At 44.5% G+C, this 62,068-nt stretch overlaps 2 protein-coding genes across 4 annotated transcripts; one reads left to right on the top strand and one right to left on the bottom strand.

Annotated features, from left to right (window-relative positions):
* Positions 1-7,512: 7,512 nt before the first annotated feature.
* RPL8 (ribosomal protein L8) lies at positions 7,513-16,433 on the bottom strand. 2 transcript variants are annotated; one of them, XM_074144699.1, is made up of 9 exons: positions 16,347-16,433; positions 15,394-15,537; positions 15,196-15,290; positions 12,038-12,182; positions 11,683-11,826; positions 9,849-9,990; positions 9,179-9,397; positions 7,994-8,109; positions 7,513-7,721 (listed from the first exon to the last, which is right to left on the bottom strand). In XM_074144699.1, the coding sequence occupies exons 5-9, from the start codon at positions 11,818-11,820 to the stop codon at positions 7,563-7,565; spliced, it is 774 nt and encodes a 257-aa protein (XP_074000800.1). In that variant the 5' UTR covers positions 11,821-11,826; positions 12,038-12,182; positions 15,196-15,290; positions 15,394-15,537; positions 16,347-16,433; the 3' UTR covers positions 7,513-7,562. The 2 variants fall into 2 exon arrangements, with proteins under 2 accessions (XP_074000800.1, XP_074000809.1); XM_074144708.1 differs by lacking the exon at positions 15,394-15,537 and having other exon boundaries at positions 16,347-16,427.
* Positions 16,434-39,437: 23,004 nt separating this feature from the next.
* Positions 39,438-59,168, top strand: DDX3X (DEAD-box helicase 3 X-linked). Of its 2 annotated transcripts, none has more exons than XM_074154504.1 (17): positions 39,438-39,600; positions 42,179-42,236; positions 43,272-43,322; positions 49,502-49,625; positions 50,786-50,926; positions 51,010-51,109; positions 51,671-51,806; positions 52,233-52,318; positions 52,960-53,058; positions 53,134-53,294; positions 53,492-53,636; positions 53,739-53,883; positions 54,195-54,376; positions 54,467-54,584; positions 55,026-55,182; positions 56,162-56,289; positions 56,643-59,168. In XM_074154504.1, the coding sequence occupies exons 1-17, from the start codon at positions 39,556-39,558 to the stop codon at positions 56,723-56,725; spliced, it is 1,959 nt and encodes a 652-aa protein (XP_074010605.1). In that variant the 5' UTR covers positions 39,438-39,555; the 3' UTR covers positions 56,726-59,168. The 2 variants fall into 2 exon arrangements, with proteins under 2 accessions (XP_074010605.1, XP_074010614.1); XM_074154513.1 differs by having other exon boundaries at positions 56,165-56,289; positions 56,643-59,162.
* Positions 59,169-62,068: the final 2,900 nt, after the last annotated feature.

Raw genomic sequence — 62,068 nt, 5'->3', positions numbered from 1 at the left:
TGTTTGGTTTTGAGGTTTTTTTTACCTCCTTTTCTACCTACACCTGCTGGGTGTAGAAAGAACCATGTTTGCCAGGCTGCCCGCTGCTCCCAACCGGAGCCTCTTAGTGTGCAGTAGCAGCAGCCACGGCGTTGACCAGGTGGGCTTTGTCATCTCTTAAATCTTCTCAGAATTTATGTGGGATACGAAAGTTTCCATGCTGCTGATGGCAGTCTTGAATTGCTTGTAGCTTATTGGGGTTTGTTTTGCTTCATTTTCTGTCTTGAACAGTTTGTTTCTACAGGTGAATAAAAAATGTTAGGGCTTGCTGGAATCTGCTTTGGAAAAGAAGGCCGATTGAAAGGACGCTTCTTAATATACTTGATTGTATTTAAATATCTGGTAGGTGCTTTAGAGTCCTTAGAAAGTCTTCTGGAAGCAAGTTCAAAAGCTTAGAAACATGAGGACCAGGTCTTCAAAAGGTAATGATACTCGCAAATTCTATCTCGCCCGTCCTGCTCTGTGTGATTAAGAAGAGGTGGAGTAGCAGAAATGGAAATATTTCGGTGAAAGGAGAGAGGTCGTGCTCTGTGGAATCCCTCGGGAACTGGAAATACAGAGCATGCTTTGCCTGGGCTCACACGCACGCACCACTGCCAGCAGCAGGGTGTGCGCCCTCCCGGGGTGAACTTGCCTGAACCACAGGCTTCCCCCAGCGCGGAAGAATTGATTCCTGGCGAGAAATCGATTAAGTAGCATATAAAGCATTTTCTACTGGTTTTCTCCTCTGAGATCTGCCTGCCGAGCTGAATCCTCTCTGCAAATAAAGGCAGGGAGCGGGGCTGAGCGCGCTGCTTCTGCTAATACTTTCTACCTCTTGGCATTCGTTGCCGAGCTGCTGCGGGCGGATAGCCCTGTAAAGCGGCTTTAGCGGCGTGACAGCTTCTTCTGGGTGTGGAAATAGCCGGTCAGGCTGTCCTCTGGGCAGCCCCTGCCTCCCCCTAGGGATGTATGGAATGGTTGGAAGTGTTGACTCCAGGAGTAGGTGCGTACATTCGCATCAGAATGAAGGAACTGGCATTTTTCAGGTGGCACCACGTTGGACTCACAAACCACTTCTGCTCAGTCTCTCGTGCTGCCCTCCTTACCCGTGTGAAGTAGCATAAAACCCTTTCACAACTCTGGTAGCATTCCAATAATGCCCCCGCAGGGAGGTGTGTCATTTTCTAGCCACGTTTGGTCCAGCGAGGGGTTAGAAAGGGAGCGGCGTCAGAACGGGCAAAGCCAGTATTTCTGCAGATCAACCCGGGTGTTTTATCTATAGACAGGAAATGTTACCGATTGCTGCCGTGGTTGTGTGTGAGACTTGAAATGCTGAAAAGAGGACTGTGTAACCCTCCCACGCCGAGCCCGAGAGAGACCTGGCATTGGCTTTCTGAACGCTTCTGCAGCCTGAACCAAAAAAACTGCTATGGGGAATGTAGACTTACCATATAGCTGTGGAAGAAAACTTCAGTCGTGGCACTTCTCTCGGTCTTCAGAGCAGTCAACATGATTTTTGATGTAGGTTTGAGAGTATGTATATATAAATCTGATTGAAGTACCAACAGCAAAACCATAAATAAAATGTGGACTTAACTGAAGAACGGGCTAGTGGAGGACTCTTGTGTTGAATTTATTAAAATACAATATAACAAAAGTTGGTGGTGGAAGAGACTCGCTGTGATGAAGACAGGCAAATAAAAGCTGGGGTGGCCTCAACTCGGGGGAAAAGTAGTCAGGTTCGCTGTTGCCTTTGAATCTGTTACAAGCACGTAAGCACCGACTTGACTGCGCTGTGGTCGCTGGAGAAGAGTTGGCTGCGTGGGGATGTTCCTGGGGGTCACTCCGCCTTCCCGCCTGCCGAGGGCCAAAGGCTTCTGTAAATTGCACTCGCCTCTCCTCTGTACTGAGTGGTTATTCCAGGGACAAGTGTCCTTTCACGTTCCTGGTTGGTAAGAGCCGATGGAGGCTTCTGGATAGTTGCTGTGACCCCTGTGTTTCCCTAACTACCAGTTAACCCAGTGGCTTTGCTCTACCAGAGCAAGGGCCGTCACCTAAAATGAATGTGAAGTGAGCGTAACGGAGGGTTAATGGAAACCTCTGGTTTACTGTGTTTGCTCTTGGCACTGGCTTTGAAGATGTGTAAATGAAAATATGAAACAATGGCAAATTACTGGGAATTTGTAGTACTGACATTAAATAATAATAATAATAAAAAAAAAACATTTAAATAAGCCGTCTGTGGAAGCAGGTAACGCCCGAGTTTATCGTAGCTCTGTTCAGTTGATGTAACCCATCTGAGTGGACATGTGTGGGAATTCTGTGGACATCAACATGTTAGCAAAAATATGAACACAAGATACTAATTTTGGATTTATCCCAGTAGCTCATTGCCAGTTGGGGGGTTGCTACAAACTGGGAGAAGAAAGTTTTTGATGAAGACAGCAAGACTGTGAAGCGACTCCCACGAATGTGTTCTGTTCTCACATTTCTCTCTGAGAATTCATTAATGCCACAGGACAAAACCAGCCAATTTTTAATTTAGCTTCTGCGGAGACTGAAATATGTAATGATTTATCGATCGCCCGACTCTCTGAAACCTTTTAGAATTTGGGCTCCCGTGGCTTTTACATCAGCTGAAAATACAGCCCAAAGCATTTCTCCTGGGTTTGATACTCACTTACCTGGTAACTTCAGCATAACAAAGTCGGCATTATAGTTTTGTTGCTGAAGCGTGTTTCCCTCTCTTCTTTTTGCAAAGCCTCTCTGGATGGATTTGCTCTGAACCTCCTCCTGCCTGACACAGTTCCTTTGCGTCTCCCTTTGCATTTCCTCCCACCTTCCCTGCACCCGTGTGCGGCAGCCCGGGGCTCCTCCAGGAACACACCCCCCACTTCTCCTGCTTTTATTGAGGGTGGGCGGTTGGTTTGCGGGTGTCCCAGTAGGACTGGGAGATGGTGGTGTGGAAAGGGCTGGCGAGAGGTGAGCCTTGCCCATCCCTGGATGAAGTCTCGCTTCTGTCATGTGGGTCTCAGCCCAAGTTAGAACTGCGTGCTCTCTGTGCAACAGCCGTCAGGCTGCTGAGGTACCGGTGGAGCAGTCAATCGGAAAGGGATAATAATGTTAATGAGGGCGTTACGATGAAAGAATTTGTGATATATGTCGACGCTTAGGTAGGACTTGGTGTTTCACAATGCTATTTCAAATCAGTTTACTTCTCTTGTATGGTGAATCTCTCACCTGTGAATCCCAGGACTGGGATCCTCCATAGATCCGACCATAGATCGTCGTTAAATACATTGGATCCTGGTGGCAAAATGCTCTTGATCTATCAATTGTCGGAATACAGTCCCGCTGGATACCGACGGGTTTGCACCGCATTTTTGTTGTTTGAAAGTAGTAAGCCTACACCGAGGATCGTGCCAGCCAAGGTGGTAAAGGAAGGCGCCCTGCTTCTTGGCAGTGTCCCTGTCTTGTTGAATTTCCTATTTCTACAGCGTAAATTCGGAAGGCGCCACTACCCCGTTCAGCTGAACCTCCTGCCTGACACAGGGGGCTGTCACTCCACTCAGCCCACGCCGAGGCCAGCGACTGACAACTCCAGTCCCGTTTTCATTCTCCATTCAGTGCTTTCACAGACCCTCCCAGGATGAAATAAGCTTGTTAGTAACTCAATGGTATATGTTTATGTTTGGGTTTTGTTTTTTTTTTTATTCTTTCCTTGTCACATTGTTAGTTCTCTTAATGTCCCCTATCGTGGAATCTCCTGGAGTTCATCTTATTCTACAGCTTGTCTTAAATCAGACCTTCAGATTGGAAAACATATTTCAGTTTATTGAAATTTTTCATTTTAGATTGGTTTCTGTAGAGCCTCTGACTTTTTTTTTTTTTTCAAGTCATTCACTTTAATTCCTTTGTCCCTCCCATTTCTTTCCATAAATTTTTAGCTCCCATAGTGCTAGTGCTGAGGGTAGCATTTTGCCCCTGGAGAAGGCTTGTCTTGTGCTGTGGTCACTTGCTAGTATCACAGTGGCTTTTTTAATTTAAGTTGCATGTTACTGGACTTACTTAAAGTCTCTGAAGTAATTTCCCCTCTGAAAGAATTAAATTCTGATATTGCTTTTCTGTATTTTGTCCCGTTAGATCATTTGGCAGGCTGGCCAAAGGACTTTTTCACTAAGCAGCTGCTCCTTTCACACCTCTCCATCGTGCACCAGGGGACTTTGCTCAATGCCGTCGAGGCTGAGGGCTCCTGTGGGTGTTGGTGGCCTTTGTGCCACCGTCAGCCTACTCATGGTATGGTTCCACCAGGGTGAGGGGTTCCTGCAGCCTGATGCTTGCAAGCATAAATTCTCCTCTGCATGTAGACACACACACACACAGGTTCCCACAGTTTTTTCAAGCACTGTTTCGCCTAAGATTCCACCTCTGGCTTCATCAGCTCCTCTGGTCCGGTTTGTCCAAGGGGTCCTGTCCTACTGCTCTGAAATGTGCCTTGCCCCAGGGACCACATCGTTACCTATTCACGCACTTACAGCTTTCATGTGTGAACAAATGGGCATATCCAATTCTTCCTTGGAATCGTGTCCAGTTTAGCACGGTTATGGGGTAGGCAGTGTTTGGAACCTACTGCAAGGATTTTTCCCAACCCTGGCTTTCATTTCCAGGCAGTCTACCTTCAAGCCTCCAAGGCTTGCCTCTAGCCTCCAAGGCAGGCAGTAGAAAATGTTGCACACATTCAGGCCCATAGGGTGCAAACATTAAAAGATAAGCTTCCCATTTGTAGCAAACTTTCTAACAAGAGACTCTTATACTTTAATAATAGCTCCTTGCAACAAGAGCAATTGTTCCTTAGTTTGGAGAATGGACTCGAATCTTCAAAATCCTCATACCTCCGTGTGGATTTGAAGTGATGTTTATTTAGCATTGCGTCCTGTATATTTATATTAAATGTGTTTGTAGCTACCTTCAGCAACACGGCACTTATTTATTTGCGCAACTATTCCATACCTATAGATTAAGCGCACTGCTATTCCAGCTGTTGGGTGTTGACACCTGGGGGTCTGTGAGCCACCTGCCAAGAGCCTGGGATCAGCAACAAAGGGTGACCAGTGAGAAGCTGCCCCTTCCCTAGAAAATATATGGAGTCAACAAATCAAAGTGTGGTTGGAAACCATGGTTTCTGCGAGTCCTTTAGGTGCATTTAATGCAAATTGTTCTGGAAGTCCTGTGGACCAACAGCCTGAAAGTACAGCTGTCATGTGAGGAAACCTCTACTGTATCTGGCTTATTGAGAAATCTTTCTTAACTCGGCACTTGCCAAGGTAGTCATTTGAATATTAAATACTTTAACTGTTCTTCCTTTGATATTGTTTAGGAGGAGTCTTAAATTTAGATCCATGTCAGGAGAACATGGGCACATAAGCAAGAGCTTCTGCCCTCCCTCACGGCAAAACATGAGCCATTAACTTTCACGAATTTTGATGGTACTGGGGGTATGTAAACAGAAACAAACCTTGACATTGCCTTTTGGGTTTTTCCCAAATGTGATCTGGTGCCTTTCTTCAAGGTGTGTGGTTGATTTTTCAATCATCTTTTTTCTCTCTAGAGACATGTGTAGCCAGCTACAGTGCACTATTTTTGTGCACGTGTGGATATAAAAAAATAACTTTTATTCTTGCTTTGCATTCCATTGGCTTCCTATCAATACAAGGTCATACTTGTATGTGGCGGGCTGGCACGGGCATTTCAGGCTCAGTAGAATTATTTTGATGACACTATGGGAACTACCCTCCACCTTAAGGGAAAGAATATTTTGCTCTGAGAAGCAAATATGCTTTTGCAGTCCACACTTTGTCATGTCACCCAAAGGATCGTTGCTCTACTGTTTGGGAACACCCAGCCCACAGAGGAATCCACCATCTATTCTGGTAGCCGCTTCCAGGAGTTAATTGCAACAGACTGAATATGGCTGGAGAATGTATGCTGGAGAATGTATGCTTATAAGTATCTGAAGGGTGGGTTGAAGGAGGAGGGAGCCAGACTCTTTTCAGTGGTTGCCAGTGAGAGGATGAGGGGCAACAGGCACAAGTTGGAACATAGGAGGTTCCACTCAAATATGAGAAGAAACTTCTTCACGGTGAGGGTGACAGAGCCCTGGAACAGGCTGCCCAGGGAGGTTGTGGAGTCCCCATCTCTGGAGATTTTCAAGACCCGCCTGGATGCAGTCCTGAGTAACATGCTCTGACATGCTCTGGGCAATCCTGCTTCAGCAGGGGAGTTGGACTAGATGATCTTTATGGTCCCTTCCAACTCTAAAAATTCAGTGAAACATCAAGCAGGTCAGCAATTAGAACCCAGACCTGACCACTTCCCTCTGCCTGAGCTTGCAGCAGTGGTGACCCTGGCTGAAGCAAAGACCTCGGAGTAGGACTGGGTGCCGTGCTGGCACTGGAGCAAGTGGGGAACACACTTGTCCCTGGATATCATCCTCATCCCTGGAGGTGTTCAAGGCCAGGCTGGATGGGGTTTTGAGGAACCTGGTCTAGTGGGAGGTGTCCCTGCCCATGGCAGGGGGGTTGGAACTCAATGATCTTTAAGGTCCCTTCCAACCCAAACCATTCTATGATTCTGTCACAGTTTGTTTTGACAGTGAGACCCCAAGACCTGAGTACCCCTGGCAGAGGGAGGGTGTCCTGTAACCCACCCTGGGCACACACCCAGGCTTCAGCAGCACAAGCCTCCACTGAGTGACAAGAGTGTGATGGCCCTGCTACAGCACCCATAGCACTGCCTGTTGCCACCAAACCCAGAGGCGCTGCAGAACATGAACAGAGTCCTGGGTTTAGCCTATCCAGTCAAGAAAAGCTGGACCTCACTCTTGCTGAGGGGGCTGCAAAGGAGAGAACTTTGAAGCTGTCTGCCCTTTCCAAGCACTGAGGAGTAAAGGTGGCAGCGTGTGTGAGCACAATCTTCAGAAGCTGTGCTCAGAGGGAAGTTTCTTTGATTTGGCTGAAACTTGATGGTTCAACAAGGAGGCCCAACCTTGACAGGAGCAGTAGCTGAAACACCTCCTCTGTAAGGAGTTCTACTACTCGCAAGCTTTTCCTCCAAAGAAATATAGCAGATGATAAGGGTTTTCCATTTCTCTGTTCAAGTCTGTGAACTTAGAAAACCGAGCACCCTTTAACCATTTCAGCTAGATCCATAGGTTAAAATCAGGTAACCAAGGGACTACCTGATCAGCCTGTAACGCTTTGCCAGGCCTAAACAACCACAAGCCTAGGCCAGTGTTAACAGCACACCCAGACACAACAGCATCTACAGCAAGTGTCATTCCAGCCTGCGGTACCGGCTTACAGACTGATGTAATTCCTGCTCTTCAAAGCGGGGAGGGAAAAAAACCTTATCTCCCCTCACAACTTCCCCTGCTGGAAGTTGAATGCTACCCCTGTTTCGGCCACACCTTAGCAAAAATCGTAACTCAAATTTCACACAAGCTCTGTGTTAAAAATTTATTCTGTAAACTCCACGCTGGGTCTTTAGTTCTCCTTTTCCTGCACAGTCTTTGTTCCACGCAGCCTACCCGTACGACGGGCAGCAATGAGACCAACTTTGCGCCCAGCGGGAGCATCTCTCCTGATGGTTGAAGGCTTGCCAATGTGCTGATGGTTACCACCACCAAAGGGATGTTCTACAGGCTGTGGAAAAGGAAAATAGATCGTCAATAAAATTAACAACAGAAACGCGTGATGATGTTTAACAGCAATAAACAAAAAATTCAACTGCTTCGTTTTTTCATACAGCGTAGTAACTATCACGTGCTGCTAACTACCCTAATTAAATGTGCAATTACAGGGCAGTCTGTGAAGCTCTCTGTCCAGAGGCGGTCCAGACTCCTCCCCGTATCAAACAAATCCTTTCTAAACCATAAAAATGGAAAGTGAAAACTCTTCATTGAAAATGGACTCACGTTCATGGCCACACCACGGACACGCGGCCAGCAGTTTCTCTTTGCCTTGTATTTGTGATAGGCCCGGCCAGCCTTCAGGATGGGCTTGTCAATACGACCCCCACCAGCAACAATTCCTGAAAAAAAAATGCAGAAATAGTAACACACAAAGAGAATGGTAACACACAGCGTCGCGGGCACCAGGGCAGCGCCACCACTCGCTCTGTATCTCAGCGAAGAGTGCCGAATAAAGTGTTAAAGAACAAGATTAATTCCTAGTAATTATCAAGCTCTAAAAGAAGCAGCTTCTAAAGACCAATTTCAAACAATCCAACTGTGTCTTAAAACCAGTATTTTCCAGCCAACACTAACAGCGAGCTTAGACTCAAGCTACCAGCCGCAAGTTAAGTGCTCTGCAAGGGGATGCGTACTTTAATTCCATTTTTAAATCCATACATACAGGATCGCATTTAACACTTTCTGAAGCATTACCAGTTTTACTGCTAGAATTTCTTGGGCGACGTTAACAATAGTTTTTCAGCTAAAGAGATTATGAACTGAAAGAGCTCAGGGGACTTTCAAGTCCTTTAAGGTTTACTACCTAGTTGTTTCCTAACTTAATTTAGTCAATTTTACTAGAGTAACAGGCTGCAGATTACTGACTTTGGTGTCTTCTGCGCAAAGGCAGACGAGTGTCACCTGCTGACTGCATACAGCAGCTGTCTCAGCTGTCAGTCCAGCACACAAGAAGCCTGGTAAAGCCTCTGCTTCTTGACAACGCTTCTTGACTCATCGGACCTTCCAGAATACTTCGCCCAACTGAGAACACCTCCAGCACTACCCCTATAGACTCAGCCTCTGCTTCAAACGCAGGAAACCATCAATGCCATTTTCTGCAGTCCTTCCCCAAGGACTGCAGATTTTACAGGTTAAGCGATTCCATTATAGCTTGAGGACAATCAGCATCTACTTTTCTGTCCTCCCACTAGGTCAAACTGTCTCCAAGTTACAGTTCCCATTACCAAAAATAATGCAGGCATAAAATACAAGTGAGACACGGGTGCACAGACTGTACCTGTGCACAATCCTGGGTCCAGCCTGTAAATTATGCTGTTTTCTAGACAACATTGGGAACTGGGGCCCTGTTTGAAAGCTTGTTTAGCAGTATTTAAACTCAGTGACAAGTTCACAGCTGCCACTCCTTACCAACAACAGCTCTGTTTGCAGAAGAAATCACTTTCTTGGAGCCAGAAGGCAGCTTCACTCTGGTTTTCTTTGTTTCAGGGTTATGAGAGATAACGGTGGCGTAGTTTCCAGAAGCACGGGCCAACTTCCCACGGTCACCAGGTTTCTCCTCGAGGCAGCACACGATGGTGCCTTCCGGCATGGTGCCAACAGGTAGAACATTGCCAATGTTCAGCTGAGCTGCAAAGAGCAATCAGAGCATCAACAGCTTCGTTCAGGCTCCTGTACTTGAATTACAATTCTACCTAATACAGGCCTCTGCGCACAGAAGGGCACTGCACAAACACTTCAGTAGCAACAGGCAGGGCCACTTTTTGGTTGTCTGACTTGAAACACAAGCTTTATGTTCACTGTAACAGAAAGGCAGGCAAAATGGGACTCTAGACAGAAGAGTCCAACACTTCACAATCTAAACACTTGACAAGAACTGTGGTTAGGCTTGTGAATCAAAACAGGCTGTGTGAGGAGATCACAGTCTCCAAGAAGGAAACGTACGTTTGTTTTGAGGCTAGCGAAAGCTACTGCTTTGTGATGGCTCCAACTGCACTGAAATGTCCTGAACTTCATGTATTCAGATGGCATCTGCTTTGGTGTTCTGAAACCGGGCAACACACTTTCTGTCTTAACTCACCTTTCTTGCCGCAGTAAACGAACTGGCCAGTATGAATACCCTCAGCAGCAATGAACAGCTCGGTTCTTTTCTTAAACCTGTATGGGTCACGGAAGGCAATCTTGGCAAGGGGAGCGCCTCGGCCAGGATCATGGATGATGTCCTGTTGGAACACAGATATGCTTTAGAACAGGTTACAGCATTCGCCCCAGCTTCTACAGAAATCAAAGAACCAGAAAAAATGGAGATGATTACTATTGAGGTAATTCTCCTTAGAAACCCCATCAAAGGGACCTTCATTTCTCCTGACACGAATGAGTTCAAGATTCACATTTGTAAGAATACAACCTCATGTGTCTGTATCACAAAATACTGACTCTGGTTAAGTGTGCTTCTTGAAACCAACTGTTTTATTCCTGACATTCTGCAGATATCAGATCTCTCCATACTAAGAAATCCGCTTCACTAGTTGCCCAATCACCTTTGGGCAAAGTTGGACATAATTAGCAATTTCTCCAAGTGTTTTCTTAGAATGGAAGTGTTTCTAACCTTCTGATATTATGTACATTGAAGTTATATACGCTCCTAAGTGATAAAGCACAGACTAACTGTTTTTCTCTTGGAAAAAATACGTCAATTCTGTTCTGAAGTACACTGAGATTCCAATACACAACCAACTATTATTTAGACTACAGCCCTTTAAGCTTTTTCTATTTTCTAAGAAAACTCAGATGATGTTGTTGTCCAGTATAAACATATTTTCTGCTGTTTTCAACCCTGTGAGACAAACGCTCCCAGGTATTACGTAAGTTTAAGTCAAAGCTACCTACTTACTTTTTATCATTAAACTTAGTTGTGGTGAGTGTGAAGAAAGTTCTTTCTACAGCCAGATAACTTGCTCTAAAAGGCTGAAGAGACAGCTAGATGTTCAGGGCATCCAAACAGGTACCAAATAGCACTATTTGCAGTCTAAGTCATTGACACCCAAAAAACACCTACACCACACCTGAAACCTAAATAAAAGTACTGCCTTGCCCCCACTGCTCAAGACTAAGATTATGGCTATTACTTTGTGTTTACAAAAATTGATTTTTTTTTTTTTTTAAAGATGTAATCAACTACAGGGACATCTCTTCCCGCCCATGTTTCATGAGATACAGGGCAATAGAAAAGCACGTTGATATTCCTACATTAGCAAAGGTCTAACAGAAAAGCATACTGCTAGCTTCTTTATTTAAAGGCTGTCATAAATACAAAGTAATTTAACATTTCAAGGAGTCATAGAATAATTTGGGTTGGAAGGGACCTTTAAAGGTCATCTAGTCCAATCCCACCTGGAATACCCAGGGACATCTTCAATTAGATCAGGTTGCTCAGAGCTCCGTCTAACCTGACACTGAATGCTTCCAGGGATGACACCTCTCTGAGCAACCTGCTTCACCATCCTTAGTGTAAAAAGTTTCTTCCTTATATTTAATCCAGAACTACCCTCTTTTAGTCTAAAGCCATTACCCCTTGTCCTATTGCTCCACTCCCTGATAAAAGAGTCCTTCCCCATCTTTCCTGTAGGCCCCCTTTCAGTACTGGAAGGCCACAATAAGGTCTCCCTGGCTCTTCTCCAGGCTGAACAACCCCAACTCTCCCAGCCCAGAACATGCCTTAATTTAAGGAACATGACTTATTTAACAAAACATGAGAAGCCTGAAAAAGGAACAGCCAATCGGCTGAGAGCGCAGCTAACAAGAGCTCAGGCCCCTCACACAAGCGAGGTGCGGGGAGACGCGTGCCTCAGGGCCCTCGGCACTCCAGCACCAGGCCGCTGAGGGATCCCCGGCCGCGCAGTGCCCGCTCCTACCTTGACGATGCCTTTGATGTACCCGTGCCTCTCGGCGAAGTCGACGGCGCGGAGCTTGGCCGGGCCCTTCCTGTGCTTCACGTGGGCGCGGAAGACGGAGCCCGCGCCCTTTCTCTGGCCTCGGATCACGCGGCCCATGGCGCCCTAGGGGCAGAGACCCGACACCCGCCATTAGCGCCGCCGCCGCCAGCCAGGGGCACCCCTCCCCTTTAACCCCCACAGCCGTTAACGCCTGGGCCCGGCCGCCCCAGGCCGCAGCCTCCCCGCTCGAGGCAGAGCCAAGGCGGGTGGAAGCAGCGACCGCGGGAGAGGGGCGGATGGCGGCGGATAGCAGACGCGGCAGCCGCGCTCCTACCTCCGCTCCGGCCTCGCTGGGAAAGAAGGAAGCGCCGACGTCACCGCCGCGCCAAGGCCCTTCCGGCGCTCGGAGGGCAGGCCTGCAGTCGCGCAGCCGTGACGTCACCCCGCGCCGCTGCTAGGCAACCGAGCCCTGGCGGTTCCTGAGGCGGGGAGAGGAGGGGGAAGGAGTGTCTCTGGGGGCCGCCCGGCCACGGGCAAGCGGCGCCTTTCTCGGCCGGGCCCTCCTCGTTTCCCACCGCGGGGCCCATCCGGACGGCGCCGGGCGCCATGGCCCAGCCCGGGGCAGGCCGGCGAGGGCAGCTTCTTGTAACACCGTTTAACGCAGCTCTGAGGGGCTGGGGAGGAAGTGGTGCCGCCGCCGCGTTCCCATCAAGGGGCTGTTGCACCCCTTTTTTGGGGTTTTCTCGAGGCAGTTGCTGTGTAAAAGCTGGGAGGGCTGACCGCCCGTTGCCTGGAGACCTTGTGCAAACAACCAAGTTCCCCCAGCCAAGAGCCATTCTTAAAATAAGCCGTCATGCCAAAACCTTCCTTAATTAGCTGGAGCCGAAGAGGCTCCCTGACTGATGATATTTTTTCTGAGATTTCTGCACTGTGCTTTTTAACAGCTGCAGATTTCAGGCCAGGAAGGGACTGAAGAGAAAAACCTTGCAGCTGCTTTAAGCTGCCTCTGCCAGTTTTTTTATCGATATTACTTAGGGCGTAATTGAGAGAGAACACAAAGCAGAGGTAATCGTCTTAAGTGTTCCTAATCAACTTGTGCTACGCCCTGGAAGGGGAAATTAAACGTGCCTTAACTTCTTTAACAGCCCACTGGGTTTTCAGCATCAGAGGCCCTTCTTCCCAAAGAGGTCACTGCTGATGACCTAATTCTCTAGGGATGGACTCAATGACTTTACATCGACTCATTGGAAATAAGGAAAAGCTCATCAATATAGGCCTGTATGTGCAATTGTTCTGGCTTTGAACTGAGAAGAACCTAAGCATCCTCCATTTCTTGATAGATAAGCTTTCCCACATTAGTCTTCCCAGAACAAATGGAAGTCACACCCCTCATTACAGGCAAAAATCCTAATACTAAGGGCTCTGAGGTTACTGTCCCTCCAACAAACAGCTGCTGTGCCAGCTTCTCAGCCTGAACCCCATTTGACATATTACCGCTCGACCTGTTACAACAAACTGCCACTTTGGTTTACATCGATACCCTGTGTCTGAATATCAGAGACTTTGATTTATGGCTCCTCTTGGCTGCAGTTGTGGGGGCAGGAGCATTGTTTTTGTTACTAAATGTGACAAGAACCAGAGCCTTAAGGAACTACCTGAATTTCCAAATAATGCCCATACAACCAGCAAATTACATTGGTCACTCCCCTTTCATCAAAGCCTCCCAAGTTTTCTAGCCCTGATGAAGTCTGGAAATCAGAGAAGACATGCAAGTAGACGACAGAACTGCAACAGTGATGCAGAGAATCGATCACCCCTGCTATAAGAGACAACATAAGCTAAACTCTTGAATCATTAAGGAATGACAGCACTGTATTACCTCACCTGGCCAAGTACAGACTTGACGTTAACCTCACAATGAGGTTAAATATTTTGTTTAACTGTGCTTTCTCATGGACCCAAAGAAATGTAGGGAAGTATTATACACCTGATTGCAATAAAAAATACTGTCCAGGCTTTGTCAGAAGAGTGTGGCTCTGTGTGATACCATTCAGGTCTTGGTGCTGAAGAAATACGACTGTTGAGCCCTACCAACGATCACTATTCTGTTAAAATTTTAGGAGGTGGAGGCAGTGCCGTGGTTTGAAACAAGGCTGTTTTCCTCCTCACTAAGCTCCCATTCCCTGATGTTGTCTCTCTCCACAACCCATCCGCGGGGGATTTTGCTACGTGAGGAGGAGGTGGCAGTGGCAGAGGTAGAGCAGGACAAGCCCACGCTGGACAACACAGTGTGAGACATGGGGCTACTGATAGCACGACAAAAGCATCACCCACCAATATAGGTATCACCTGGCACCGCCTACCAACAGCACCGCTGTTCTCCGGTGCAGCTTTGAGTCCTGAGATTTTGGCCTTCAGGACAACTGTGGAGACTACAGCTGCTTTGGCTTAAGATGTTACTGTCTTTACCGGCCACCCTGCCTTTCTGCCAGCAGTTACAGCCACGTGGAGGCAGGGCCAGCGTGCTGGATTTTCCTGGCCAAGGCATCTTTTCCCACCAGAACTCAGACTGTGCTGGAGCTGGGGAACAGGCTCATCTGCCTTATGGTTCTCCAAGTCCTGGCAGCAAGCACAGGGATCTCCAGATAATGTCCTGCACATCTGCACAGATCAACTCCCCTGCACAAGGGCCAGAGGTCTAAGGCCCTCGGGAAGCCTTATGCCTCCTAGACATGCGCAGAGAAATCTGGATGGAAGTCCGACAGTGCTAGGCAAAATAGGCTATGTTTCCAAAGCACAGCTGCTGCACATCATAGCCTGATATTTTGGCAGCGACTTCCTTCTTTGGCTGCTTAAACTACAACACTCGGCTGAGGTGGCTGAGGCACGGCCCCACATCCTTGCTACCAGGGCAGTAACATTCAACAGCAGGGAAACACCCATACTTCTGGGGAACGCCAGGTCTTATAGCCCCATAGCTACTTCCAGGGAACTATGTCTGTTGGAGTCCTTCCTCACACGTTTCCCCGTGTGGCTGGCGAATTTGCTGGGATAATGCAGAAAGTATAAAAACTACGCCCCTGAGTCTGGAAGGGTTTTGGCAGAGTTGTGGGTAACAGTGCTGCAAACGCAGCACGCTACTTGCATGGTGGGAACAAGTCAAGGGTGTGTTGCCTTAATTAATCCTTTCATGACAGTCACAGGCTATTTCGCTAAAGGTTAATTGCACTGCAAATAGCAAAAGGGGTGGTGTTCTCGTGACAGATGGCAGCTGCTAAGAAATTTTGAAGAGATTGCTGTTTGGAGAGGGGGAAGAAACAGCAAGGTTTCTCTAGGAGCCCTCCTTGATAAGGGAACCCCCTAACTCTATCTGTGCATCTTTTGAAAGGGAAGAAAACAAAGGATGGGCATAGGATTCGTATGAGCGTTTCCTCTCTGAAATTGATATGCTACAATAAAAATAATCCAGACCTCTTTCAGGTGGGCGCATACCTCTGTTCGTGGTCTTGCTGACCTCTCCGTGGCTTTGCATGGGATTAGGAACCAACACTGGGACTCCAGCCAGGCTACAGTGTCACAGTTCCAGTCTGCAAAAATAACATACCTGCTAATCCCCAGCAAACACACTTGGGACGATCCTATTACCTCAGGCTGCTGCTCCCAGAGCAGGGCACAAGGGGTACAAGTCACCTGCTGCCACTGAGGCAAACGAAGGGCCACGGAAAGGAGCTACCACGCAGGCTGTTGAAGGGGCAAAGCCTCATCTCCTGCTATGCATCCTGAAAAACTCCCTGGACTCTGAGGAAAATGTCCTGGGTCTGCAGTATTCTGTATCTAAAAGTAAAGGAGCACTTTATGAGAACCCCCTCGCAGCAGTGTCCCCCATACCACCCTCGGCATCCTGGCAAGGCACAGGCCACTCACTCATTTAACTCCTCTGGCTTTTTAGAGGAGACAAAAATCCCTCTGCTGAGACACCACAGGCCTCCATTCCAGTGGCTGCTCCCAAAATAAATGCCTTTGCTCTCTTCAGAGGAATTTCTCCTGAAAGGACCAGCTTCTGTTTGCTGTCTTGAAATAAATATTCACCCTCAACTGTACCCACATCCCTCCTCCCCTGCCTGTCTCATTCCTAAACCCTGGAGAGAGCTCCAGGAAAATTACTGGAGCTTTCCCTTCTGCTCTTGCACGAAGCAGATGAGGTCTCTGGCCTCACGACAACCACTTAATCATAATTAAATTGTAGCTCTTCTCTAAACTTTCCCTGTAGATATAGCACTGAGTGACTTGGAAGGAAACCTTAGTCTTTACAGGGTTTCCTGTGTTTGCAGATCATAATTTGCGAGGCAAAAATGTACGTAGAGAAAACCTGGCCGATTACCTAATCTGCACGCTCAGCTTGTGCTCCCTTTTGAGTTATTGTTTTCATGTATCAGCACAAAAGAAAGAACTGGCAACCCTCTCACTTCGGTAATACTCATGGCATTCACTGGCTTTACAAAGGTGTGGCAAAGACATCTCGCCCCTGGGGCATAAGAGACTCCAGCTGTGCCAGGGCAGGTTTTATCCCAGAAGCACGCAAAGAAGATTAGAATTTACCGTGCACGGAGGAAAAGATGCCAATCGGGTGGCTGCTTCCTTACCTAAAAGGGAGCTGACTTCTGCACAGCCAAACCTCTCCGGGAGGATACGGACTCGCAAGCATTTTCTGTTATTCGCCATCTAAGGACAGCCTGGATTCTTTGCGAGAGGGTTGACCCAGAGCTGCAGAGGTGGAAAGTCCCAATCAAAACAAAGCAATTTACACTTCACAGATGGGATTAGCAATGCCTTATTAATTAGGTTCTGGTGACCTCTAGAGGCCTTTACCCCAAAGCACCTGATTTCTGAGGATCTTTCCTGTTCTGGAACAGAATGCACAAGAGTTCTTTATTTTAGTTTCAAGCCAAGACTAATTTTAGTCTTAACGGGGAAGGTATTGGGGAATAATAATTGATGGTTATTCTTTTCCTTCCATTAAACATGGTGATAATAATTCCCAAGGTACAGCATCCTCAACATCTGCACAGTAACTGCTCTAGGTGTTCTGGAGAAGCAAGAAATTTGCTTTGTGCATTGTCAATTAAGCGAGGAGCTACTTCTCTTCCTTCATTATCTCTAATGATATATTCAACGAATGTCCTGGAAAAACTGCCCACCTACCTGGTGAGGTAATCTGGTTGCTTACATGCACGTAAATGATGTGTGTTTACAATACAGGTGTTACACATGCAGTAAGATACATGTCTTTGCAGGACACAGCCTTTGTGGGCTAGTCTTTGCAAGGGAGTGCTCAAATACTGTGCTCAAGTCCTCTCAATTTGGAGTATGACCATGTGTTCTGAAGAATTGTTTTCAGCTGGCAACAGTGAAAAACTGACAACCCACAAGATTTAAGGCTAAGCAACACTGTACGTGGGAAAATTACTTTCTACCTATATTGTAAAAAAACAATAAAATTACCTGCAGAGAAGAATGATGCAAGGAAATGTCTAAGAAAAAATGTGTTGGTTTAGTTATACATCTCTATAACTTTTTCTTTTTCCTTAATGAGATAAATAATAGGGGCAGCTGATGGAGAAGAGGAGAAATCCACTGAGCCAATTTTCTTTCCTCTTGAGCAGCTGAGATACAGGATTGAAACTCTACTGAGGAATTAAGATAATTGGAAGGAGAGACACTGCCCAGAGAGGTGCTGGGGAGTTAACTTGAGAGAGGCTTACAGCTATAGAGAAGCTTAGCAAGAAAAGGATAGCAAAGCTGGAGGAGGTGAAGTATTTTTGCAGCAAAAAACTCTTTAGCAAATTTGCAGTCCTACAGCGATGTGTGGGAGACCTTCTAAAGATTTCTAATTTAAGAGCACCCAGCTGTACTTCCAGATTTAATTCTTAGTTGCTTTTCCTACCCAACCCCCCCAATAAATTGTTTTTCTCCTTGCATTTCCTAATGGACCTCCTACCAACACTTTAATGGCTACGTTTGTTTGGTGTCAACATCCCTGGAGGCTACAGCCAGGGTAGTTTGTGCATCAAGCTTAGAAACCAAATACAATAGCACAGTATTTTCTCTTGCTTGATGGATGTGACCCACAAGAGAGCAAAAAAGTGTATGTTTTGGTATTTTTTGTATTCTTTTGGCATAATGATGTATGAACTTTTTTTGTTTTTTAAAGAAGATGTCATTATTTCTTTGGTTGTTTATTTTCATAGTATCTTGCTTTGTTCTTGCTCTTTTTGCCATGTAGGCACTAGAGCTGAAGGAATTTCACGTCCCAAAACAGAAAGGAATCCTGAGCAACTGAGGGGAATTAAAAATGAAGGGGAAAGATTTAAGAAAGGATTTTAAAAGAATTTTTATTCAGATTGTGTAGAAACTCTTCTGAGATTGTTTGAATCAAAACTCCTGAAAAACACATGGGAGAAAATCTCAATTTGTTAAAGATCTGCATTCTCCTGTATCTTCTCAGTGCAACGTACAAAACTAATTTTTTTTTTTTTGGTCTTCCAAGAAGTCCTCTAGCAAAAGAAGGCTGGGAGTAGGGGGAACCTCTCTTTTTTGGTATTTGTGAGATAAAAAGAAAACCAAGCTCTAAGGCCACTTGCATAAGCTTTGTAAAGCTCTATGAAGTTGAAAAAAAAAAAAGGCATTTCTTTTGTAGTTACCAAGAAATGCTGGCTCCCTATAGTGCAGAAGCATCTTTCATTTACACAACTTTGTTGGCTGGATACTTTTGATCAATAGTACAACAGTGCTAATATCAGAAAATGACAGGTACTTTTCATGTGGACTTTTTTTCTGGGTAAAACCTTTAGAACTTTTCTAACAACCAAAAATGAGAAAAAAAAATATTGCTCCTTTTTTTTTCCTACATATACTGTTTTTCCTTCTTTTTTTCAGAGATAAAATAGGAGAAAGAGTAAAAGGAAAGACAGGAGAAAGTCAACAATAATAAAATGGGAAAATAGAGAAGTGAAACTCCTGTCTCCAAGTAACTGTTGGGTTTTTTTTCATTAAATATGCATTTAAGATTTCCATTTCCGAATGGAAAAAATGTGGCCAGCTCCAACTATAAGAACAATGCTTGAAGGCAGGCCTAAAGAGAGCCATAAATCAGAGCAGAAAATATTTTGCTTGGGGAACACATCATGATTAGAACATAAATAATCCTCTTTTCTATATGCAACACAAAACAAACACAGCTGTGTGCACAGGCGCACGCACATAGACATGCTCGTGTACATACTACCGTCTCGTGCCCGTTTCCCCAGGGCACTTCTCTGACGGCACCAGAGGTGAGGGGTTATGACAGAGGGGTCGGTGACATGGTATCTGCTGAAAATCTCAGAAAAATAGAGTAGCGGAGCCAAGCTCACAGAGAGCACTCAGAGATGTTACCAGGAGGAAGCAGCCCCTTGGCTGCTGGCCAACAGGAAACTCTGTGTACCAGTCCCCGCAATAAAATACTACTTATCTCTTAGTAATCGTGACAGTCCCAAAATATTTGTTTCTCTGTGGCAGGATCACACAATGGAGGGTGGCCTTAACCTGGGGCTGTGCTGAGAGAGGGGCTTGCTGGGGTATGTGTCTACTCTGAGCTTTACGCCAGAACTCAGGACCGCTGTGCAAATCATACATAGGTTACCTGTGTAGGTTTAGATGCCCGTATGGGGCTGATTTAAAGCACTATATCTGGATCTCCAGAGCCTTCAACCTGACCCGGGCTCTCAGGAGCCTGTTGCTAGCACACAGCAAGTTTGAGGGTCACGCTGCTGAATCTGGTCTCGCTGCACGGGCTTGCAGATGTGCTTGTGCACATCCACAGCACCTTGTGCCCTCCCAAATCTCAGCTCAGTCTCAAGGCCCTCTCGGTGGCCTTCCAGAGTTTGCCCTCCCGGCAAACGTGGTGTTACTCTTCCTTGATACTTTCAAAATCCAGCACATGTAGACCTGGAGTGGGCCACACAAGTGAGAATGATGCTGGGGCAACTGCTTTCCTTGCCAGTCCTGAGGAACTTCCAAGATGAAAAGAATTCAATTCAAAGTGAGTCTGAGGCATCTAGAGGGACCCTGGGTGGGCCAAAGCTCTTTTGCAGGGAGAAAAGCAAAATCGTATACCTTCCAGCAGAACTTGCTGGGATCTGCGTGTGTGGGATCCCTCTTCGATCTTCCGGTGGATTTTTCCATGACAGGGATAATCCAACCTAATCACTTCCATTTGACCCAGTTTAATCACCACCTTCCTGAAATGGAGTTAATAAGCGCTTAATGCTAACCAGCGAAGTGGGGAGGATGGTTCATAAAAGATCTTGGAAACTCGCTCTACAGTTCCTAACGCGCTCATTTTTTTTTCTTTTAATTCATTAACCAGAGTTGGTAACTTCTGAGGCCTAAACCACAATACATCTTGAGCTCACTAAGCTAAAAATACAGACTCGCCAACGACAGAATACTAATGAATCCTCCACAGGAAAACTAATCTGTCATTTCCCTCCCCGCAGGAACACACACAAGTGGTTAAATATCTCAAGATTTTGTACAGCCTCTGTGCCTGTGACATTGCACACTGAGATCTGGATTCAGGTACTTCCTTTCCTTTTCAGAAAGGTTTTCCTTTCTGAAAGGATTTCCTTTTCAAAACTTGGTTTTGGCTTATTATTCCACATCTGTCATCCTACAATAGCACTAATTTTAATTTTGCTTTGCAAGCACAACAGCATTCATAAATAGAGCCTATGCTTTTTAGCTGGTTTTGGTTTTACTCTTAGGTGTATGCCAGGGATCAGCAGGAGTGGGGCTGCTCCATGTGGCGGGATGAGGTGGGAGCTCCGGGTGGCCCCAGGGCAAGCAGTGCCTTCACCTCCACAGTGCTGACCCAGGCACGGTGCTCCCAGGGCAGTGGGTACTGGGGTGGGGGTCCCAGGTCAGGCTCCTTGGGGCGACTCAGGGCTATTGGTGTACTGGGAGCCCCAGTGATCTCACAGCAGGGCAGCAGTACTGTCCTAGTGAAAGCTGAAGACTGCTCCTTGGTTTAGAGTATTCTATGTTCTCTAAAATTTCAAATCTGTCATGTTGTCTTGAAATCTCCTGGAAGCGAGGGAGTAGAGCAATGTTGATATGTCATCTGAGCTGGGGTTGTCAAGTTACAGCAGCCTCCTCCTCCTCCTCCTCCCTTCTCCTCCTTCCTCCAAAAAGGTTGCTTTATGCGTCTTTCCGTGTTCTCCTTTGAGTGACATTTGTAACCATTGCACTGTGGCGACACATGCACTCGGGGTGTGTGAGCTTGGCTAACTGTATGTGTATGGTACACCACACTTGGTGCTAAGAGCGTGAGAGGGAACGTGCACTGAGTTCATTGTGGTTCACCTCCACTCCTTCTTGACTTGACATGGGAGTGTCTTGCTGCAGCAAAACCACCGCTTCTTAACAACTTTATGCATTTGTCATCTAATTTGACCAAGAGTTGTTTTTTTCCCTTCCCTGCTACGTGTTGGCACCCCTTTTTTGGCTTGTGGATTTTCTTTTCCATTTCATTACTGATTATTTTTTAATTGTTTGTTTGTTTAGGTTTTAAGCATGGATCTTCGAAATGGTAAAGACAATTAATGCCTTCACTGCCTGGAAAAATCTCACACCCCAGGGTTGGGGCCCTAATGGACTTACACTGCGACAATTTCAGTTGCCTATTGTTTTCCTGTCACTCACTGATGATACCATCACCCTCTCCGCCTTCAACACCAAGCTTACCTGCTGCTGTTCTTCTACTGAGAAAAGGACCTTGGCATCATCTGTGGATAGAGTGCATTTGCTCTGTTCAATCTCATCCTCAGCGGGGAGTGGGATGCAGTGTTTACACAGATATCATACCGGGGGAACTTTGCTCATGCCCCAGTGAGAGGCGAGTATCACAGAAGAGTCTTCCTATTGAGTACAGGTCCTGGCTCCTTGCTGCTGGAAACTTACTTGTTCATGGCAATGTGGTAGTTTAAGGCAGAGGTTCAAATAGCAGATGCTTATGTTACCACCCTAAGACCCCTTGCGTATCACTCCTGTGCTCCCCAAAAGCAGTGAGACTGAAGAAGAGGAAGGATTCAGGGGCAGCTGGAGGACTTGTGCCGGCTGTGCGTTCTCACCGAGAGGACCGTTGCCAAGGTATGGGAGGCAGTGGAGGTGCATGACTGGGCTCTGACAGATGTCAGTCCTGAAAAATGACTTTAATTAATAAACAAGCAAGACGTTATATCCCCAGAAGCATTGTTAGCAGAGAAGGAGGTTGCTTGCGAAGCCTCACTGCCATCTAGCACGTGAAGATGGTCTATATTTAATTCTTTGAAACTTCCCAAATAAGAAGTCTTTTAACACAAACTGAAACCTCTGACCACCATAAAATACATGGTAAGGTTACATGTCCCCGCTTCCCCCCTGTTGCCGCAATACAGCCTTCATACTTCTGTGTTTGAATCATCAGGTTTCCAATGCTAACACCCAGTCTCCAGCAGCGTTGCTACACAGTAGGGAATCAGAACACGTGTCGGACAAAACCTGACAAAGCAACACTTGGATCTAGGTCAGGCACAGCAAACAGGAGTTACTTGTACGCTACACCTGGCTCCCATTCAAACACGGAGCCTGATGAATTCACGCTAGCCCAGACATGCAGAACGGTATCTCCCTTTTTCCTTTCCACTGAGATTTCTCTTCAGACACAACCGTCAACTCCTCATTTCTGTGCCCCCCACAACTACCATCCATCTAGACTGCCTGACTGCTGGCCACCCCCATGGCAAGCAGACACACTTGTGTTGCTCCTGCTATGAACACAAACTGCAGAATTCGATTCGCTGGTGACATGGGGCATGTTTGAACCATCAAGATACATGTGTACCTCTCTACAAACTGCAACCACGGCGCTGCTGCCAGCACGCTGCTACTCACTCACCCATTCAATACTGCTACAACTACTGCCATAAAGCAGGCAGCAGACAATGCTGAAACTCCAACTGCACTCCTAAACCATCTAGATGGTCTGGTGTGGCCTCCCGCATAACTCTGACCATGAAATCCTCTGCTGGACCTAATACCTTATGAGGGACTATCAAGACTCACAGGGCACGCAGCCTTCATTTGATGACCCCTAACACAGTAAATTCACCTTTCATTCTGGTGGTCTTTTAACTATTGTCTCTCGCCCCTCTGTTTCTTGACCTGTTGCCATTTTCCCCTGGCTGCTATTGCTTCCTGGTGGTGGAAGCAGACTTTAGTTTCTGTTCCAGAATTGGCAGAGGTTTTTAACTCTGCATTTTAGTCTGTTTTTGCAGAGGCTTCAGTTTGTAATACCTTAACTCTTCATTTGCTGGTTGTTGGAGTTGACTTTTGTCCTTTCCTGTATTCCGGATCCACTCAAGGCTCCTTAGTGCAGCTTACTTTGCAGTAATGAAGTTATGGACAAATGTTACAAATCTTTTGATTAATATAAGTATTATTATTCCATAATAAATGTATGATGAGTTCACACATTTATAGGGATTATCTTTGCTTATGTATTATGTTTAAAATAGAAAAGTACAGATATCGCAAACACATAAAATATGCTGAATTCAGCCATAAAGTATTTCTCAGCTTTGCCAATTCCTCATGGAAAAGAGATTAAATCAGACTGGGAATGTAGTAACCTCACCCACAAATTTAAGACTGATTTTGTGGCAGGAGATCACATAGATACTGCTGTTTTTTATGGGATCACTTGGGATTAGGTGGCAACTTGAGTATTTTGTCAGGCTGGACAAGGAACCAATTTAGCATGGCTCTATTTGTTCTTCAGTTTATACTCAAAGTTTAACATATATACGCCTCAACCTTGAAATTATTTTCAAGGTTTCTATTGAAAACATATGTGAGCTAGGCACAGTCAACCGCGGTATGATTTCTCCGAGATGTATCTTCAGTGCTGAGATTCCTGAAAAGCTTTCAGGCTGTTCTGAAGAGAAACACAGAGCTCCTGTCTATGGCACATGCCACCCCCGACTTCTGCACCTGCCTGCAGGCCTGGAAGGCCAAGTCCATAGAATGCAATGTCTTGTCCTCCCAATTTCTCTCTGCTCAGTGCTTTAAAACTGCTAACTAGTGTGGGGTTTCTTCACATCTCTAATTCTATGTTGGCTCTCATATGCTTGGGCATCCCCTCTGTAGCAGCCAGTGTCACTTCCCAGCCTTGGTATTTTCAGGACCCACCTAGAAGTCTGGAATGGGGCAGTGAATTTGAACCCTAATGGTTCCTGTGTGGCTGTTATTGTAGATTTGGACATAATCGCTTCTTTCCTTTTCTACCTTAATTGTATATTTGTATAAAAATTAAGAATCCTGGTGGATATTTTTAGTGCTGTTTCCAGGGACTTTGTTTTTTTCTTAAAGTTTTAGACAGGGGACTATGAGTTCTTTGTTAGCCAGTGCGTTGTCTGTACTGGTGCCATATGTTAAAGGAGCTGGAATAAAATTGGCATGTTATCCAGTTTCACCCAAATGAGGTTGTTGAGCAGGATCCAGAAGATCTGTATCCACAGAGGGCAAACACAGTATTTAAACAGAAACAAAGCCTGTGATTTATTTCATTATTTACCAAGTGCTGTCATGGTGCTCGGTACTATATAAACATTCTCTGCCCCGGGTTATTAATATTACCAGGCACAAGCAGGTTCAAGACTCAAACACCTTACATGAAATACTCCCTGAATAAAAGAACAAAAACTTTTAAGGACAAGTTAAAAGGACAAGTTATCTATGGAGGAATCATGTTAATGAAACTTCAGACTTCAAAAATAGCTATGTATTCCAATAAGAAAAGATTTGCATTTGAGGACCTAACTCTCTACCCTTCCCTATATAACTACCCCTTACTGACTATTGCTATAATACATTTTCTGCTCTGTCGGGTGTATGAGTGGTGCCAGAATGGTCTTTTTGTTGCATGATAAGGAACTCCTCCAACAAATACAGAGAACTAGTAGGAGATCTGATTTTTGGGGTTACACTACATAAAGATCCCATACTTAAGAAGAATAAGAAGGTTTTGGTCTTCAGACTGCTCAGCTCTGGGAATGCAAGGGAGTCACTGCAGGGTCCCCAGCCTGTGTCGTGAATGGGTGGACAGTAAAATGGAAAATATGGTGGAGGAAAGACAGTATGAAAGGACTTTTAGAGGGCATGTCTTTAACTCTTATAGAAGGACTAAAAGAGACAAGCTATTTGGAGGCACACTGGCAGAAGAAAAAGAAGGAGTGTTTTACTTAAAGATAACTTAAACGCATTATAAAATCTTGAGAAAGGCTGGGAAAATCGTACTTTTACCTAAACATATCAGGTTGAAATAACTCCAAAGGTATACGATTCCTTGATGAAAACATCAGTGAGTATAAAAAAATGTGTCTGCATGCTTAGGCCAGTGAAGATTATGTCTTACGTAAGGCCACTTAAAAGACAGAGCTCTCACAAGAATTACAAATTATTCTGGGCCCATGAAAATCATCCTGGTTTTAATTACAGCATTAAAGACAAACCCACAAAGTTGTAAGTTCTGCTGACATGGCAAGAACTTATTATTCTGGACAAGGGATCACACAGAAATTGTAAATAATGACTGTGAGAGATTTCAGTACTAGCTATTTTTGTCTTTAGAAATGCTTTTCATTTCAAAAAAGTCATTAGCACTTGTGCTCAGCCAAAACTTGCTCATAAGACTAACCAGGATTTCTTAACATAAACTGTTTTTAAAAGGATACTGTCAACTCCCAACCAGTCAGTTTTTCAGAACAATTTTAAAGATGTTTCAGTACATGAATCCCTGGGGGGATGCCTGTCCTTTTGTCACAGTACTTTACCTTTTTTTTCAGTGCTTTACCTTGCCCTGGTGCAGCATCAAAGGCTCCACACAAGCTCAGGGAACCAGAAAATAGGGAGGAAGCAGTGAAACTGAGAGCCTGAAAAGCACTGTCAAAACTGAAAATAAGCCAGGGGAGCTAAACAAAGAACCAAAAAGGTATATCTTCTTTTATTATTTTTTCAGTTCCAGGAATTGTTTGGAAAAGAGAGAAAAATGTCAGGTAATGGTAGCTCTATAATTTAATGTTTAATTACAGCCAATGCTTCAATAAAAAGAGGAAAGACAGACAGAATAGAAATTCTCTTCTGATCTTAAAAAGACTTTTAAATAGAAAAATATATTTAAAAAGACAAACATTTAACCAAAGGAAGAGTGCAGCATGTTGTGGAACAGTTGTACAATACAGTTCCTCTGTCTTGGAACTTTAAAACAAAAGTTTGTTATGAATATCGTGATCCAATGCCAGGATGAGTTGCTAGAGATAGTACACTGACTTCAGATGGTACTGCAGGTCAAACTGGGAGAGGAGTCCCTCAGATACACAGACAAGAGTTGTACAAGTCTGTAATGCGTTGTATTACATTACATTAGTTTCAGCAGCCCTATCCTGCCAGTGGGATTTGTGTAGCCGGGCCCTTATTCTTGCAGGGACCCTAAATGATAGCAACAAAAATCCTTCCATAAGGATGACACTACAGGATTGTGGCCTGAGATGGTGGAACAAGGTAGCAGTTGAATAGGATGGAAAGTTCTCTAAAGCTAAAGCTGCTAGTGTTTTAACTACACTGCTTCTGCCAGGTCTATCTCAGTACTAGCCACATAATTAGTACCACATCAGAAAAAAAATCCTTACTTTCTGATTCCAGCTGTACTGTCATTTTGCCTGGAGTGTGACAAGGATAACCGCATTTTTATCCAACTTTTGGTGATGACTTCTTGGAAAGTTATTTGCAAAGACGGAAAACCCCTAACTCTTGCTGTTTGTTAGAACAGAGTCTAGATGCCTGGAAATTTGTGACTGACTAGACAGAAACTTGTACAGCTAGACCTGTGTGAATAAGGAGCATTAACTACTACCATGTCCTGATAAGTGAGAATTCACACCATTACAATATCACCCAAGAATCAGTTCCTGTGTGAGAGGTGGGTGAAGGGGTAGAGCTGCTGACAGAGAGGTGGATACATCTGCTGTGTAATCCTTTCCCTTCTCCCAGCCCCTTTTTGGCAACTTCCTTGTCAGAATTCAAACACTGCTGCCCGCCTTCTGGTGCTAGATTTGCATGAACATGAATCCTGCTGGGACCTTTGTTTGGCCTTTTCTCACCTTCTGCATTTGCTTGAGAAGAGCTGCATGGAGAGCCCTAAAAAACAGCCACTGAGACACCCTGCCCAGTCCAACACCAGCTTTACTCCAGATTAAGAGAGTTGGATCTGGTAATCCAGATCACCCATGCAAGATGAATTTCATGCACAGATGAGCAGACATATGAGCCTATCATTATAGGCTCATACCACCTAACTTTAGCTATCTAACGTTAGACAACAAGTAGGCAGAAGCACCCTTTGGAGGTGCTTGTGTCTCCTGTTGACTCAGCAGGATGACTAACCTCTTCACTGGTGCCTACGGACAGGCTGGGTGTGTTCCCCCTCCCACTTTGCCAGACCCTCACTAGGCAGTTTTCCATATACAGCAGGCAACTCACACACTATGCATACATCACTCGTGGTGCCTGCTGATATCTTAAGACACAATTATAAATTAGTTATATGGAAACGGCAGAGTTTCATAAAAAGACAGCCTAAGTTAAAGCTTGGGGTACAACTCTTCTCCTCTCCTTTCCCCTTTCCATTGGTCTTCCCAGCTGCTCTCATTGTTGTCTAGCATTTGACACTGCCATAAAAGGTGTTCTGACAGAGTGTTTCAAAAAACAAAATAACCTTCTGCTGTGTTTTATACTGGGTCCGTTCATGAAGACCAGAACTTTCTATCCTGCAATGGCAAGGACTTAATATCCCTGAGATATTTTCCTATTCTACAGCTGTAAAAAACCCAACTCAAACCTAAAAGAATTTAGTATGGAAAACATATTCAAGCTTTAATGACACACTGGGATTTTGTTTAGGTTTCTTTATTACGATGAGTCACAGTATGTAAACTTCACATGCAGTTACCAAAGTCACGTGTCTGCCTTATTTTAGCTTTGGGAACAGCAGCAATGCCAACATCCTTCACTGCCTTTGAGGGAGGACTTGAGAAGTCCCGAAAGACAACAATCTTATGGTAACCTAATAAGCAACGTGTTGTTTTTTCACCCTTTGGCTAGAAAATAAAGGGGGAGATTCTCTAGACGAGTCGTCTCCACATTCAGTCTTCCTATAAACACCTTAGCATTGCTACTGCTGGCTCAATGCCGCTCCCATTTGGGATGATCTGACAAAAGGATGTCTCATTCTGTATCTGTCTGGCCTGCCTTAAAGAAAAGTGAGCCATACAGAGGTAAAATCAGCAGAGCTCCGTTAGTACTGGTAGTTCCACTGCTACTTTTGTTACTGGAGCTGTACTGATGAGAAATGCCTTCAGAAGGACTAGGGTAAATGGAGTCCAGAACCAGCTCCCCACCCCTCTCCTTACCTCTCCGCTAGACCCTACAGAGGACTGAAACTGAGCAAGGAGATTTCCACTGTTTTCCACTGGTTTTGTTCATCAGGTGAGTTTCCTGCGGTGGACCTCTGCAGTCCTGCAAATAGACTCACAGAGAGGGGTGGAAACGGAGACAGAAGACTCCCCTGGTTCAGTAAGTGCAATGCCTATTCTTGCAGGTATAAAAGGCCAGCATGCAGTCATCTATATAAAGAATGTTCTTCAGATGGGTTATGTATAACTCCCCGATGGCAAGGGTATCAAATGAAGGTTGAACATCAGAGACCTTTAGGCTATTACGAAATATGACTCATGGATTAGTTAACTGCCTGTCAGATTTTCCATTATGAAACTTTAACCACAGCCCATATCTGCACAGCACCAACACCTGTAGAAGTACAAACAAACAAGTGGTTATGTATGCATTTGCACTGAAGTGGGTCAGGAGATGTGCTTTCAAGAGAACCTTTTTCCTTGATTAGAAACTATTAACTAATATTAACTAAGGAAGAAAAGGCAGGGGGGGAGGAGGAGAAAATACTATGGTAGTAAAAAATATTGTTTTGAACTACACATTTTCCAAAGATTCTGAAAGATAAATCTTTAGAGTTCAACTGTATCAAATGAATCCAGCCTAAAATCCCTTTCTGCAGAATAATGTTATTTTAGCCATGATGGACATCAGTGCTTCCTAATCCAAGCATCTGCTTTTCCAACTCCGTATGCCAGCATGAGCAGAAGTGAAAATGCAGCTATTCCTGTTCTGAAAAATGATTATTTAAATACTAAACTAAAAAAGAAGGAAATATTTTTTTTTATTTTGAAATCAGTAAGAAGATTCAGCCATTTGGTGGAAGACCCTCATATGTCTCTCAGCAGTCAAAACATCCGGCTGTTTTGAGGTGGCTGTAAATTCAAAAAGGCAGAAGGTGTGCTCTGAAAATTCACCACAGGAAGTGGGGCCTTTGACCTGTGCATCACCAGTTTAATGAACTCCATGGGTAAGATTCAGCTCACCCTAATTTTAGATATCTACAGTGTCTATCTCTACATCTGAGCCTGTTGCCCCATAGGCACTTTAAAGGTATGTCTTATCTGATCTGTTTTAAATATCTACGTTAGAATGAGATGATTCATGACCTTAGAGTGTCTTTTTCTCTGCTGCGGCTGTAACAGGGGCCTGAGGTGACTAGCTTGGCTGGAGAGCCTTCCATGTAGCCATCTACAGCTGATTAGATGAACCCTGCCTGAATGCTCTGTCTCCACAAGGCAGGTAATTTATGTGAAATGAGTTGGTTAACGCTGTTCATTGCTATTGCAGTGTTTTGTCTGTATCACAAAAACACTACCACATCTGGCACAAATGAATCCTAGCAGGCTGGAACAGCCTAGAGGCTATTGATTAAAGAGGAAATCTGAACCACTTAGATAAATTTCATCACTACATTATCTTCTTGCCTCTAGAGATGTTCCAGATCACAAGTTAGGTATGGAGTTCTCACTACACCTACCACTGTGGTATCTAATCTGTGATGACAGAAGTGAACGTTTTTCATGCCTGTTAGTCCAGCTCATTTCAAATATACTATATTCATTTAAATGTTAAACTGTTGCTCTACTGGAAGTTCAGAAGATATTAACTGTAAGGCACAATGAAAAACAATTTAGTCTCAAGAAGCAAAGTCTGAGGAGAGGCAAAATAACAGTACACAAACATATAAAAAGTCACTGCAAAGAGGAAGGAAATAAACTACTTTTCCTGTTTACTACAAATAGGCTAAAAAGAGATGAGCTTGTAGTACAAGGAGACTGAAGTTACTCCAAAGTAAGGTGGCATGCAACAACAAGCCGTGCAGCCACTTCTCGGAGCTGAACACCAGCATTGTGCCACATTCTTGACAAGGGGGAAGTCAACAGGAGCTGCTGTCTCACAGAGAGGCAGCAGCAGCTCCTGCTTCCCTGCAGGCACCGAGCTGGCTGCCTCTGAAAGGGGTGGGAGGGTTACAGCTCCACTGCGCCGTGGGCGTCTGAAAGGAGCTGGGAGCCCTTGACTTGCTAAGCAGCTTTTCAGTCTCAGCATGAAGCAAGGGTTCCTGGCTCACAGCTGAGGAGCAGTGGCTGTGCTGACATGATGGCACCCTGGTACCCTGCCCCTTAGGAGAGGCCAGTTGCTACCAGGGTTGGGAGCCCTCCCCCATTTTGGGGATGCAGTTGGTGTTCTGGAGATCCAGTCCAGTGAGCATCCGTCCAGAGTGGATGGATATGTTTAATCTTCAGGCAGTGTGATGGACTAGATGTCTCAAAACTCCTTTACCTTGTATGATTTGTTAAGTGAAGAGGTTGCAATGTGCCAGCTGAAGCCTGAGCTAACCTTCTTACAATGGTGTGGGCCAGAGCTCCAGCTGTGTGAGCTGCACTGCTGACCCAAGCCAGCAAAAAGGACAGGGTGGTCTTTGAAGAACCCATCTAGAAAAAAGACTCTTTTCTCCTGACATAATATTTTTAATGGTTCTTTCTCTGCTGCCAGCACAAGAGATATGACTGACAGATTATGCAGCTGGGTGCTCCTATTTACCGCTCCTTTTTCTTCTGTAGGAAATACTGTTGTGACACTGTATCAACAAATTAGAAAACATCTGGGGGACAAGGGGGATGGGACCGGACACCTTGAGGAAAAAGTGATTTTATTTAAATTAAAAACTGAAACCAAACAGTTTTCACTCAGCCACTTTCAGTCTCGCACTCACAAGTGCAGCCACCAGGCACCAGGTCAGCATGTTCAGGCCATCCATCCAAAATCCACCCATCATGAAGATTGTGCCCAGATAATAGGTCCAGGATCTGTTGTGATGCCATGAAGAACAAGGGATGCCAGCTATCAAGTCCTCTTCACATCTCCTGGGTTATTCTTCGGGTAGTGACCATGCACAGGATTTGGATATCTTCGTGTATCTTTTTGGATCTGGCAGTGCTAACTAAAGACTGACTTCCTTGTCTCCAGATCTGAGTGTCTTGTGAAACAGCGGGTAGATGCCCTGCGGTCCTGATGACCTGCTAATCTGGATGTCATTAATACAAGCCATTCAAAAGAGCCCTTCCCTTGCTGAGTGCTCCTGCTGGTGCCTCCACACCCAGGCTTTTCCACTCCTTCTCCATTCACACCAATACAAACCTTTGTATTACAAGTAATTACAGTGCTTCCATTCCCTTTTGGTTGCTGGAGATCCTTCACTGGCCAAGGGACAGACCTAAAGAATACTCAACAGCAACAATAAGGAACTAGGAGGGTGAGTCGCCTTCTCCTTTTCCCCTGAAGACCAGCATTGGATTTGATTCATTTATCCCTCAGGCTTCATGATTTAGGTCTTTTAGTTCCTGGCAGGGCACAGCAAGGACAGTAGCTCCCTTTGGGCTAGGGGCTGGGACTGTGAGGGCTCCTGAGGGCACCACGGCACGACTTGCCAGCCCAGGCCTGTCCCATTCCACAGCCAGGAGCAGCCCAGGGTTCCAGGGCAGCCCCAACCCTGGACACTGGGCATCTCCCCAGCTCAGGGACAGACAAGGCTGGGCCCACGCAGTGGGGCATGGCTGGGCAGAGCAGGACTGTGGAGAGCTGGAGACTGGCCCTGCTGTGGCATCACTGGAGCAGGGGCTGACGGCCCTGGGGGGGCTGACATGGGGTCCTGGGCCATGGGCAGGTGGGGAAAACCTCTAACGTGACATAAAAGTTACATTTGGTATTTAGAAATGGTAATTGGAAGAGAAAAGGTTTACAGAAACCAAAGTGAGAAGTGTTAGTGCCTTCTTCAAAGTATAATACTAATGCTGCTTAATATAGGAGCCATGTTGCCTATTTGGATTTAGGCAATTACTAGCTTACCAGTTCAAACCAGTTCCCAATGAGAATGCACAGCATCCAAGATTTACTGATGTGCCTCTTTCATTTCTTCTTGCTGCTATAAGTCTCTCTTCTTTTGTCTTCACCTTGGGCTTGCCTACAAGAGAAAGGCACACTCATAAAATTGCAATCTTCTTGTAAACCAATACAGTTAATGCCAGGCATTCATGCAGTGTTCAAAGAGGGGCAGTAGACAGATATGCACAACTTTTTCCTATTGAGCAAGATCATACTACAATTTTTTGGCAAAGGACTACATTTTTAATACCTGTAAGAATGCAGCAGAAGCCAATACCTTGCACAGAGGCTATGTGGAGTCCCTATTCCTGCTCTACGCGTGCTGCGGACCAGGCTGCCTTGGGTAGGAAAAAGGCAGTTGCTGCAGTGTGAAACCGCCTGCTCCACAGCACATGCCAGAACTTAATGGCGGCAGAGGCTGCTGCTTTGGTGGGACTAGCTGAGTGGTGGCACGTTACCTCTGTCCAGCAGATTGTGGCTCCTGCTGAGGTCAAGGCCATGCCCACAACTTTTCTTCCCATTTGGAGGACGCAATCTGCAGAAGAAGCTGCTGGACTCTCTGTTCTGGTGTAGGAACATTTATTGCTTTGCAAGTTCTTCCTGTTCCTAATTGACCTGATCCAACCTGAAATAAGCCATTTGTATTCCTGCAAAGGAATACCAGGGTATCCACTTGGCCTTTTGCCCAGGTTTAACATAATTTCTTTAAAGCAAACTGCAAATTAATAGTAGTGCAACTTTCCTGTGCAGACAAGCCCTTAATCTAATTGGAACATGTAAAACAGCATTTGGGAAGACAAAGCAGTGTGTATACTTGGGGAGTGAGAGAGGGAGGCAATGTAATTTGGAGTCCAGTGGGTACGATGGAGAGATCTGAATGCAGAGACATAAAAATGATTAAGGTTTTTAAAATCCAAGCTAGCAAGGAATCTAGGGATACAAAAACTAGAGCCCAACTTAGAACTTTTCAATGTTCATATAACCACCATCTTTCCATTCTTCCACTTGGGACAAAAACCCTTGCCATTTTAGTCAAAAACCACCCTCCCTTCCATCCCCTCAATTCTGAGCCACAGAAAAAGCCTAACATAGTTCTGACAGTGCACACACTGGAGCATTCAGTTAGTGCTGCCTCTCAGTAACAATATTTAATACTTCAAAATCCCTGTCTCACTTAATAGGAGTACTAGCAACTAGCCTTGGGCAGCACTCAGGTCACCAGCTCCTGGGCCCTGACCCCAAGGCCCAGTATCTCCTGCTGGCCTAAGCTGCAAGGAGCTCTTCTCAGAGCAATGCCCTGGGGAAGAGTTCAACATGGTGATGGAGAAAAAGACTGTGTGAAATTCATGGGCTCATTCTTTCCCATGTCTGATCCTAGCGTAACGGAAGAAATAAGGACAAAACTATGCTTGTACTTCCTCAGTTCCCACAAAAGCCTGTGTCTACTTGATCTTGTCACTAAACTATTACAGAAAAGAAAAAGAGCCTTGAGTGCTGCTTCAGATAAGGACTAGCATATGTTTGAAAAGGCCAGATCCTGTCTGGGTATCCTTATTCTAGAGTCGTAGCTTGTAAAACTTTTTTGTCTCTCCTTTCTGTAAAGTCTCTGTTCTCTGTAAACAGTCTTTTGTGGTTTTTCAGGGCAAGATGTGAATGTCTTTGAAGTTTTCAAACACACTCCAGGCATCTTTTCAGAGAAACATCATGAAACTGCTCTTCATTAAGGCCTCCCCAATCAATTATGTACATTCTATCACCAGTCTGGTAGCTGGAGAGACAAGGAAAGGGGAGCCAGCAAGGCTTGGGTGGCAGTACACTAGCCAAAAAACAGAGGAGCTCTTAATCAGATTGCTTTTCAATTCTTCATGTAAGTTAAAGGCATAACATCCTGTCTAAGACTTAGGGTAGCGGTGTACTCAGCAAAGGCAATGAAAGAACAGTGTTGCAGTGTAGCGGAAAATGTAAATATTCTTTCAAATGCTGTCCAGGCACAGTTTAATAATCATATTTTTATTATTATCAACTTCCTTTATTCCTCAGAGTAAGATTTTGTATCAAAACAGAGACAAAAGGACCCAAACCAGAAAACCAACTGTGCACATTTTGGGTAAAATACCTAATGTAATTCTACAGCCAACAGAAAACTGCCCAGATTTTCCTGAGATTCCCCACTGACAACCATGGTTTCCCCTCTGAGTCCTGTGGTTTGTACAATAAGCACACCAGTGCATTCCTTCCATAAGAAAATGCGGGTGCACATCCTGTGCTCTCCTGTTCTGCCCCTGCTTACCTGGAGAAGGTGGCTGCGGGTCCACACAGGCTTCTTCTGCTGCAGTGATGGCTGCAGCAGCTCCAGGCCCCCATCTTCCCTGCCTGGGGCTAGTTACCCTTGCTCTTGTTAGACTGGCCACAGGCGTTTGTGTAGTAGCCACCCCACCCAGACCGAAGGACTGATCCGGGTGAAAAATCTGATCCGCTTGACTGATCCACCTCTCCCCACTAGTTTATTTGAGAGGCTGAAATGAGCTGGGGGTGCAGAGTGAGGTAGGGACTCCGTAAACTGGCAATGCCAGTGAAAGAAATGCTTGGATTAAGTGTACTGGCTTTGCCCTGCACACTGAGTTAAGGCAGGTATGGTGGGAAATACTCACTAAATTGAAGAAACTAATTGACTACAAACCAATATCCCATAGGCATTTCTCTGGGCAGAGAGGTGGCTTAGGCAGGTGTTATTTTTTCTACCCCTACGACCAGACAGAGTTATTTTAAACTCAGATCAGTTCCTTCATTCACTGCACAAGCTGGCATCACTTAACAGCTATAGTGGGACAGCTGAGGGGACGCCCTGAGGACAGGAGCAAATGGCAAGTGCCAGGAACTGCCTACACTAGTACTGCTGCTGAGAGAACTGTCCGAAGAATGACAGCCTCCCAAATGTGAGGAACCTGGGAAGGCCATCCAATGCAACAGGCCTGGTTTTGTTTTGAAGTTAGAGGAAGGGTGCCAGCTTTAAAAATGCTTTTTCACTTTATTTTGCCACATAAAAGGCTGTTACATACATTATTTTAAAACTTATCCTTTGGTCCAAAGAGTTTTGTAGCCGCTGATGTAGGGAAATGCAGAGTTGGTAGTGAAGGCTTCAGTAACAGTCTATCAATGATTGTATGTGCTTCTTCTTTTTATGTTATTCCTCCAAGTCAGTAATACTCTGCCTTTTGAGGCCTAAAAATCTACCCAGAAGTTTGGGAAATGATCAGGTGCAGCATTTAAAAATTACGCTGTTAAAGACAGATCTCTGATATTACTCAGAGATATACGCTGTTGAATGAGACTCTTAGTCCCTTTGCTAATTTGTGGACAACATTAATCATAGAATCATAGAATGGTTTGGGTTGGAGGGGACCTTAAAGATGATCTAGTTCCAACCCCCCTGCCATGGGCAGGGACACCTCCCACTAGACCAGGTTGCTCAAAGTCCCATCCAGCCTGGCCTTAAACACTTCCAGGGATGGGGCATCCACAGCTTCTCTGGGCAACCTGTTCCAGTGCCCCACTGCCCTCCAGTAAAGAATTTCTTCCTAATATCTAGTCTAAATCTCCCCTCTTTCAGTTTAAAACTGTACCCCCTTGTCCTATTGCTCCACTCCCTGATAAAGAGTCCCTCCCCATGTCTCCTGTAGGCCCCCTTTATGTACTGGAAGGATGCTATAAGGTCTCCCTGGAGCCTTCTCTTCTCTAGGCTGAACAACCCCAACTCTCTCAGCCTGTCCTCATAGCAGAGGTGCTCCAGCCCTCTGATTGTCTTCATGGCCGTCCTCTGGACCTGCTCCAAGAGGTCTTTGTCCTTCCTGTGCTGAGAACTCCAGAGCTGTACACAGTACTCCACGTGGGGTCTCACCAGAGCCAAGCAGAGGGGTAGAATCACCTCTCTCCACCTTTTAACTTTATATTTTTTATTGCCCTACCGGCTTGCAATATGAAAGACTCACAAAAATATAGCACATGGTCTTGGTCTCATAGCTATCATTGTAGAAGAAGAAACAAGTTTTCAGTGCTGCAACCTGAGAATTATATCCATGGTAGGATTTACTTTTTATCACACTCTGGACTTCAGAGCCTAAGTCTGAGTTGCCTTACCATTAATAAAATACCTCCTTCCCTTAGAAGTAAGCCCACAGTTCTGTAAGATGGGAAATCTGCTTGTTAAGATGTCTAGTACCATTATGACCTGCCGGTAGTCTCAAAACAGATAAGGAAACTGGTGGATGCAAGGCCAGCATTTGTCAGCTCTGGGTAAAAATATTCTGAAAGGCAGCTACAACTTCATAAACAGTGTTGACTTTACTACCCACACTGCTCGGTGGCAATCGGGGATACTGCTTTCCTAATGCTCAGCAATGATCTCCTCAATAGTCAGAAAGCTGTATCTCTAGCTATTTTGAGGCTAACAGTGTAGCCTTTCAGAACGCCTACCAGATGAGGCTCTGCAGGTGAGAGAATAGCAAATTTGGGAATCCTGCTAGGATTTAAGAACCAAGTGTCCAAGCACCCTAGCAGTGTCGGGTTTTAAGCAGTTTTGTTTGAGTCCATAAGCAAAAACTTACTGAATGTAACAGTGAGCAGGATTTGTGAGGACTCCTGCGTTAGCTTAATGCTTAACTCCAGTACTCATTAGCTGTTCAACTTCCTCCAGCAAATTGTCTCTGAGTCAGTTGCAGGAGAATAAAAAGTGAAACTGAGAGTACACAGTCCTGCCCAATGCAGATATTAACTTAATAACAAAGGGAGACCTGAACTTCCCTAAGCAATGGGAGGGCTTGCCTGCCTGTAGCAGAAGACTCCAACCTTCTAATTTGCCCTGCCTTAGGTGGACTGTGTAGAAGCACACTGCCAGCGGGACACAGTATGACACCCACAGGCCCCCCTACTAACCTGGCACGGAGGCAAGGGGGCCCACCTGCTTTCCTGACTGCAGGACCAGGAATTAAATTACTGTGATACTTCTGAAACCTGTACAGTGATGCAGGACTATTTAATGTCATTTTCTAGTGCATATGAATTATATCAAACAATGCTCTTGTTTACAAAAGCACTGCAGACATTGTAGGGGCGTAAACATTGCAGGATTGATTAGAATTTAGAATTGTCTGCAAAGTTGTAAGAAAGAACTAAAAGATTTATTTGAAATTTGCTTTCAAAAAACCCAAAATTTGGGCCCGAGTCCAATAACAGCTTTTTTAAAAATATAGAATCTTTTTTTTTTCCTTTCTTTTAACTGTCAGGCAGACATGGTGAACACACCTGCAAGCATTTAAATGACATAAATAGGTGCACCTGGGTAAGAAGTACAAGTATAAACCTTTAACTCTGGAGCTGTAGCTGGCTAAAGAAGCATTATGGAAGACCAAAGCAGAAGAATGGTAAATGTTTTGTTTAAGGCCAGACCCTGTCCTGTACAGAACTGGTTGGTTGGTTTGTGAGAAGGAGCATATGTTGCTCCTTTAAGGATTTGTTCATGGGTGTTTAAATCTTGTTGGCTTTAATTTCTGGAATGGAAGGACTTTGGCTCTAGAGCTCCAACTTTAAGGGCAGCTATGTGAAAGAACTCTGTGTTCAGGAAAACCTAGGTAAAGATAGGTGGTTCTTTTGTGTGAGTACTATAGAAAAGTTGCCTCTTGCTTTTAAATCCCACAGTGAATCTAGCCATCCTTCTGGAGTATGACTCCTCCTTATACTTTCTTGTTGGAAGAGGCAGGAGCCTAAGGAGGAAGGAAATGGAGGAATAATTGCTATGTGTGGATCAAGGGCAACCAAACCTCACCTCTTTTTCCTTGTGACTGAATAGCCTCAGAGGTATCCTGATCCTGTAAGCGTGTTTGTCAGTACTTTTACTGACCCAAATTCAAGGAAACAGCTCTAGTATTTTCTGTGTCAGCGGGAAGTGATGTGATGGAAGGGTATGGGGGGCGCTCCTCTGCTTTGAAAAGTGCCAGGTAGCTTAATGCTTGTTTGACTGGCATTTTACAGGCTAACAGTAAACACGAGTCCTAATGAGCCCAAGGTAGGGCTTTTTGTGGATATAGAGGAATAACTTGCTAAAACTGTCACTACAAGGAAAATAGGGGTGACCTTTGGCATCTCAATAGATTTGATGGGTAAAGAAGTTTTTTGTGGAGAAGACTATGAATATTTGTAATAACTAGTGCTGACCACCAACACCAATGAGTTGGGGTGAGTGTGCTGATCCGTTGGACAGCAGGACATAGTGGATCAGTTAGTAGCCCTGTAGGCACAGCCAGAGCCACAAGTTAATGTGCCTGCACCTGTGCTGAAGGCAGCTGAGCTGTGATGGTCCATGGTGGGCAAGACAGGCTGCCTGGGAAAGGGTAAGGTAACAGAACCTCTCAGGAACCTGGCAGAAACTAATGCCAGGATGCACAGTGGGGTCTGTAAACGGAAGGAGCCCAAGGTCCTGCCTTGCAAAGGCACGGTGTGGGGACGCCTGTGGGGCAAAGCAGGAGACCGGTGCTGTTGTGGGTGAGGTAGCACCACCAGCCCCTCCCCCGCTGACTATAATCCCAGCTCCCACTCTAGGTGATGCGCAGGCCGGGCAGGCACCCACAGCGCGCCACTACGCGCCCCCTCCTCCTTCCTTCACCAGGCTGGGACCCCGCGCCGCGGGCTCGCCGCGCCTCCATTAGAACCTACGCCACTGCGCTGGGGGAAGCGCACAAGATGGCGGCGGGCGCCGGCCGGACCGGCCACGTGACCTCCAATCCGACTCCTTCTAGAGACATCTCAGCCCCGCGCGCGCGCGCCGGGCCACTCTCGCGAGCACGTCGAACAAAAGCCGAGGGCAGCGGGAGGGGGGTGCGTGTGTGTGTCAGTGTCATGATCTCGCGAGACCTCGTGGCCGTTGCCCCCTCGGAACGGGGTGCCGCCGCAGGGGAAACCTCGCGGTATCGCCCGGGAGACTCAGCGGCTGCCGCGCGGCGAGGCCGGCGCTATAAGTCTCGCGACACCTCATCCTCGGAGCACCCTGCATCGCGGGCTGAGCTGGGGAGGCCGGCGAAGGTCTCGCGATAGTTCTCCCCAGCCGGCTCAGCACCGTTCGGTTTCTCTCGCGATAGCGCCGGGCAAGGCGCGGGGGGGGGGGGAGTGAGCAAGCGGGCAGGGGCGGTAAGAGTGCGCGCTGAAGTCAGTGCGCGCCGCTGGGACCGGGGGGCGGGGCCTATATAAAGGCCGGGGCCGAGGCGGGGGGGGCTCAGTCAGGAAAGTGATTCGTGGTGGACGAGCGGCAGCAGCAGCAGCGGCGCAGGCCCACAGCCCGGCGAATCTGAATTTCTCGAGGCGGAGCGGGACACCCCGAGACGATCTCTCGTTATGAGTCATGTGGCGGTGGAAAATGCCCTCAGTCTAGACCAGCAGGTGAGGGACGGGCCCCGGAATGCGGGCGGCCGGGGGAGGGGAGCGGAGAGCGGCGGCAGGCCACTCCGTTAACCGGAGCGTGGCGGCGTGAGGAGAGGCGCGGGAGGAGGCTGTGAATGCGTGGGGCAGGGATGGCGGGGGGGGGGAGGGAGGGGAGGGGCACACGGTTGAGATTCCCGGTGCGGGACTTGTTTCGCTTCTCCGTCCGCAACGGTTGCGTCGTAATTTTTCTCCCTTCTTTTCCTATCGCGGCCCGTTTGTGGCGTATTCGGTTGTTGCGCAGTTTCCGCCGTGCGGCGGCTCCGTGCCGGGGAAGGGGTTGGACAAGGGGAAGGGGGGAGGCGGGGAGGCGGGAAGGACGGGACCACCACCGCCGCCGCCCGAGCCGGGATTTGCGCCTGCCCCCGCGGCCTCCTCGCCACGCTCCAGGCCCGGCTTTTGTGTGGCGGCGAGTGACGATGGTAAGGCTGGCTGCCGGCACCCCTGGCGGCGGCGGCGGGAACGGACGCGCGGGGGGGCGGGTAGGAAGGGGGGAGGAGGAGGAGGAGGGATCCGAGGGCGGGGGGGGGGGCAGGCAGAAAGACGCGATAAATGGCGGCCATTGTGCCTCTGACGGGGCGGGGGTGGGGGAGGAGGGCGCTTTGTGTCGGCGCCCCCTTCCCCGGGGAAGGGCTTGCGGGGGGGAGGGAGGGGGCGATGGCGGCCGCCTTTGTTCGAGCTGCGTCAGCAGCGACGGCCCTTTCCCGCTCTTCGCTCGGGTGCCGGTGGGCCCCGGTGACGCAGTTGGGCCCGAACGAGGAGCGCCTCAGCCGGCATGTGTCCGGGCGGCTCCCGGGCCTGCGAGGTTGTTGTTATCGTCTTTTTTTTCCTTTTTTTTTTTCCTTTTTTTTCCCCGTCCCCCCGCCTCTGCTGGGCGGAGCCGTGCGCCGTCCCGTGCCCGATGTGGAGGGGATAGACGGTTATCTAATCCCGGGTTGGGGGGGGAGGGAGAGGGAAGAGGAGGCCCCTATGTTGTAGCGAGACCCGGGGCGGGCAGTTGGCGTGGCAGGGCAGCACTACCCCTCGGCGACTTGTAGGTTTGAGGGCGGCCGCTGCTCCCGGAGTCTTCGGCGAAGTAGGTCAGGGAGCCGGTCCTCCCTTCCCCCCCCCCCCCCCCCCCAACCCCCCCGCCTGCTTCCCTGTTCCCCCCCCCTTCCCCCCCCCGAGGTAGCACGTGACGGGTGCCGACTGCCGGATTAGCCGGGCGGCTGCGGCTGCTCCCTGCTGCGCCGAAAATCCCAACCCGCAGTGCCGGCTGCACCGCCGCACTGAGATGGCGGCCGCGCCGGGCTTCCTCGCTGCGCCATCTCCGAGATCGGATTGTGGCAAGCGTTGCCCCCGCCCGCGGTGGGAGTCCGGTGCGAGAAGATTTATGTATCGCTGCTGTTGACTGCTCCTGGAGAGGCCACTTATACCCCGTAGAGAGTCCTTGGTTTTGTTTACACTTAAAGTAAGAATAATTCTTTAGCGTGCTGTGGATGCTTGAATCAACTAAAGAGATCAGATTTATGTAATAGCTTTAGAGAAGATGATACGTGTCCTGCCATGGGAGGATTTTGCAAGAATCTGAATGTCCTAATTGGCAGCAAATGCAACTAAACATCTAAAAGGACAGTGCGTTGGGGTCTTTGCTTTGGATTGATTCAGGTCATAGTGGAAGACACTTCCGTGCAATTGGTCTTCCATAAAATTTAATTTTATTTAAACATGTCTTGTGATTCCCAAATAAGTTTCCAGTCATGCCAAAACAACTGTAATAAGCTTTGTGAATTGCCCCCTGCCTTCTGCTGAAATGAGTCCATAGTGTGTCTGACCTAAAATATCTGGGTTATATGCTGATAGTATAGTGTCTGAACTGAAATACCTTTTGGTAGACTTTACTGGGAGACTTGAAGGCTGTAAATACAGCTTAAGAAAAGCAAACCAGAAATTGTATTTGCCAAACTAATTGTAGGAAGAACAATCACCTGATGTTTTGTGAACAGTAGCTGCCTCAAACATGAAAACTATGTCTCAGTACTGTTAATGCAGTGTAAAGAAATATCCGAGTCTCTGCAGGCAAAGTACCCAATTGAATTGGTATTACTTGGGCTGTAGTCTCTAGGTCTAAAAAAAAAAAAAAAAAAAAAAAAAAAAAAAAAAAAAATATTAAAAAATTGCTATTCATCTCGTTCAGAATGCGTTTGAGTAGACTGAAAGACGGTTAAATGGCTGTGTAGCCATTTAGCATATAGTGCGTGAAACAAAGTCAGTGGTATTTGCCCATTTGCCCTGGATGGGTATAAGGTTCCTCTGACCTTGCTGCCTGTGTGGTGGATGTTTATTGGTAGATATTAGGACACTTGGGGGTGGTACAGCCTTGAGTATTAATTACGGTTTTGGTGGTTCTTTACAGGAGATGTAACTGACACTGTAAACAAACTTCTTTGCAGCAATAACTTGTCAGAACACTGCTTGCTCTTGATAAGTAAAAGGGCTTTTTTTTGGCCTAGCATAAATTCATTATATAACCTGTTGATATTTGTTTTATTTTTTCTAGTTTTCTGGTCTAGACTTGAATTCTTCAGACTCTCAGAGCGAAGGAAGCTCTTCAAGCAGTAAGTACATGCAAGTTCTCAAGCTTACAGAGTTATAGAAATAAGGGTTTTGTAGCTCTGAAAAGTAAAGACTCACAGAGGCTGATGGGGAAATTGAGTAGGTTGCTAGTTACGTCTGTTTTGAAAATGTTATATACTTTAGGCAGGAGCACTTAACTTCGTAGTGATACAGCATGTGTAAATTTCTTGAGAACTTAACTAATTTGAGGGAACTTAGTGCTCCAGTTTTGTCCTAGATTTTCTGTTGCCTCTAGCCAAACAGCTGAGGCCACCTATTAGTGTGATGTGTCTTCTCAAAACATCCGGCTAGAGTTGCAGTGTTTGAAGGTAAAAGTTAGTTAACTGTACTAACCTGATTCATTGAGTAGAAACTGCATTCTCTGACATGCAAAGCTTAATCACTTCTGAGAAGAGAGAGGAATCTTCCAGGAATTCACATTCAGTTTTGTGCCTGGTACATTCTGATTCATGTTGTTTAGCAGGCAGATGCTTCTGGATTGTAAATGAAGAATGCTATTCAGAGGCAGTTACATGTGACTTCTGGTTTCATTTAAGCTGGACTGATAGGGATGGTTGAATATAAGGGGAAGGAAAAATACTGGTAATAATAATAATACTTTGAGTGTGAGTACTTGAATGACACAGTGAAAATCTTAAGCTCCTCAAATATCTGGCACCAGGTTAAGCCTTGATGAGTTCTAGGAAGACAGGCTTTTATCATGGACACTGTAACTAACATACATAAAAGGCATGTATGACTGTCAAAAAACCAGCAAGGCCATCTGTGCCTTTAAAAAGAAAAAGGTAGCTATCTAAATGAGTATGCAAGAACTTAATCTTTATTGCATTGGTCCTCTAAGAGAAGGATATCAAGTGCTGTGTTAAAGGACTCTTGTTTAAATACACTGTAAGAAGTCTTAAAGCTTGTGAGGCAGACAGCTTTTTTCTAACCAGAAACTGTTGTTGGAAAGGCTAGTATTTCAAAAGGTGCTAATGCTGCAGTCTTGTAATGCCACCTTTCTTTTGTCCTTTTAGAAGGCCGGTACATTCCTCCTCACTTGCGGAACAGAGAAGCTTCAAAACAGGGTATGTATCAGAAATACAGTGGCAACACTTGCACCTGGTTCTTGGCCTACTTCTGAATCTCTAGGAACAGGCTGTTAAAGTCTTTGACAGTACTGTTTAAGGTGATTATGCAGCCTGCTTGACTATTCTGTGCAAAACACTGCAACTTAATCTTCTGCTTTTAGTGTGCTATTCTTGGTTCCTTTATCATGTTATATTCTAAGCTCCAAGTTCAGTATCTGGCAAAATACCTTCCATATCTCATTAAGCAATTAACTGTGACTGAAGCAAGATGGAGTCTCCTGTCTTAGCTTGACTAGCTCTGTAATCTTGAGTATAAATGTTAATGGATTTTGGGAGTGCTATTTTTTCTGCTAGTGACTGTGATGTGAAACTTCTAGTAACCAGTTGTTTAACATGAACAAACAGCAGAGTTTAACTTTGTAAATGGATGTTGCACATCTTGCTATTAACTAGGCAGCATGAGAAACAAGTTAAGAGATGTCCTTGTTTAGCTTTCTGTAATTTTTGTGGAAGCCTGCAAGAGTACTACTTGCAGAAGGAAATGTGGGACCATGGAGCATGAAACACATGACCACTGTTGGTCATATGTTTACACAGGGGAGTTTGTGCTGAGAAATGGCCTTTATATCTTGCGCTAAAGAAGAAAAATTTTATGGAGTTACTCAGCGGAGTAAATAATGACCTCTCTAATATGCAAAGATTGCAGATAATGCAGGGTACGTTACCATCATGTCTCATTATTTGTGTGGATAGAAACATTTCCTCTAACACCTACAGAAATACTGGAATGGAGGAACTAAAATGCTTTCTGCTATGCTACAACTTAAGGAAGACTTAAATCTCATCTGTTTCTAAAGCAGTGGACTTGTACAGATTCTCTTTTCAATACCGCAAGAAGACTTGTTCCATTAGGAGTGGGTAGGAGGAGAATATCGAAGTATATACAGAAGTATATTTATCACAGTGCTTCTGGAGCTGTGTAATTTTAAATTTGACTAGATGCAAAATGCTTCAGTCCAGTATTGTGACGTTTGAAGAAACATATGTCTGTTTTCTTGTCTTGACTTTGCATGTGTCCAATCTAGTATATTTTTGGGTGTTCTTTTCTTCTTTCCGTAAAAGAAGCGTGGCCTGAAGCACCAAATGGTGAACACTGTTAGGAGAGCTGAGTGTTTTGGGGAAAGTACAGGGACTGGTTGGCAGCTCAATACTCTTGAAGTTCTTGATCACATCAACCTCAAATGTGAGCAGTGTTTCAAGAAATTGACTTACTAACCCTGAGAAGAATATGTGGGTTTCTCAAAAGCAGGAAACGACTTTAAGTTGGCTTGTGGACATTTGGTGTGTATATATTTCCTTGGTAGGGAAGGTGATCCATAAGGTAATTTGTACCAAACTCCAGTTTAAACTTTGGGGATATGGAACATGGAGGGATACTTGAGTCTTAGCCTTGATTTCATATCATGACCTGTTATGTATAGGACTGCCACTGTTGTCTTTTCTTTGCAAGACCAGAGTTCAGACATTGCAATGTACATGTCCTCATGTATGGCTTCTCTGGGGGCTTCAAGCTTCACCTTGCAAAAAGGTAAACAAGTCATGAAACTGAAGCTTGACACATGGCTTGTTGAATGCTGGCTGCTCCTTGGTAGGCCTAATGTTTCAGAGCTTCCTTTAAACCGGTTTGAGTACTGTATCACTAGATTCCTCATGGCACCCTGTGACGAGCTTCATGATGGCTAAATGGAAAAGCTATGGTTCCACTTCAGGCCCCCTACTGGGAAGTAAAGTGGATATCATCAGTACAGTGATGTAAAGCTGAGCTATTTTAGAGGATGATTTGAAGTCTGTTAAACAGCTGTATTTTCATAAAAGTAATGTTTGCTTCTGTTATTTACAACTAAATTAACGATTGCTTCTTTGGCTGTGTAGAAGCTGTTCTGTATATTGGCTGCTCCTTGGCATCTTTAGCAACAGATTTTTCAAGGTGTAGATATTAGGAAGCAACAGGCAAAGGAGACATTGGATAATAGCAGTATTTGACCATGTAACAAAACTCTTGTCTTGCTCACATACCATGACCTTACAGACTTAGCTTAAAGTGTTAGTTAATTATTATGCGTTCAAAAAACTTTGAAAAAGAATTGTTTTTCTTTTGCGTGGTGTTCCCTTAGACATGCTCTAGAAACAAATAGTGTGCAGTTTCTATCTTGGGGTTCTCACTTAGCTCTGTAGTTGGTGACAATATAGTAATTCATAAATGCTATTAAAGTTGCACAATGGGCTTACTTGTAGCGAAGTAGGAAGTTGCTTAAGGCAGTGGTCTTGGAAGAGGTGAGCACCTCTTCAGTAGGTGATTTCAGTAGGTATTGACATGCATGCTAAGAGATCTAGAGTATTTCTTTTTTAAAGCTTCTACGGTGCTTTCTTCAGCTTACTCTTTCTACACACTTGCAGATCTGTCCCTATTGCATTGCTACTCTGTGAGCTTTGTGCATTGGAACAAGACAGAACTGCAGGAAATAAGAGCATGCATAAAAAATATGTCCTTAGGTTACCTAATGGCAGGTCTGTTTTTCAGCTGTTGAAGCTGCAGTATATGGAGCTCAGTATGCAGGGTTGCCTGGTCTGAAGTGTCTTGCTTCTGTGAGCTTGAATTAATAACACCAAAGCTTGCTGTCATGTCACTTTCTTGTTAAAAGTTCCTGGAAGCTGCTCTTGGATGCTTGAAGTCTAATCTGATCTGTACTAGATTGAGGAGTAGATGTTAGAATTTACTTCCAGGGTCTTTTTCCAACCTGAAGGATTCTATGATTCTATTTTTCCCATCTTTAAGCAGCTGATGATTGCTGGTGCATGTGGCAGCTTTCGAAATAAGCTGACAATGATTGGTGATAGAGCATTATAAAATGTGAATTAAGATGCTAATTGAGGGGAAGCATTGACAATTCTGTCATTCTTGATAGGTGCAAGAACTACACGATTGTTCTGGAAGTTAATTGACTTGATGAACTCCAAACTTACCCCTTTGAGAAATATGTGCTATATGGAATCTATACAGGTTTTAACTTAAAGAAAAAAACAAACCACCACACAAAAAACCAAAACCCAAATCTGATGTTTTAAGGAATTTCCTGATAGTTCTTGCGTGGTCTTACGATTGTTCTCTTCAGTGCTTTTGATTTTAATTTGCTGTGTGGTGTCCTAAATCGTGATAATGTCTACTGCTAGCTGGTTACTTAGAACTGACTTGTATGGCCTGGATCTCTGTTCTATGCTGATCCACAAGTAAAATCAAACTAGGAATACCAAACTTGAAGTAGAATTAATAGTGCTGATTGTTGAGCAGGGTGCGTGTATGTGTGTGTGTGTGTATATATATTTGTTAAAGACTTGGTCTAGACGTTGCTGCAGTACCTCAAATCAAAATATGGCAAGGTACCAGCTGCAGGAACTAGTATAATAACAAGCTACATGAATAAGCTTACTTTGTATGCTACTGAAGAGTATAAAATTTTGATTCCTTTCTGGAACTTTACAGACTCAGTAGAAGGTCTTAATGTAGTACAGAGTTAGCCCTTTTTTTTTTTTCACTAATGAAAAACCACATGGATATCTTAGAATCATAGAATCATCCAGGTTGGAAGAGACCCTTGGGATCATCGAGTCCAACCATCTACCCTACACTACAAAGTTCTCCCCTATATCATATCCCCCAACACCACATCTAAACGTCTCTTAAACACATCCAGGGATGGTGACTCAACCACCTCCCTGGGCAGCCTATTCCAATGCCCGACCACTCTTTCTGTGAAAAATTCTTTCCTAATGTTCAGTCTAAACCTACCCTGCTGGAGGTTTAGTCATTAATTACCTCTCGTTCTGTCATTAATTACCTGTGCGAAGAGACCAGCACCAACCTCTCTACAGTGTCCTTTCAAGTAGTTGTAGAGAGTGATGAGGTCTCCCCTCAGCCTTCTCTTCCTCAGACTAAACAGTCCCAGCTCCTTCAACCGCTCTTCATATGATTCGTTTTCCAGGCCCTTCACCAGCTTCGTTGCCCTCCTCTGCACTCGCTCCAGCACCTCGATATCTCTCTTGTATTGAGGTGCCCAAAACTGGACACAATACTTGAGGTGTGGCCTCACCAGTGCTGAGTACAGGGGCACAATCACCTCCCTACTTCTGCTGGTCACGCTATTTCTAATACAAGCCAGGATGCCGTTGGCTTTCTTGGCCACCTGGGCACACTGCCGGCTCATATTCAGCCGCTTGTCAATTAGAACCCCCAGGTCTCTTTCTTCCAGGCAGCTTTCCAGCCACACTTCCCCAAGCCTGTAGCGCTGCTTGGAGTTATTGTGGCCCAAGTGCAGAACCTGGCACTTGCCCTTGTTGAAACTCATACCATTGATTTTGGCCCAACGCTCCAATCTATCTAGGTCTCTCTGTAGAGCTTCCCTATCCTCCTGGGAATCAACGCTTCTGCTTAGCTTGGTGTCATCTGCGAACTTGCTGATGATACACCCTATGTCCCTGTCAAGATCATCAATAAAGACATTAAACAGAAATGGTCCTAACACTGAGCCCTGAGGCACACCACTTGTGACCGGCCGCCAGCTGGATTTAAATCCATTGAGCACCAATCTTCCTGAAGATTGCTCTGTCAGTACCACTGTTGTTAGGTCTCTTGGAAGGATGACATACCCCAGTATTTTTAGTGTGGTTTGAAAGTTACTCATACTAAAATCTGGATTTAGATGCCATCTGAACAAGCTACAAATAACTTTCTTGTGTTAATGAAGGTGGTATGGTAGTCCTGATCTTCTGTCAGCAGTCTCTCCATGTGAAGTTAACTTATCCTTAAGGACTAAAGTTACTTCTTAAAGGACTAGGGAGGTCTTGAAGCATTCCACGGTCTTGTGTGCTAATGAACTTAATGTGTGGGTTATTTTTGCTGTCTGCTTCAGTTAGCCAGGTCAAGTGAGTTACAGTTATCATACTAATTTTGAAGTTTCCTTGTGACTAGTGCATGTCTAGGTTCCGGGGAGTAGAATTTCTTCCTTCAGAAAAAGTAGGGAGGAAGGGGAATGACACTCCAGAGAATATCTAACAAGGCATGATAATTGTCATAGCAAAGCTTTTTTGGAGGCATAGGGCTTAGAACAACCCCTTTCTTTGGAACAATTTTGTTTCTTGGTTGCTTTTATTGTCTGGTGTGTAGGTGTTGACTGGCTTTGTGCTGTTGAGCTGGCAAACGCATGCTTACTAATAGGAGTGACATTATATGTTTTATCTTTTTAATTATTTTACTTATTCTCCGCCAGAATCTCATAACTGAGACTCTGGTTGGGTCATGTTTTCAAACTTACAAAGGTTGGAGCTCTGAATAAGAATTTTTAAGTCCTTGGTCTGTTCCAGAGCATTGTAGTACCAAAGCACTGTTTAATCCTCTACTTTTCTGCCTACCTCCCAACCTCTGGTAGCTGAATAAAACCGAGGCTTTTTACTTCATGTTACTGGCAAGCTGATGTACTTCTATGCTGCTTGGTCCTTTTTCTTTGAGTTAAAGCTTCTAAGTAGGCATCTACTATAAGTGGGTTTAAAAATGCTATGGAAAAAATCAGTGGTGTAATTAAGAGCTCCATATTCCTTATTTCTACATGGTCATAGATGACCTTGCTTCTGTGTACTTGCAGTATGCCAAAACATTCAAACTTCTGTATGAATTTCTAATGCAAGGGCTAATACTGTTTATTGATCTCTACCATAGGCCATGCTAACTTCACAAAAATGAAATGCATCAAGGATTTGTGTTGGAAGTTGGAGAGATAACGTAGGCTTGGCAAGACTTAGTGTCTTAATGTTTCTTCTGATACTTGTCTATCCAAAGCAGGCAACTTAAATATTATCACTAAGGCAAGTGCAGCGTTTTACAAAGTAATGTGCTTGTACCTGAGTGGAGAGGTTTTGGGAAGTTCTAATAGGTAATAAGATGCTTAGTCCCTATTTGAATAAGTCTTAACATTTGTGCATCTTCCATTCTTAAAGGACTGCTCACCTTTCAATTGTGTAGACCTTCCAGTGAAGACTTACTGGACAGAACTTAGATATATTTTTTTTTTCTTCTAAAAGCTTAGACCATGTAACGTATGGCTAAAATATCTTCTCTCTACTAGGTTTTGATAGTGGTGGCTGGAGTTCTAGCAGAGACAAGGATGCATACAGCAGCTTTGGTGCACGGTCTGATCGTGGAGCAAAATCAAGCTTCTTTGATCGTGGAAATGGATCAAGAGGAGGAAGGCAAGTACTTATTTGTCTGGGTAGTGCAAACAAAGTCTGTTTCAGTTCTAGTAGTGTACTTGTAATCTTGATGTTAGAGTTGTAGGTGTGAAAACAGGATAAGGTGGGAGGAGAGAATGAGAGCACTTTGCTTTTAAAGCTACATGAGTTCAAGGATGGGGAAACTTGCATGTGTTGAAAAATGTGCCCTGTAGTCCACCACCAGCCACTCACGGCAGTTACGATGACTTGCTGACCTAACTGTTTCACCAAAAAAGTGCTAGATGGTGGCTACTTCCAGAAAAATCACGAGCTGTTGGGAGCACATAAAATACATCAAAATGGATTTCTATTTTTTTATGTCAGTATTTTTTTCCTTGTTTAAAAAGTGTAGTTAATAAAACTGGGTGAGACTCTTCCAGGTTCTCTGCCTTACTTGATCAGTCTTACACACATCATGCGTTGTATGCACAAGTGTGGTGAGAGTGACCTTTATCGACTAGTAAAGCTGACGCTAGTCCTGTATCCAGACTTTTCTCAAACATGATTTACCAGACCAAAAACTAAACAGTTGAGGTAAGGACTTCTTACACCTTCTTTCCAAGTCAGTAATACAGGTGAGCTCCCTCTTTATAAAATAATACTGTGACATGTCACTGAGGTATTTAGTGGTCACATGTGGTGGGGGAATAAAGGAAGAAATTACAGCACTTGAGGGTTTTGTCTGGATGTGGGGAACCTATGTAAAATGAGGCACAGAGGAAGGGGGGGAGTACCAAACAATGTCTCCTAAGAGGTTTAAGTGGAGGTCCCTACCAAAAATGGCAAAGACTGAGCAACTTCGGTTGCAGATCTACTGGCAGATGACTGGTTCTTCTACATTCGTTACACTTAACCTACCGAAAATTTTGATGCAAGATTCGGTGTGTTAAGCTGAACTGAGCTGTGAAATCATGACAAACTCGTCTGTCTGAGACAGACTAACATGACCTAGTCTGATGGCTGGGACTAAACTCTTCAGTTGGTAGGTCAAGAAGCAAGTATGGATAATATGATGACACTGAATTGTTCTACAGTTCTATACACAGACCATATGTTATTAGATCATTACTGCTTTAATTTTGCATGTCAAAAAATCCTGTTGCCCAGGAACGGTGGCCTGACATTCTTTCTGTATTTAGATATGAAGAGCGTGGAAGAGGTGGTGACTATGATAGGAGCGGCTTTGGTAGATTTGACCGTGGTGGGAATAGCCGCTGGTGTGACAAATCAGATGAAGATGACTGGTCAAAGCCTCTTCCCCCAAGCGAACGCCTGGAACAGTAAGTAATGGAACAGTGCAAATTCATACGACAAGGTCAGTTGATATGTCTAGCAAGTAAAAAACTTCCTCTTCTGTTTTTAGAGAGCTCTTTTCAGGAAGCAATACTGGCATTAACTTTGAGAAATATGATGACATTCCTGTTGAAGCAACAGGCAGCAACTGTCCTCCACATATTGAAAGTGTAAGTATTTTTTTTTTTAAATCTGGTTTGCTGATGTATCTAATAGTGATTATTTGGATGTGAAACTTGGTGTCATGCTGTTTTAAGTTTAGGGAGGAAAGGAAGCACTGTCTTGCCTCCCTACAGCTAAGCTGTTTTGCAGAGGAGGGTTGCATATGAGAATTAAGACATGGGAGAAGTTGTGTAAACTTGTTAACACTTGTAGCTCACTTAACTATGTGACTTGTCTTTAAACATGTAAAGAAATAGAAGTGCTTGGAGGTGCTGGCTTGGAGCAACAGCTTAAGCATAGGCATTGTGTCGTGCTAAGTGTAGTATGCTAGTGAAGTCTGAACTTCAGGTTTGGCTGGCTTTTTAAGGCTCACTTACATGACTGGACTAAGTCGATACCAGACTCTCAGTAACTAACTCCTGAGTATCTGTAAACTTAATAGGCAAGTTCATTCTAGAGGAAGAGGTGAAACAAAAGCTACTTTAAAAATGACTTCTTAAACTGAATGATGTGTTCCATGGTGACTGAAGGGAAGCATCCACGTCTTTGTCATTTTAAATATCTTACAGTTCAGTGATGTTGACATGGGAGAAATTATTATGGGAAACATTGAGCTCACACGCTATACCCGTCCTACTCCAGTCCAGAAACACGCAATACCTATTATTAAAGAAAAGAGAGACTTGATGGCCTGTGCTCAGACAGGTAAGTTACTAACTCTTCACTACCCCTACGTAGGAGTAGGGTCTTGTATTTCTCAAGTTGCAAGCAGGAGGCCTGTAAGGTAGTACAACGGTAGTACAACTTTCTTTTCAGAGTAAACTGAAATACCTGTGGTGTTGGAAATTAATTAGAGTATTGCAACTGCTTTATATGTGGCTAACTGGATTTACTCTGTCTTGAGAGAAATGTTCATGGCTTAAATCATATTCACTTCAAGGTTTTGTGGTGCTGAGTGGTAAGTCTTCTAGAAAACCTCTACAGCTGAAGGAGTGCTCTCCAATGGTGTAGGTAGTATCCATGTACTAGTGCAGATATTACTGAGGAATATGCTTGTGATACAGGATTAGTGCTGTAGTTTACAGTAACTTTGAAAATAAATACTAATAACACTAAATTGTGTCTTAATAGGGTCTGGGAAAACAGCTGCATTTCTTCTACCAATATTGAGTCAGATCTATGCAGATGGCCCTGGTGATGCCTTGAGAGCTATGAAGGCAAGTATTTAAATACTCAAGTCCTGGAAAAGCTATGACCAACATGTATTTTTGCTCCATATGTTGATGTCTCCTACTGAACACAATAGCTGGGCTTAAATGTCATATTATTTTGGGTATAATAGGCAAGCTTTTTAACTTCTAGAAGACTTTAGCTGTTTACCTTGAAAAATAGAAGCTGTGGAACATTTTTTTTCCTACCTAAAAGGTTGATATGTGCAACTGTCTCTTAAACAATGCTTTGCCTAGAGTTTTTGTTCTTGCATAAGGTTTAAAGATGCTTCCCTTGCTACAAAAAACTTAGTCGCATGTGTCTGTTGTAGTGACTTCAGGATAGGAAGTAACAGGTTTTATTACTGTTTCTCTGCTGCTTAAGTTATGAATGACAGTGCAGGTAGTAGAGACCAAGCTTGTGCAGCTAGCTGTGTTGCTGTTAACATACTAACCAACAGCTGAATCTTGGGTATTGTAGTGGGGCAGAGTCTTCAGATGCAGTGCTTGAAACAAGTTGGCTTTCAGTCATGCTTTTTCTTTAAAACAGACTTGGTGACCTGTCGTCAATATTGCCTGTAGTAGCTGTTTTAATTACCTTTGTATTTGGAGTGCTCATTTCAAGTTTGTGTTTTTTTTTTTCCCTTCAGGAGAATGGAAGGTATGGGCGCCGTAAGCAATATCCAATCTCACTGGTCTTGGCTCCCACTAGAGAACTGGCTGTGCAGATCTACGAGGAAGCCAGAAAGGTATATCTAAGAGATCATCATTATAAAGTAGCTTAGGTATAGTTTTTCTTCGAGCTAATTTACTTTGTTTTATAGTTTGCATACCGTTCCAGAGTTCGTCCCTGTGTTGTATACGGTGGTGCAGACATTGGCCAGCAGATACGTGACTTAGAACGTGGATGTCACTTGCTTGTAGCAACACCAGGACGACTGGTTGATATGATGGAGAGGGGAAAGATTGGACTTGATTTCTGCAAGTAAGTAAAATGTTCTTGTCCATATGCTAATGATGTGACAGCTAGAAACCATACCTAGTGAGAGCTAGAGTTAATGACACTTAAGTTCTAGCTTTCAAACTGTGTAAAGCTCTCGTGAGAATTTGTAGTCCGGTGTGCTGGGTTACAGCCTTTAAGAAAAAAAGCTCTGAAGAATGACCTCTCTTACTACTATTCAGGTACCTGGTGCTTGATGAAGCTGACAGAATGCTTGATATGGGGTTTGAACCTCAAATTCGTCGAATTGTTGAACAAGATACTATGCCACCAAAAGGGGTTCGCCATACCATGATGTTCAGTGCTACTTTCCCCAAGGAAATCCAGGTACTTTAAAAGAGTTCAAATATTTTAAGGGTTCATAGGCCCAAATTCCCCTTCCACAAATGCAAAAAATAATGCCGTTTTGATTTTTCTTCTGTTTTTTAGATGCTTGCTCGTGACTTCCTTGATGAGTATATCTTTCTGGCTGTTGGCAGAGTAGGTTCTACATCTGAGAATATCACACAGAAAGTAGTATGGGTGGAAGAGTCAGACAAACGATCGTTTCTGCTTGACCTGCTAAATGCCACAGGTAAAGACAAGTTTCAGATAAGGAAATAAGGCCAAAGTCAGATGATCTAATGACTCAAGTAATAAGAATTTTTGAGTAGGTGAACAAAAGGGTGTTCCCTTAACATGCAGTGAATGTATTCCACTGACTAGATGTCACTTAAGTTGATGTAAACTCTTTTGTTAAGATAAAATGGGGAGGGAGGTCTCCAGTGGCTTCAGTTTAGAAATAAACGAGAACAGAACTATGACTGCCTCTTTACCAGGTGGGTGGAGTCAAGTATTGGTCTGTGCAGCTTTTCTTTTGCTAACCTGTGCTTCATTTATTATTAGGCAAGGATTCCTTGACTCTGGTGTTTGTGGAAACTAAAAAGGGTGCAGATGCTCTTGAAGACTTCTTGTACCATGAAGGATACGCCTGTACAAGTATACATGGAGATCGCTCTCAAAGGGACAGAGAGGAAGCACTGCACCAGTTCCGTTCGGGCAAGAGCCCAATTCTTGTTGCCACAGCAGTAAGTGAAATCTATGAAGTTAGAGCCACTAAGCATATTACTTGGTCTGTGAAATTTTACTAAGATTTTATTTAATCCTTTAACCATTAGGTAGCAGCAAGAGGACTGGATATTTCAAACGTAAAGCACGTCATAAACTTTGACTTGCCAAGTGACATTGAAGAGTATGTACACCGTATTGGTCGTACAGGCCGTGTAGGAAACCTTGGTATGTATGATCTAGAATTTTCACAGCCAGAACTTCATACCTGAGTTGATGGGTGTAGTAGTATTGGCTAAGGGGCAAATTGCAACCAAGTATTTGAGACGCCCATGTGGTGCCCTCTCTGAGCAGAAGCTGGTCACTGCTGTCCAGCCAGTGTGGAAGGTAGCCAGTTCCTTTAGCTTAGTGCTTTTTGTTGCTGTTAAAGCTCTGATACCGTGTGTAGGCATGGTGTCTTCTGTGTCTCAGTAAATAGCCAGGGTTTCTGTGACTAGCTGTGGTGGAATAATTGTCTTAAATAGCTTTCTTGTCAGGTAGTTCTAGTGTTCTTGAGCTTGGCTATAAGGAATCTGATCTTGTCATGGCTGCGAGTGGAGTGTGGTATGAGTTTAAGTGCTGTAGTGTGTATTTGCTTTGTGTGGGGCTAAAATGGAATGTTTATTTTAGGTCTTGCCACCTCATTCTTCAATGAGAGGAACATAAACATCACCAAGGACTTGCTTGATCTTCTTGTTGAGGCGAAGCAAGAAGTACCATCTTGGCTGGAAAACATGGCTTATGAACAGCATCACAAAGGAGGTGGCAGCCGTGGGCGATCTAAGAGGTAATGGTCACAACTTTGGCTAAAGGTATACTTAACCTATTGTGGGAGGCAATTCAGTGACTTTTTCTCAGTCTAAAAATAGAAGATGACAAACCAGTGCAGAATAAACTGTGAGTTAGGGGCATCAGAAGATGACAGCTTTAATGTCTGGTTTTGTTCTATTTTACCATATGGCAATTAACCCGTAAGGCTTTTCTCCTTTTAAGCAGGCAACTAGATACAGCTGAGGTAGAATGACATGTAGCAAAAATAGCTTTAGAACTCTGTGAAAGCATTTACAAAACACTTATTATAAATGCATACCTGCATGTGCCAGAGATGTACCTTAAGCAGCTATTTTGATGTTTAGGGGGGAGGGTAATGCATGCCTCCTGACAAAAACCAGGAAAGTTCAGAGAGTTAGACTGAGCTGTGAGGCCACTTGTAAAATAGTTTTGCTATGGAAACCTGAAATACTTCATAAGCTGATAATACAAAGCTATGTTTAATAGCTTACAGGGGTGGGAGAAGCAACCCTTCCTCTTAGTGTAGTTAACATGATAGGACCATATGAATTCTAGCTGTTTGGCTTTTTCTTCAGAAGTATGCTTGTAAATTGGTTGTCCTTTTCTATAGTACGAAAGGTGGTCATAGGTGCATCACTTGAACACTAAGATAAGTTTGGAAATTCTGTGGAGCAGAGATTGCGTGGAACCAAATCTTATTAGGACCTGAGAAAGTAATTCTTTGTGTAAATACAGCAAGTTCAACATGACCCTTCTTGAATAGTAGTAAATTTTCCTTAGCTATCTTGAATGCCCTTTCCAGATAGCATTGGGATGATTATAAAGCACAGTGAACTCAACACTTGTACTGGTTGTTGACCAGCTGTAGTTGGTAACCAAAGTTGCAGAAACTTAGTACTTGAATCTCAGTGTCTGTAGTGCTTAAGAAGATACCACTGATGTTACTCAACTGTTTGTTTTCTTCCTTTATACAGCAGTAGGTTCAGTGGTGGATTTGGTGCCAGAGACTATCGAACAAGTAGTGGTTCTGGCAGCAGTAGCTTCAGTAGCAGTCGATCAACCAGCAGCCGCAGTGGAGGGAGTGGCAGCAGAGGATTTGGAGGTAAGAAAAGCTGGGCAAGCAGTGCTGGCAAATACAAAACGGGATCTAAAATGCTTGCTGTAGTAATAAACTTCTGTATGTGTTACTTAAATATGAGGTCAGCTGGTGCTTGTTTTGCTATGTCTCAGCATCCTTCTTGGATCTACACTAGTGCAAGTTACCTGTCTTTGATAAGTTTGATACTATCTATCTTTTCCAACATTTCAGTTAATGTGTGCATTTGCTAGTACTTCTGGGTGGGTTTCCTTTAATAGACAACAGGCATTCTGTCTGTGCCCTGGGCTGTTTTCTTGTTGTAAAGGCTCAAGTCTTCAGTGGGTTAATTAAGCATCACTTTCTCTTGCCTTTCGTAGGTGGTGGTTATGGAGGCTTCTACAACAGTGATGGATATGGAGGAAACTATAACTCCCAGGGGGTTGACTGGTGGGGCAACTGAATCTGCTTGCAGCAGATACCCTACCAAACAAGCTAATATGGAAACCACATGTAACTTAGCCAGACTATACCTTGTGTAGCTTCAAGAACTCGCAGTACATTACCAGCTGTGATTCTCCACTGAAATTTTTTTTAAGGGAGCTCAAGGTCACAAGATGGAAACAAAGGAACAAGTAGCCCTATCTTGAAGGTGGTTTTGAAGACTCTATTGCTGTAGTCAGGATTAACTCCCCTCCCACCCATCCCCACCCAGGAACTGCATTTATGATTTTGTGACTGAGGATCATTTGTTTGTTAATGTACTGTGCCTTTAACTTTAGACAACTTTTATTTTGATGTCCTGTTGGCTCAGTAATGCTCAAGATATCAATTGTTTTGACAAAATAAAAATTACTGAACTTGGGCTAAAATCAAACCTTGGCACACAGGTGTGATACAACTTAAACAGGAATCACTGATTCATCCATAATATTACAAAGAAAAACTTATGCGGTAGCCTGCATTAGGGCTTTTGGTATTTGCAGATTTGAAAAATAAAACATCTTGAAGCATATCAATGCAATTAGTTTCTAATGTGGCAAAACTGTACTAAGTTAAAGTTCTGATTTGCTCACTCTATCCTGGATAGGTACTTAGAACCTGATAGCCTTTAATAAGCCATTCCAGTCATGATGAGATGATGTATGGATACATGCATACATTAAAAGCACTGTTTTTGAAGTTAATGCAAGTAAATACAGCAATTCCTTTTTCAATATTTAGGCAGATCATCAATGTGAGCTAGCCAAATGTGGGCAGAACATTACAGGGAACGTTTAAAGGTCTGATAACTTGAAATAGTTTTTAGGAGAATTCATCTATTTAGACTTTTTAAAATGCCTGCCATATGAAATTGAAATGGTAGAATGGCTGACCATGGCAGTGATTGGTCCTCCTTAAGGGCCTGACTGAATTTTTGGTCTAATAACGCATGCTAGTGTTGATGTTTTTTGGTCAAGAGGGTATGAACAGGAAGAATTATGCAGCAGGCTTTATTTTAATGCAGATTCACATTACTCTGTTCAAGCTGCGTGGAGATGTTAAACTGGCTTACTGTAGACTTTGTAAAACGGCTCCAGAAGAGTAACAAACCTGAGATCACAGAGGTTGGAAATGTACATAAACTGCACAAGGTTTCAATTCTGCTGTTAAAGTGCAGTTTTAGTCAGTTTTAGTTGCATAGGTTTCCATTGTATTTATAGTCTGTTTATGCTAAATCTGGCCAAAGATAAGTATTGTCCACCAGAAAAATGCCTCTGCCACTTGGAATTTCTGTGCTAACTCTGTGGCCAGAGCAGTTAACAACTAATCTACAGTGGCATAGGAAAATGGCAAAAATCTCCTAAAGTGCAATAGATTTTTTCAAGTGTATTGTGCCTTGTTCTAAAACTTTTATTAAGTAGGTGCACTTGACAGTATTGAGGTCATTTGTTATGGTGCTATTTCAAGTCTAGGTTTAGGCCCTTGTACATTTTGCCCATAACTTTTTACAAAATACTTCTTTTATTGCACATTCAGAGAATTTTATATATGTCTTGTGTGCGTGTCCTTAACTTCCAATCTTATTTTGTCTCTTGGAGATTGAACGCAGCTTGTTTAAGGAGAAGGAAATAGATTCTAAAACTTATTTGGGACCACGGGAATGATAGCTGGGAAGAAAACTATTTGCACACGACAGATTTCTAGATACTTTTTGCTGCTAGTTTTGTGTAATATTTATTGAACATTTTTGACAAATATTTATTTTTGTAAGCCTAAAAGTGATTCTTTGAAAGTTTAAAGAAACTTGACCAAAAGACAGTACAAAAACACTGGCACTTGAATGTTGAATGTCACCGTATGCGTGAAATTATATATTTCGGGGTAGTGTGAGCTTTTAATGTTTAAGTCATATTAAACTCTTAAGTCAAATTAAGCAGACCCGGCATTGGCAGTGTAGCCATAACTTTCTGATAGTAAAACAAAAATTGGCAACTTAAAATTAAACATGCCAAGGTTTTGATACACTTGTCTTAAGATATTAATGAAACACTTCTAAACACTGATGTGAAGTGTCCAGATTCTCAGATGTTTGTTGCGTGAGTTTTGTTTAGTTGTGTGTTTTTTTTTTTTCAGTGAATGTCTGGCACATTGCAATCCTCAAACATGTGGTTATCTTTGTTGTATTGGCATAATCAGTGACTTGTGCATTTTAGCAAGTTTTATCAGCCAGCAATATTTTTCAGTTCAGATACAAGGATTCAAAACAATATGCAAGAATGGATTTAAACTTGCTGAATGTGAAAATTGAACTTCAAGTCACTGTAGGTTTAGAATTGCTTATTGTATTAGTTTAGATGCTAGCACTGCATGTGCTGTGCATATTCTTGATTTTATTAAAATAAAAAAGTTGAACTGCACAGTCTACTCATTTGTGAAGCGTCACTCTTCTGGTTTCCAAGATCTGTAGCCCAAGTAGTCTCATTCACGTGCCACTCTGGAAGCAGGTGAATCTAGTGTGGTACACGTCAGTGTGCTTAGAAATGGCAGCTAGGCTTAGGGCTGTAGCTGTAGCAACCTTAAAATAACCGGTGCTCCGTGGTGTTTGGTACTTGTGCAGGTTTTCTAGAGAAGCTAAGAAAGCAGATGTGGGACAGATGAGGAGACCACCTTCTAATCATTTTCCTTAAGGGTACCAAGTTTGGCTGTAACAGCATAATTATAATTTATTGAACTTGCGCTCAGACTTGATTTCTCAGCAACTTAAGGACCTCATCTCACAGCTGTGTCTCTGAACTTAGCCTTGCAGTAGACAGCTTTAATTGGGACACCTTACCTGTTGATTGCTGCTAGGCAGCCTCATTGAAAACAAGCATGTGAAATTCTGTGGGGAAAAGAGCAGTGCCTGGCCTCTTCCCTCGTTCAAAAAAGCGTGCCCCTTCTTCCCCCCAGTTAGCAAATATATACCCATGTTCCAGTTTTGAATTAGTTTTCTAAAACCTAAGCTACAGGACGGAGCTCTAAGTAGGCCAGAATGAGGTTAAGTATTGGAATATCCAAGGGGATAGATAGAGCTGAAGGAATAGGTTTGGGTGTTCCTGGTCTATCTTTGAAGCTAAACAAAAGTATTTCCTCATTTAGAAGAATGTGATGTTAGAGCCAAGGTTTAAAGTGCTGAAATGACACTGGGAACTGGTGGATGCCCTGTGAGACAGTGACGCTGGGAACTGATCCACAAAAGAGTGCTGCAGATACATGGTACGGGTTGATGACTGGTAGAGGTGTGATGAGGACATACAGTCCCAGACTCCTATACTGCGCCTCTTTAAAAGGAATGTTCCCTACTTGGTACACTGCCAATGAGCAATGTGTATGGGCTTTGAAGAATCATGGTGAGGAGGAGATTAGCTTGCTGGAGGATCTGCTTTTAGCACACCGAGTGTGGACCACACTAAATTTACCTGCTTTAGACTTGTGCCAATTATCAACCTCATCATGCAGGGCTTTGTGTTGTCATGCTATGTCCCTGGATGTGCAACATGCACTTGAGCAGCTTCCAAAAGCTCTAACCTGGCAGTTTTTCCCTCCTGCATATCGTGTAGCTAAACTTGTGGAAACACAGAACCACAGTTAGGGTGAAGTGCTGTGTGTTGTGGAGGTGGCCCATGGGACCTGGCAGTCAAGCTCTCAAAGGGCTTGCACTTGATGCTTGAGTGTGAGGTTTGTTCCTGGCAAAGGCTGTTGAAGAAAGCCCAGGTGTGGCAGAAGTGGGGCAGCTGAAACCATAGGAGCACAGTGAAGCAGCTCTAGGCCAGGCCTGTGAGCAGCGCTCTCTGGATCCTAAAGGTAGTGGAGGGGTTAAGGAGTGCTGAAAACCAAAGGGGGAAGTCTGGTGCTCATGTGTGGCAGAAAGGCTTAGGAAGATTCTCTTTCATTGAGGCTGGAGGAAGCAATTTGGCTCTGGTGATACGAGGTTGAAACTAGACCGCTGGGGAAATTGCAGGTATGAGGAGTGTTAGGACGCTTGAAGTACTGTGGTGAGAGAAGCACAGAGCCTGTTCCCGCAGAGGTGGGAGTCTGTACTGGGCAGCACAATTTTTCTCATGATAAATGCGGAAAGAGAACTTGGGAATGGGTAGGGAAAACAAATCCTAAATTGTAAGGTAAAGAAAAAGGGCTGTCGAGTGGTGAAAATGATTAATGATTTGTCTTTGCTTGCAAATCGGAGTTGTATCAGTCCTTATGCAGTAAATGGCTGCATACGCCAGCAGTGGCAGAGGTTATAGTGAAAGGCTATAGGAAAACCTACACTTGTTTCTGCCAGTGAGATTACTGTGACTTGTGGAGATAAGCAGTGGTCTTGAGACAACATCCATTTGACTACGGTGACAAGGGGTGGGAGGGATTTAGATTAATGTCCTATTGTGGATTCTCGTAAATGTTGAGAGCAGTGGGGTTACTAGAGAGATTTGGTTACTGTTTTGTTGGGTGCAAGTATGAAATCTAGGCAATGATTGAGTACAGGAAAGGTGACTTGCGCAAGCAGGATGCTGCTGAGGCTTTCACCATGGCAATCAAACAAAAGTTGCGCTGTATACCTCATTAAAACTGTGTGTCTGTAGCTGCCTGAGTTTGTGAATCTTCATCAAGTGCAGTGTTCACTGTTGCTCATATTGATCGATGTGTTCCTGAAAATAACCTGCAGTTAGTTATTATGATCTACATCCAATTACAGATCTTCAGTGTTAGCTCTCGTGCTTTGGGGGAGGGGAGTAAAGGAGAAGTCTGTAGTTTCACTCCTACTCTGCTGTCAGCTCTTCCACTCCAGTGAACGTGGCTAGATCTGTTGCGCTAACACACAATCCAACCTCACAGGGCAGTCACAACTGCATTATTTTTGAGGGGAAGAAGATTGCCAAGGCTAAAGAGATAACATAAAATACTGTATGAAAATATCATGGTTACCACTTGGTGTCAGAAGACATACCCGTACAGATTCTATCTGTGGTTCTGCCGGCCTCCTAGTTGGTTGGTTGCTTCATTGAATCATTTGCCTTGTACATAGCACTGCTCCTACATAGCATTTGTGGAAGTAAGTCTCTGGAAAATGGTCTGTGTGATTATCCCCTGTTCACACAATATTACTTACCCAGCTGAAGCAACTTGCTGATGGTTAAAAAAGCAGTCCTGGACCAGAGCCAGGACGAGGAAAAGCGTCCTGGTGATAGGGCCTGTGTCGCTCGTTGACCTACCATAATGGTCCTCTACTGCTACCCTTAGTGCTTTCTTGGCATTACTTAGGGAAGGTCTGGAGAGGCTGTCAGTG

This window comes from Numenius arquata, chromosome 1 (assembly GCF_964106895.1).
Source record: "Numenius arquata chromosome 1, bNumArq3.hap1.1, whole genome shotgun sequence".
NCBI classification, from domain to species: Eukaryota; Metazoa; Chordata; class Aves; order Charadriiformes; family Scolopacidae; genus Numenius; species Numenius arquata.
Note: the sequence above shows the minus strand (reverse complement) of the source record. Positions and strands in the feature narration are given on the sequence as shown.

What these genes read in the sequence shown, in the direction of transcription:
- DDX3X (XM_074154504.1), top strand. Translation starts at nt 39,556, where the DNA reads ATGAGTCATGTGGCGGTGGAAAATGCCCTCAGTCTAGACCAGCAG. An exon ending in TCTACGAGGAAGCCAGAAAG is followed by an intron (nt 53,059 to 53,133) that starts GTATATCTAAGA and finishes TTTGTTTTATAG; the next exon opens with TTTGCATACCGTTCCAGAGT. An exon ending in AGCCGTGGGCGATCTAAGAG is followed by an intron (nt 55,183 to 56,161) that starts GTAATGGTCACA and finishes TCCTTTATACAG; the next exon opens with CAGTAGGTTCAGTGGTGGAT.
- RPL8 (XM_074144699.1), bottom strand. Translation starts at nt 11,820, where the DNA reads ATGGGCCGCGTGATCCGAGGCCAGAGAAAGGGCGCGGGCTCCGTCTTC. An exon ending in CGTTTACTGCGGCAAGAAAG is followed by an intron (nt 9,398 to 9,848) that starts GTGAGTTAAGAC and finishes TGCTCTTTGCAG; the next exon opens with CTCAGCTGAACATTGGCAAT. An exon ending in TGCAAACAGAGCTGTTGTTG is followed by an intron (nt 8,110 to 9,178) that starts GTAAGGAGTGGC and finishes TTTTTTTTTCAG; the next exon opens with GAATTGTTGCTGGTGGGGGT.